The sequence below is a fragment of the Cygnus atratus genome, chromosome 6, assembly GCF_013377495.2.
Source record: "Cygnus atratus isolate AKBS03 ecotype Queensland, Australia chromosome 6, CAtr_DNAZoo_HiC_assembly, whole genome shotgun sequence".
In the NCBI taxonomy this organism is placed as follows: domain Eukaryota; kingdom Metazoa; phylum Chordata; class Aves; order Anseriformes; family Anatidae; genus Cygnus; species Cygnus atratus.
In genome coordinates, this window is record NC_066367.1 from 37,208,781 (window position 1) to 37,280,869 (window position 72,089).

General features: G+C 37.2%; 1 long non-coding RNA gene across 1 annotated transcript; it reads right to left on the bottom strand.

The window, feature by feature from the left end:
* Window positions 1–28,944: 28,944 nt before the first annotated feature.
* On the bottom strand, window positions 28,945–46,939 carry LOC118252653 (uncharacterized). The gene is made up of 3 exons (XR_004780203.1): window positions 46,860–46,939; window positions 45,145–45,229; window positions 28,945–29,066 (listed from the first exon to the last, which is right to left on the bottom strand). It is a non-coding gene; the product is annotated as an uncharacterized LOC118252653 (long non-coding RNA).
* Window positions 46,940–72,089: the final 25,150 nt, after the last annotated feature.

Consider the following 72,089-nt stretch of genomic DNA (forward strand, 5'->3'; position numbering starts at 1 on the left):
TGTTCCAGAACTTATCATCGTAAATAAAGTAGCTTTGATTCCCTTCCTTTCCATTACACTCATTTATTCCTAACATACAATGTTCAGTAATGCTGAAACTTCCCAAGGTTTGCTATTTGGTGGTGCATCTGTCTTTGCCCACCAGAACCTCTTTTTTTTTTTGTTCATCCCTCCCACAACTTCTTGCTCTGCAAAGCAAAAGCACTTAAAATACAATTTGAAATATCACAAAGACAGTCCAAGAATTGGCTTTTCTCCATGGGAATAGGACTTTATTCTCTGTTCAGATACACCAACATGAAACTGATACATGAAACCAGAAGCTAAGTTTTAAGCTCCAGCTTTACTGACGTCCCTTGCATGAGTCCTACAGAAATAATAATAATAATAATAATAATAATAATAATAATAATAAAATAAAATAAAAAAATGAAGTGGGGTGGGGTGTCAGAAGTAAACCAGGCATAAAGCCGTCAGCCTGATGATGGGTCTAAATCCATCCTGGTCCTACACTCCCTATAGATCACAGCATCTGCAAGTGCCTGGATTTTCTCCCTCCTCCTGAACTGAGACCATAGCAAGGGTCATTCAGTTGCTGCTTTGTCTCTATTCAGGCTTAGTGCAATACAATTGATAAGCCAGGCTTGCAAATCCCCAGGGCTACTTTAAAGATTGGGTTTCATTCTTAAATGTAGACTGTGCGTGAGCATGACTGCTAACAGGTAGGTGCATGCTACTAAACGTGCTTTTAAGCTGCAAAGCCCTTTTGTTAGATTTTTCAAATTCGCATTCAAGCATTAGGTTTGAATATTTAAATGAAGGGTAGAAAGAAGAAAAAAAAAAAACCTTAAAATTAATCTGGAATGTCTATTAGCTTGCTCTACAGATGCTTCCTTTTTATTATTATTAATCTTTTTTTTTTTAAAAAAAGATTTTCTGAAATTTTCTAAAAAGTAAAGTGGGAAATGAAATGAAACATAAAAATGTAAATAGCAACGCACAGTTATAAAGATTTGTATTTTGAAAAAAAAGTCCCATTATTCACCTGTTTATCAAATATAGTAGTAAGGCACAAAGCAGATGGATAATAAAAGGACACCACTTAACCACTTAGCTAATCTGTCCAAATTGGAAAGAAGATATTCAGACTCAGAGGTACTATTTAAATAAAGGAATATGCACCATGTGGTTCAAAGCATTGTATAAAATGTCATGTTAGAAATGCTAATATTCTAATAAATAGATATATCCCATCTCACATTCCTTTGGATTTAAAGCTTTGCAGTATTATAATATGCTAAGTTAACCATACAGGGCCATAGTCAGAGGTGACACAAACAGCTGTGCAAATTACACATTGGTGAGTGTGTGCAAGCTCCGGTAACTTGCAGCAGAGAAGGCAAAATACACGGCCAGGAGCCACATTACGATAGGGAGTAGCTGGGTAGGAGCAATAGGAAATAAATAAAATTATGTAAATGAATGCTATGCAAATGTGCCACATCTTTTTAAAAGGCAACGAATTGCACGATATCTATTTCTCAACACAAATAATTGTCAGGATCCTGGGTATACTATATTCAAGGGGCTGGTGGTGGGTGAATAAATATCGGGGCTGATTATTTGACTGATTCTAGGATGTAAATGGTTTTTCAGGTAAACAAGACCAGTGCCTGGAGCAAAATACCATAGTAATATGACCAGAAGAGTGCATAGATAGGTGTCATACAATGACATTCGATTAAAGATGGTTGAATACATTTTTCAATTACTTTTTTAAAACTGTAACTGGAATTCTTGGTTTTCATTGAAATGCATTTGTAAATTAGAAGCACACATCTTGAAGAATATTTTATTGTTTGGTCACAAACACTATGAGTAATGAGAAGCTATTTCCTGACCAGCTCCCCTCTGCGTAATAAGTTGAACAATGGCTATTCCATGAAGAAACCAAGATGATGGGAAGAAAACAAATCTTCCAAGAACTCCTGTCAATCATCTGCTGACTGTGGTGTAAAACATTGACCACTGAGGCCAGAATTAAATTCAATAAATTAAAAGAACTGAGGAAATTATTTCATTCTTCTTAAAGGCAAAAAGTCAGGAAATGTAAGACAACTATCCGTATCGTAGCTGTGTGCAAATAAGTTACACAACCCAAAAGCGCTCCTTCTCCTTCTGGCTGACAATGCAATGCGTGTCACAGCAGACTTGTACCTCGAAGGCTCCTTATCTTTTCCTGTCTGTGCATTACTTGCAAAGTTCCTGGTAAATCTTGCAAGTTTCTGGTAAAGAACACAATGCTCAGGTTATATTTTAAAACATTAACTATGTTGCTCTTCATCATCCGCAGTTTCCCGACTGTGCTGTAACATCACATATTTATATGCACATGCATACATATGTATACAGACATATACACAACCCTAGGTGTTTACAGGAGGATTTTGCTTCTTTTGCCTGAAGGAAGCATCAGACAAGTACCTTAGGGCTCAGCCATGATGCTTTTCATTTACGGTGCCACTGAGTGTGTAGGTATGCCTGACCGTGAACCCAATGTGCTCCCATCACTGGGGACAGCAGGTTCTTTCGTCTCCCTAATGGACGTTCCTATGAATGTCTGTGGCCTACCTGACTATAATCCTTTAAATTTTAATTCACTTTACATTTAGCCGAGTCATAAATACCATTTAGGTACCAATATTCTGCTTTATGCAATCCCTAAGGTGGTGCTTTTATTTTAATGAAGCCATTTGCAACTTAAGAGGAAAAAATATTCCATCTTTGATTGAATATATTTGTCAGTTTTATTCCCGACTGACATTTTTATGTGAAAACTTGAATAAAACTAAGGGATAGCTTCTTACCAACTGGGATAAAAGTTTCAGTGTGTTTTTGCCTTCAAAATTAGCTAAATAAATGGTCTTTGAAACTCATTTTGAAAACATCAAAGTTAACCTCATCTATAATCAAAAATAAATTCCAGAATTATATTACATTACAAATGAAAAAAATCCTCAGTTATTCACTATTTTAGAAAAAAATATACAACAACAGATAACATTTTTTTCTATTTAAAATGTCATTTTCAGTATCATAGAGTGGCATTGACTTACTTCTACTGCTATATGAGAAACCAAATATTGGAGGTGTTCTAATATAATTTGTTTTCTCCATTTTTTATTGTGTGGTAATTTGTTTGTAGTAACATGTGTCATTTCACTGAATTAGAATGTGTGTTTAAGTGATGCTACTTTTGCTTAATGTGCTGATAGAAAAAAAAAAAAAAAAAAAGGAGAACTAAAGCAATTTCATGTAACTGGCAGTAAAGTTCCTAACCTGAATATGCGTAATACTCTCTTCCTGAATAATTTGCTTTTCCTATTTCTGTAGTGCTTCCATAGGAAAGTGCCCTTCCCTTGTGTAAAACAGGAGGAGATTGCCTTGCATTTAGGGTCTCCCTGTATCAGAGTAAATAGGATTTTATCACATCAATACTATTGCTGACCAAAATGAGAATTTTTGTATTAGGGGAAACTGTAATATTTCATCATTTCTAATCATGTTTAGAATCACACAGATTATTATTAAAAATATTTTAAACAGAAATAATCATAGCAAAATATGCAGGCCTGTTCTGCCTGATGCTCCTGTAATAGAAATAACTCAGTTGGAAACACCTTGCACTTCAGGTGCCTTCTCATTCTAGCTCATTCCCAAGACATGAGAGTTGTGTGGTTTTTGTACAGATGTATGGCAAGCAGGGCACTTGAGGTAGCTGTTCTATGACTCTGCAAAGCACTGCTGGTATTAGAGCAAACACAAATCAACACTGAGACAACAAAAGTAAGAAATTCTGACTTTCAGTCTCCTTAAAAACCTAACTGTGTCTCAACAGAAGGTGCAGCAACAGAAAATGTTTTCCCAAAAAGCTGTTGAAAAGCATCAGAAATATTTGTAAAGACAATTCAAGCTTTAGTTTCATGCTCATAAAATTTCACTGAGACAGGTAAATGGCATTATTGCCTTTTTATACATAGCAAATTACATCATAGGTCCCACAAGGCAGTGAACTGCCTAGCTCCTTCTGGAGTCAGTCTGAATTAAGCATCTGGAAACACTACAAACACTTAATACTGTGTATAAACCAGATCGCAGCACTCCAGCACTAGGGAAACCTTGCCTCTCTCAAGGTAAATAAAACACCTTAGCAAGAAAGTGGTGCTCCAGAGTTAGAGTTATTAGAATTATTAACTCAGAAACTTAATAAGAATTGTCTAGTCTGTAACATATATATATATAACTTTTTAGGTGGGTAACAAACTTTTTAAAATATATTGTCTGTTTTATAAATGTTATAGCAATGTTAAGATAAGTTTTCTTCAATACTTAATATTTGTTAAGACCTGAATACTTTTTTCTTGTGGCTGTACATAGTTGATTTGCATAAACATGCAAAATTATTTCACATTGGTCTTTGTAGGTTAACTTAGCCACTTATTGACACTTGTGGGTTTGTGTGCAAGTACGTGTTTCAACTAAATATATGTTGTAGTTATTTTCATAAATGCTGGGAAAAAAAATAATAATGAAAAGTTGTGTAAATGTCTAAATATGCACATTTGAATATCTGTTCAGCCTAGTCCAGCCTTTTGGTTTCATTCTGACCCAGTCCAGTGGCCTTTCTTGATCTTTTGGGAAGAGGCAATTCTGTGAAAACTGAACACCTCTTACTTAGCCAAAAGATTAAGACTGAGAACCAATTTATATCAATTTCCATGGTGCTACCAAGTCTGAGTTCTGTCCCTTGAGACTGGTGAGGCTGGATTGCCCCAGTTTGGCCAACGTGACCACCCAAGCATCACTATCTTGTTTCCTACCCTTAGCCGTTGAAATGGAAAGGAAGGTTAATGTTACTAATTACCTGCTTCAGGAAACACCTCTGAAAGCCCTTGGCTTTAGCAATAGAAATCTGACTCCATACAGTATACTACATTTGGTTTGATCCACAGCTCCTTAAGTCAGTGGGAAAAAATGCAATTAATGTCTAACTAATTGATGGATTGGGGTCAGTACTTGAGTTTTCTGCATATTCAGTTGTCTACTTTTTTCTGCTTGGCCAAAATTGTTAAAGGTTTGTATTTAATTAATTGACTACTAATGAATAGTGCCAAATTCACACGAATGAAATCCTCCTTCCATCACAGATTCCTGAATGCCACAGCATCCCCATAGGCCTGAGTTCTCAGGAGGCACAGCTCTGCACCCAGGGCTGTGTGGGCACTGAGGTTTCTGGTCAGGCTGCAGGCTAGTCGTGTTGCTGTCTATTCCAACATTTAAAGTGAATACAAATGTCTCTAGCAAAGAGATTTAGGTCAGTATTTACATATTTGTCCAGTGACATTATGGGTGCTGTCAACTAATACAACAAATGCATTTGTTGTTTTGATTGTTTATATTTCGGTTGCTTAGGGTTTTAGTTCTGTTTAGATTGTTGATATCTAGCAATACATACACTTGGAATAAGGGCAAAGTCAAGGTCAGTGCCCTGGCAGATCCACTCCAGACCTTGCAGTCTGGATGAGGAGTTGCTGGATACTCTTGGGACAGTTCCTATACTGACGGATGTGCTCAGGAACAGTCTCTCTCGCTACTAGTGAGAGTCTAAGATCTCATCAAGCAAACATTGTTGAATGGTTAGACCAGAAGTCTTTGCATAATATACATTTGATTTAACTACTATTGCAAAATAACTAATGTAAAAATGCTAGGCAAGCTCTAAGAAAACAGTGAAGTATTCCTGCATATTCTCATAGGGAAGTCAGTCCTCTCCTACCCCACCAAGAATAATTGTAAGAGTAATTATTAGTGTACATCAGAGGTGGCAATGTAGGGTGGATTTTTTTCTGTTACATGTTTTCCTGCTACAAACTAGATCTAAAGACCCAGCTGATTTCCTGTAAGAACAGGCATAGCAAGCTCAGCAGCAAACCTCAAGCATTTACAGTGAGGAAAAGCATACCTAATTATCCTTACTTCATGGGTAAAATGAGACACAGACAGGGTGACCTGGCTTGACCCAAATTACTCTACCTGGCAGAGATGCAGCTATAGCTGGTCACTTCAGTACCAAACCAACACTTTATACTGTCCACCTCATTAATTTAAAAATGTATGAGGTTTAGGCATTATCATATCATAAAGATGCTTATAAGAGTGGATGGTACGGTATATATAGGACTCTGGCCTGTGGCCAGAAGCTCTGAATTACACTTTTTCTTGGCTGCACCACTCACATTCAGTCTTATATGAAACCTGAGCTAATAACAGATCATAGATATCTGTGCCAGGTGCTGAAATGATCAATTATTTTTCCAAAAATAATCATATAAGTACAGTTAAAATCCCAGAAATATGGTGTCTGCCCATTGAACAGACATACAGATTTTGATAAATACTTCCTAGGCCATCTTTCCCATTCACTGCAACTCCAAACATTCTAACTGAGAAAAGTGTATCTCAAAAAAATCGTAGTATGAGTTGCTCAGCGCTATATCACATCTCTGTGACTTCATGCAATTTCCTATTTGCAATTGGATTGAGTAAGAACAGCAGGTTTTTGTTCTTTGTGGCTTACTAAAGACTCAGATAAGTAAGCATGAACCAGGGGTGGTTATGTCACTGACAGACATTTTTGCTTTGAAATCTGATCAAGCAAAGAGTGCAACCACCAAGACCTGAAACCACTCTTAGATTCATGGCTATTCTAGTCAACTCCTAATTTATATGGATTTATAGCATAGTTTTCTCCAACTTTTCTTTTTTTGGTTCCAATTTATCTATTTTATTTTCTTGATTTGTAATCCTCATAATTCTTTTTTACTGCTACTATGCATTTGGATGAAAATTTAAGAGCTTTTTCATACTCTGAAGACTCTCTTGTGTTCAGTAAGGCAGCAACTTTTTACTTATCAAACCATTTCTCTTTCTGTACTTGAACATGTGGATCATTATTCTACCTTGTGCGCATTCTGTTGCATTTCATCAAAGTCTTGGTTCTGACTGTACTTTAACCTCTTCTGACCTTGGACATTATTTCTCTGCTATTGTAACTTGTTTTTACATAAGATCTTAGCCCAAGCGGTCAATCTTTCACTTATGCCCCTTCAGTTCTTCGTTAGAGTTTCAGAGTTTAAGGACAGAAGTAAACTTAATATCTTTTCTAACTTCCTAAGGACTGCAGACCCCCATATTACATTACTGCCTGGGTGCCCCTGTATGGTTTCCAAGAACTTAGGTTAGAAATTGGACCTCCAAAAATTAAACCATTATGAGACAAAAAAAGTTGTCAATAATAACAAAGAAAATCCATGTGATGGCCTGCAAGAGGACATAGTTGTACTATTGGGTGCTGAGACTCCACATTCTCAAGAGGAGGCATGAAAGATGGCTCCATGGCAAAGAACATAAAAGTACATTTTTCCCAGTTTAATTTTTAAAAGGGCATTTTCACCCTCCAAATTAACATTTTCTCCCCCAAACGTGCACATGAGCACCACAATGTTTCTTGTACATAATGATCAATTAACATTTCCCAAAGTGCTGTTCACCATGAGTAATATCAAACAGACACACACAATGCTAGGTCATCCCCAAAGTCCACTTTATCTGTCCTACACAAGTTGACAGGGTGCCCAAGTGCACTGCAACATGCATGCCACATCACATCCTTTGAAAGCAAGCAAATGTAGTAGAAAACCAAACTTAGAAATTCAGTCACCTCAGATCTTAACAAACATCTTCCCTAATTTCTGTCTATAGCAGACTTCCTCTGACATAAGACTCTGTGCTTCAGAAAATGTAAAAAAAAAAAAAAAAAATTAGAATCTAATGGGAACATGCCTAAAAGCTGACAGGTGTCCCAACTATTCAGAGGTGCTTCATCACAGAGCTGGCATTAACAGGCTGTGGTATTCTAGTTAGCATTAACTTTGTTCAGTTTATTTGCACTCATTTCCTTACAGCACCCCTCCTGATGGCCCTTTCCTTGGCATTGTCAGGCCTGCAGAAGTCAGCATGCAGATAGCCATGCTGGTTTTACATCAGCTATTTAGGACGTTACGGCAGCCTACGCATGGTGCTGACAAATTTATAGACGTAGAGCTGAGACCAAGGGCTGAGACAAAAGAGTTACCACAGCTTGAGGAATTACTAGGAATTTGCTGAAGTGCGTTGCACAATTTGTATGTTCTTGGGCCATCTCAAAAGAGGATAAAACAAGTTAAATTAGACTTCTTTCTTTCAAGTTGAAGATAATGTATTTTACCTTCCCATTGCCAGAGGCTATGAGGGTGCACCAAATAGGTTTCTGGGGCTCAGCTGATGTTTGTTAATTTGTCAAGCCACAGTAACTCAATCACATACCCGAATCCCTAGCAAGAGTCACTGCCATTATGCTAAATGCCTTATGCTAGCAATCAGAATACAGTTATAGATATTAATGTACCATCTTAGAAGCTGTGTTCAGCTAATACAGAAACACTGGAAAATGTGTCAGAGAACCTTTTGCTTTCCCTGTTCCTTGGTGATGGTGGATCCAGTGGAGGTTTGGCTCTGTCACCATATCACATCTCACCACTGACGGTGGTGATCCCTCTCTGCCAAAGCAGAGAGCAGACACAGGCAAGAGGGTTACTGCTTTTAGGGTTTGGTGACAGCAACAAAGACCTGTCTCTGTTGGAAGAAATACTGTGTGGGTTTTTCTCTCATTGATTTTTCCAGGTGCAGAATATCTGGGATCTTCTTGCCCAGACAAGGGCACAAGACTGAAGCTCTGACTGATCACTCACAATTACCACTTTGAACTGAAGCCTGAAATCTGTGGGAAAGCTATTCTACATGGTGTTCACTCTAGCCATGTCCAGATAAATTAAAAACACAATGTGACCCTTTATATTTATTTCTTCCCCAGAAAAAAAAACAAAAAAACAAAAAAAAAAAACAGACCTTTAGTTTTTCCTCTCTGATTTAGCAAACGTACTTGATGTTCACTATAAGGTTTTCTTTTTTTAATTCTACTCTAAATTTCACTGTATTTTACTATTTACATATTAAACTACATACTAGCGCTGATGTTTATCGTTCAGGCCAGTAAATTAAGTATTCCATCCCTATATTTTTCTGAAGTATGTGCCGCACTTTGTAGCTCTAGATTTCACCTCATTATTTCAAAATACACTCCTTAATTGACTGAGATAACGCAAATAATTTTCTTATTGATATAGTACCTTGTGTGCAGCCACAAGAGGAAGGCAGGTCAGGATCTCTTCTACACACTAGAGCAGAGTATCGGTGCCAAAAACAGCATCGTGGGTACTTAGAATAATATTATCGTACGTTAATATTGTAGCCTGTCAGTTTCTTTAAAAGAGCACAAATTTATTCTGCTCTCAATTTATTCTGCTCCTAGCCCCCTCAAACTGGTAGTGAGGAAATTAAAAGCTTCTGGGAGTTGGATACTGGGACAGATTCTGCAAAGCAGGCTAGGCAGGTCCTCATTTAACTTTTGGCCAAAGAGCTTTTGTGTGGTGGGTACTACTGAGCCCTGCTGAAATGTCATGGAAGTGTGCAGGTCTCGTGCAGCTGGAAGAACAACATACAGTGCTACAGTTCTTTTCCTGAGACACGGCATAAAAGCAAGATACTGAACCATAGTTAGGTCTATAACCAAGCAATATTTACTTCAAGCCATTTCAGTTAATACCTGTGAAAGGATTAGCACTGTAGACAAGCCATTAGTGGCAACAATGATTATCTACTATATGTCATAAGGTGCAGTGAAAGACTAAAGTGCAAAATTAAGCTCTTTACTAGCTTAAGGAGATTTTTGGTTTAGGTGCCTATGCAAGGATAGACTCTGCTTCACCTTATAAACCAAACATTAAGGATCAGCAAATCATGGTGCAAGACATTTACAGGACTTGGGTGGCTATTTGAGATATGAAATAAAAGTCACTTTATAATAGACTTACAGTAAACAAATAACAGGGATTATTTGGAGTTGATGAAAAGATTATAAATTAGATATCCCTGAATGCTATTAAATATCAGAGTTACTGGATCTTTTGGCAAACTTACTGAAAAGTTGCACAGTGTTTTCAATGTAAAATCAGACTCTCTGGTGAATGGTAATGATGTCAACACTCGTATTTCCATCTTGCAGATGCAGATTATAATACACAGCAGATAAACTGGCTCACATATTTACTTTTTGAAAGGCGACAGGGCAGAAAGCAAGTACTGCCCCCCAGGTCCTCATCCACAGCACCCAGCCATGCGTTCTTAGCCTGGAGTAGGACTGGGTCTATTTTTCTATGACATCTACTTTGAAAGGGACAGTATTAGCCAACTCCAATACAATCTGAACCAAATGTGATTCTCAGTAACCTGACTGCTATGTTGGGCTGCAGATGGGAAATGAACACAACAAAGATTCCTCCCAGCCTGTCTTCCCAATGGCACAGGAAGCTTTTCTCCTCTGAATTTGCAGTGCTCCTTGGCTGTAGGATATACCCCGCCAAGATACACACTGTTAGGATGAAAATCTAGCCTGGAGTTAAAGCTGTGTGGATCAGAAGCAATCCTCCATCTAAGCTAGCAGATGAAGACAGGCTTTGATTCATCCATTGAAGGCATGATTGGCTCTTACTCAACTATATTGCCATTGAAGGAGCAATGTGGGCTACTGTTCAGAAAAAGCAGGTAAATGTTATTATGGGTTACAAAATTGTATTTTTTAATAGGTGATCAAATCTTTGTGGATTCCCCTGGTGAATGCCCATAAACCTATGACAAAAAACATTAGCATGACTTATATATGAACTTATGTGAACATAGGTGCAACAGCACTGCGATCTTGCAGTGTTTGCACTAAATGAGCCACAACTTCAAGGCTTGAATCTCAGTTTCTTACATGGAGAATTCACTCAGGTAAAAGCATGAATTGAGTTCTTACACATACTAAATTATTTACATCTCCAAAATACATGTTGCTGGTAATACGATATGTAATAGACAAGTATAAACTTGGTTATTCACATGGTAGCTGGTTTCCTTCAGAAACAAATACACAATCAAGTCTAAATACTTTTTTTTTCCTCTGTCCCAATTAGTTTCCATCATGAGCCTTGAACAGAATGCTTAATGAACATACAATGACAGCTGCCCTCACCAGATTAATCTATTGGTGGTCATATTGCTTTCACTGGTTTTAGCATCTTCACTTTCCTTAAAGAGGGCATCCCCTGCACTTGTATCTTCCCCAAACTAATTACACAAATTCTGCTGATTTCTGTCTACTACTATTCTAAAAGTTAAGTTCCCATGTTTATGCTCAACCACTCTTCTTGGCTTCCACTGTACAATTGCCTGAAGGTAGGTTAAAAATTAGTGTTCTTCAACAATACCACTAGTACTGTAAACCTTCATTAGACCTTTTAAGTACTTGCCCCAAACTGGACAAAATTCCCCACTAAATCCCCTCTGATTTCTGGCAGTCATTAATGAGAACAAGCCATGCTGCCTCTCAGGCTACCCAGCACTCACGTCAGCATCTTGCACTGTCAGGACCAGCCAGTGCTGCACAAAGAGCAAGGTTTTAAGTACAACACAGCTCTTTTTCTGCTAGAAAACTATACGTGCCAAACAATCAGGTTTTAGCCTTCAGATTGGCCATTCAAGAATGGTTTTACTGATGATAAAACTGGCATCTATCTGGTGCTTTTCAACAGGTGAACTATCTAATAAGCAGCAGAATCCCTGTGCTAAAGAGATTACACTCTGAAGCACTGAATGTAGTAAAATGCTGCATTAAATTTAGCAGGTGCTCGGCATGCATTTATTAAGTGATTATTCCCTGTGCTGATACTTCCCTCCTCCTTATTTCAAAAACTGAGCTTTTTTTTTTTTTTTTTTTTTTGCAATGACTCTTCCTACATCTTTGAGCTCCCTCTCCATTGAAGAAATTCACTGCTGCTCCACCAAAGACCCATACATCAGATAATTGGAGTTAAGAGCTATTTTGAAGTCTTAAGTTGCACTTGTCCTGGCTCTCCATGCAGGAATGAATTTCACTCCCTGTGTATGTGCACATTCGAAGGCTCTAAAATGTTTTAGACTCACAAATTGTCATTCTGTTCTGATGGCTTTTTATTGTGTATGAGGCTAAGCTCTTGAGTCATGGCATTTTGCTGCTGATTGGAGAGGGAAGGAACCACTTCTAAGGAATTACAAAGTTTTCTAAATAATTCTGAATAGATATTATGAAAATACATTACATAAAGTGACTGAACCTACTTCAGTTCACTTCTGTTTTCTTTTTTCATTCATACACATTTAAAAGAAAATTAGTTTAACTTTGCCTCAAATTAAAAACTGAATTTAACTTATTCTCTATCCTCTAATTAATATTATATATGTATGTAACATACAGTTGCAGTTACATAGATGCACTGTGTAGAAAAAGCATCCTTAAACCAAGCTCTCTTTCTAGAGCCAAAATAAATAAATAAATATGGTAAATTCAGAAGTACCATTTATTAAACATTATAGCCTTTATTTAGTATTCGTGTACTTTATTTCTTTGAAAGTAACTCAGAGTAGCTTCAGTTTTCTTTATCCTTTCTGGAGTGTAGTGCCCTAGCATCTCACGGGGAATTTATTAATACAAGATTACAGATTTACGTAACAAGCACACTTAGCTGTGGATGTTGATGAGAGACAGGAAAAAAAAATAATAAAAATTAAGCAACCTAATAATAACAACAAATTTGATTACAATAGCCTTATTTTTTCATGATAATTCATATGAAGGAATTTTATGTTTGTCCTAAGAGAATTTACCTATAAAAGACTGTGATGTCTGCATTCATGCAATGCATTTCCTGCACCTTCCATCACAAAACGCAGCTCACTATACTCAAAATTTTCTTTCTTTCTTGTTTTAAACATTCTGAAAACCAGAATACAAAAATTCTGCATGTTATTCAGCATTGCTACAGGGGTTAAATTGTTAATGCTTTACTTTCACTGTAGTTTTTTATCAAACTTTCTTTATTCTTTCCCTGGGGATAAACAAATGGACAGCTTTCCTCTCTAGTATTCCTCCTTCCATTACCATCACAGCAGAATGCATCTGAGACTATAATAATTCAGTGATGAAATACAAAATGTCGCAATGCCATCTCTCTTAAAGTGAACTGAGATTTTGTTATGCCATTTTAGGTGCACTAATAGCTCCTAAAGTCCCATGGAGTATCTTAATGTGAATTTAATGAGCTGATAGCATATAAATGACAGTACTGTGAGGGTGAAGGTGACATAACCTTTTTCCTTCTATTTGATGTTTGTCTTTGAAAAAATACAGATCTTTTCAAAACGTACCACATTATTACAAAGTGCCGCATCATTCAGCAAGGAGGCTACTATTGTTTTATCATTTTAAAGCCCATTTTTTTCGCTCTCTTTATGGCACAGGAAACAAGAGCACTTTTTATTTCATCATTAAGGTAATAAAAATCTCAATAATTTCCCATGAGGAACAGTGCCAATACGTGGCACTCAGGTGCTCATGGTCATGTCGTGTTGTGCACATCCAGTGACAACCCATCATTTTTAGCATTCATGTTTGCCCTGATAGCCATTCTAGTAACATGGCATCAATACGGTTGTGTGTGGATCACACCTATACTATCCGTCTTTATTTCTCTTGTGTCATTTTGTTTCCTCCTATCAAGGATAACACTAAGAGGTCTACTCATCATTGCTGACTCCCAAACTCAGTATGTCATTACTGGAGCATTGCCATTTATAATGAGTTGCCTCCCTTCGCCAGCCCGCTCTGCTCAATGGTGTCACACCCCATTGTGCGCCCAAATCCCAATCACCTTCCGTGCGGTAATGAGCTGTGATCCCATCAGCACTGGCTTGGATCATCACTGACACCATCGCGCCCAGGGGAGGAAGGTACCGACGGTAAAAGATAAATATATTGGTAATCAGATAGCAGCAGATGTATAGAAAACATAAGTGGCAGATTAAGGAGGTAACCGAATGTATTAGGTTATTAAAGTTTGCCAGAGTGTAGCAAGGCAGCTTTCCCACTGCAGTTAGAGGTATTCTGTTTAAAAACATTAATTCAAGCTTAAGAAAGAACATCTCAGGGTTTCTTTTTTCCCTGCCGTGAACACTTAGGGACGTGGCAGCCAATGATTTGATCACTTCCATGCTAAACACTTTGTCCCAAAAAGAAGAATAATCAACTTTCTTTTATCTTGCACCAGATCTTACAAACATATTGCTCCTAGACAATGCATAAATCCCAGAAATTTTAGAAGTTTTTCATTTTTGCATTTAGGTCAGTCAAGGTGGGCTTTTTTATTTGCTTTACTTTAAAGCATGTGTAGGACAGATTATGAATTAGATCTGAAGGCAGCGTTATTTCAACATTTTTTACAGTCCCAATGCTGCTACACTCAGTACACAAGAGGAAATAAATTAGATTTATAAAAGTTATTTCTTCCACCAGTATAAACGATAACATTTGCTCTTCCGAGAAAGATGTACCTTGGGCTGCATTTGACAAAGGAAAAATAAATAAATAAATAAACAGCTTACGTGTTTCAAAAAGTTGGAATTTTGGCAATCTATGAAATTTGTTTAGAAAAACCTTTTCGTTGCCAGGTGACAAGGCAAAACATATCACATATGCTTAACAACCAGCTTGTACATATTTTGTCTTTCCAAGGTTTCTAGGGCTGGTCAGGCACAATGATGCATTACAGCTGAAGGAGCTTCCAGCAGGGACAAATGTTTGTCTCTTTCCAAAAGAATTTTCCTAATCCTTAAGAAAAACAACTCAATATTTCTCATTGTTTAATGATTGAGTAAGGATTAATTCTATTCAAAATTCATCGTATTACCAGTCATAACATATATCGATGTGCTTGCTGAGAATGCATACTACTGGTTTTCTGGCACATCATGTTTGTTAGCATTTCATGGTATAGTACAAGCAAGTATAAGCAGTAGTTCTGCTAATACATACAAATTTCTTATAATAGCCTGACATTCTATCGCTGCTCTAGTGTTAGAAGACAAATGTAGGCAGTGTAAAAACTACAGACAACTAAGGATCAATGATAATAATGGGATAAAATGTACATCCTAATACTTACAAAAGCTATGGTTACCATAGTCTAAGCACCTTAAGATCTCTGATATTTGCGTGTTAGCAACATTTAATTTCACTGAGGAACTTTCTCATTTCAGTGGAACTGAATAATTGGTTAAGTTTGTAGAGGAAGTCAGAGACAAAGCAGAAAAAAAAAAATGTACTCAGATTCCCCCCAAATCATCACCAGAGGCTCATCCTTCCCTCTCAAAACTCAGCCCATGCCTGTGAACATTTACACGTACCCCATGGCCTGTAGCTGGAGTTAATGGACTTCATACATGAGAAATTAATTGTGGGGATAATTCTGAAACAATTACCTTTTCTTGGAATCGCAGTCAACAACTATTCTAATAAATCATGGTGCTGCTCACATTATAATGATCATTAGTAATCAAATGCATCTGTATACTCAGCCTGTTTGCTCACTTAAAGTCAAAATATTAAAAGGCAGAGCAGAGTGAAGTGTCCAAGCTCCTGCGTGCCAAATGTGCACTATGGACACAGAGGGTCAGTCCACTCACTTCTAACCACTTTATTGTAGCTGCAGTTGTAAATTGTTTGTGCCATACTGCAACTTTTGATCCCACTCTTTCTCGGAAAAAGACTCATGTTTGTGCTTACATACGCTATGTACATACATTAAGTATTGTCTTTTTTTGTCTCTCTCTCTTTTTTTTTCTTTTTTTTTTTTCCTTTCCTTCCTAATTTATGGTGTCCCTCAGAAGAGCATTCAGCATGACTCTTGAAATTAAAATATTTTTTTATCCCTCTTCTTTCTTAAGTATTCCAGAATATTCTGCTGTATTAGCTTTCAAACTGTAGGCATTGTTTTGTTGTGGATATACTTTATGAGAACACGTAACAAAGTTAGCATAACACAAGTCATTTGCTAACAGCTACATATTCCTTTAGAATCCTTCATATAATTACAGAATGTCTGCATACCATAAAAACAGAATTAAAACCACAGGAATTTAGGTATCAAGCCTAGTCTGAAAGATAATCGTATCTATAATAACACTTGTCAGTAGAAAGAAATAAATCAATTTTCAAATAGCATCATTGATTCATTTTGAACAGTGAGTCGTTATTTCTTTATTTCTCTGTGGTAGGGAGGAGCTGCCCCATGTCTCCTTCCCACCCAGCTGGGCATTGCCTTGTAAACAGGTTGGGTTTGATACTGGAAATTTTTCTTCTCTCCACTCCAATCTTCCTCATTTCCCACGTTCTTTAGGGGCAGCTGCAAGGCAGATGTCAGCAGGGAGCCAGGCATGCAGGGGATGAGCACACACGTTGCCCTTCTCCTCCTGCCTGCTACACCGACTCCCACCTACCCTGGGGAGGGAGCAGGGGGGTGGAAGTGCAGACAGAAAACTCAACCCTAAAAATTTTTTTTTTTTTCAATTGTAGAATATAACTTCTTGAAATAGGTATCTGGTAGGAACACTTGTGCTTGCAAATTCCAGTTTGCTCTCCCTGCCGGTAAGCCACGCATGCCAGCAAGCAAATTTCCTAGAATCCTCATCAAAAGACAACAACAAAGGGCAATAATGATGGTCAAATCAAATTTATTTAAAAGGAAAAAAAATACACGAAGGCTTTCTGCATTACGGTCCAGCTGCAGTATGCCTCTACCTGCTGCCATTAATATTTGCCAGTCCTCTAACGCCTTAAAAATTCAATTCTGTTGACCTCCTTTGCTTTTTCATTGTAGATTATACCCAGTTGCAGTACAAGGCATCCATTTAAACAGTGTAAACTTACACTGTGAGATATGATCCCAGATGAGGTATTGCCTCAAACAGAAAATGAAAAATATTCCATGCATTTTAAACATGAATCAAAGATCATAAGTTACACAAATGCGTAATACATTTCTGGTATTCTCTGGCAGAAAAGAAAAACAAAACTGGCAGCTATAGCAATTGTATAATGGTAATTATTAGGAGAAATAATTATGCAAAAACCTGTTCAAATTATATACAGGATGGAATGACTCAAAGCGAGAAGAATTTAAAGTGATAGTTAATACTTCAGCAAACCTCTCTATATGGCACCGGGCAGCAAAAATCAGACAAACAAATGTATCTGTTGAAATCTTTCTGGCTTCTGAAGTTTTTTAAAAATTGGACTATACACAACTATTCCTGCTCAATGCCTGGGGTCCTGCTGCAGGGATTTCAAGGTTGGGAATGAAAAGTCTTTTTCACCAGTCCCTTTGCATGCTAGCTGCACAGGGTGGTTTATTGGGCAGGCTCCAGGCCAGCCAGGGCTCTATGCAGCACTAGGGCACAAGTACTCTCCTATGCACAGGAAAGGAGGGTGCCTTTACCCAATTTTATTACAAATGGATTGTAATCACGTATTTATGTTCATTCAATATTATCAGTCCACCCTCAGCTGCATGTGGGTTTAGAAAATTAAAACACTGAATTAGAGGTGAGAAATGGAGCAAGATGCTGCAGCTGAGCCAGGTAGTCCCACAGCACTGATGTCCAGCCTTTATCGTCACCCACCCTGGTAAGATTATTTTTGTCCGTCCACAAAGCTGATACTTCTCATCCAACAGGTTTTCATCTCTGGTCCTGATCACTGTAACGGGCCTCATCCTGTCACCCTGATATTCTGTATGGGGGAAAATTTCAGTCATTGAAATTATCATCTTTGAAAAGTCAAGGAAGGCTCACCACACTAATTTATTTATTTATTTATTTATTTATTTATTTATTTATTTATTTTTTCCCCTAAATCTTGTGGGCTTTCCCACATTCAAGTTTCTTGTTCATTCTGTTCCAGATCTTGCTTCTCAAATACCTCTCCTTATTTTCAAAACTTCTGGTTGTGTCATGTCCCTTCCTACAATTAAATCAATGTTTTGAACAACTTTCATCAGCATCCTTTATGGTGATTTTACTACTAAAAAGCCTATATACAGTTATTGTTTTGTTCTTCACCCTACAGTCATCAAATACCAAATCCATGCATGTGCTTCTCTTTCCTTCTCAAGATACATAGAATGGAAAATGTGCTCAGGGGCTCAGGAGAAAGGATTAGTCCATCAGCTCTGATCCAACACATGCTCTTTTTTTGTCAGATGTTACCATATGTCTTTGACCTCCTCTTTACGGACCATTTCATTGCATTGTCTGAATGTTAGATCTGCTATCATGTTCACAATTGTGAATACTGTACAAAACTTACTCCTTGAAATTCTGATAGCCAGTGAAAATGCAGGAAGGAAACTGACAAAGGCTTCAGTATACAACTTAAAATGTCAAAAGACAGAAAAACCATGTTGTGCTGACAAGACAGTCATAGACAGTGAAACTTAATCAACTTATCATATCAAGAAAGTTGCTTCTTTCTGTAAGGAAAAAAAAAAAAGTTAATATTATTTTTAAAGGGTCATATATGGTTGTGGTTCCAAAGTCTAGGACAGCTCAGAAAACATAACAAGTTTTTGTGCATAGGGAATAGGGGCAAGTGGTTCATATGATTTACTGTTATTAGGAATAGTGTTATTTCCTTCAGTATTTAAATATTGTATTTATTTCTTCAACACACATAATCAGCTCACTGTGTTCTTTCTAATTACATTAACTTCCACTATACAGTCCTTCAGTGTTACAGCATTATAGGAAACAAATACAGTGCCATAAAACCAAAAGCCCACTATGGACTCAGACAGTGAGACAGTTGCCCAAAATTTAAATTAGGAAAGATAATATTCAAATATTACTTGAAGTAATAATATATAATTTTTTAATTTTAGGAATTATGCATCCCCTACTCTTGATTTCTTTAATGCTGTAGCCTGCTGGGCACCTCCATGAGACGGGGAGATGTTATTATCCCTCATTTAGGGATAAAGGCCTGAAGCACAGAGTGCAGTTGATGTGACGTGTCAAACTGACATGTGGAGCCTTGGCTATGTAACAACCATGGCCTTGAGATGAGTATCCATGCAGGACATCCACAGCACCAGCCAAGGAAGCCCTTCAGTCTCCATTTTCTATTTGTTTCCTCAAGAGGTCAGGTTAGAAATACTATTTTCTTTACTGAAAGGGTTGTGAGGCATTGGAATAGGCTGCCCAGGGAAGTGGTTGAGGCACCATCTCTGGAGGTCTTTAAGAAACGTGTAGATGTAGAACTCAGTAGCACGGTTTAGTGGTGGACTTGTCAGTACTAAGTTAAAGGTTGGACTACATGATCTTAGAGGTCTTTTCCAACCTGAATGATTCTATGATTCTATGATTTTGATCCCTTCTGCCTGCATTAAGCACTCTGGGAGGAAGGTTCACGATTAAATCCACACCATGTACCTTTCCCTGTGCCAAAATTTTGCTGACTCAAGAGTATCAGTGCCTGATCTCACCTTTCCTCCCTGCACAGCCTCTTCCCAGGCACACCCTGCTTCACCAAGACTTTGCATGTTATTTCAGCAGTCAGTGTAGCAATTTACTTCTCACCCCCCTTCCCTTCTCTGATGTCTCTCTCTTACTGCATAACACACATAATTCCTGAACATTTTATTTCTCAGATTTCCCTCTTTCTTTATTACCAGTTGCATCTTGGTAGTAACTCTAAGACTGTAAACAACAGAAGAGTCTTATTGTGGTATAAGAATAAATTCAACTAAAAAAGTAACAAAAATATTGAGATATAAAAGATAAACAAACAAACAAACAAACAACAAATGGTGTGTGGTTAATATGAAGGCAGTGACACGGGATTGTATTATCAGAGATGGATGAAGAGGAAAACGCTGTATCCCACCCACTAGATCATCCTGGTCTCTATAGCCATGAGTCCTTCTCTTTGCTGCCTATAAGGTGTCACAAAGGGAACGGGAGCAGTAGAGATACTTGCTAGCAGTCACATGAATGGGACCAAAAAATACTGGCTGCTGTGCCAGCATCAGTGGAGAAGAAACGAGCAGCAACATCCACAAAGTTCAGAGGAAAGAATCTTAATATTTTTCCCCCCACTTTGGCTTTCTGCTGAGTTATGTGGCAAGCTGGAACTGACACTGCATATCTGAGGAGGTTAAAAGGAGGAAATCAAACTGAGTTCAATAAAAGACTGAACATCGTAATAGCAGCAGTTTGGGGGTTATTCATTTGTATTTTGTACGACATACTGTGGACACATATTTTGCTTTCCAATGTACTGAAGTTGTATGCAATTTTTATTGACAACTGCATTATAAAAGCTGCCACAATTCAGTTTGACATGCAGCTTTTGCACAGTGGGAAGATGTGGCAAATGGTTTGTTTTTTGCCTTACAGGAAATTACTGAGGTTTTCAGGACCGGACGAGAAAGCAACTATTTTTACTTCACTTTTATTGAAAAAGGTGAGTTGCATTTTTGGGAAACGGAAACTCATTCCAAGAACTAAAGTCATTAGTTCCTATAACCCAAGCCCATTTTTCTAGCCAAGAACTCTCACACTGTGTGTTACAAGATCACCAATGAAGCTGCTAGCAATGTTGCTATTCTTGTCTCCTTTGTTAGGGTTAATACCTTCTGCAAAGCATGATCTACTTTTAAGGCACAAGATAAAAGTTTAATAGCACTGGTAATTAGTTCCAACAGTGCTGGTTTCTTTGATATCTACAAGGGCCTTAGTTAGGGTCCATAAATTCCATTTCACTTGGGTCAACCATCCATCAGGTGATAACTACTGTTCCCTGCTACCCACCTGGACTGGCTGCAGTGTGAAGCTGCAGTCAACATTGAGCACTGCTTATTCTTACAACCTAACACAATAGAAAGGTTTCTTTGGTTTGTCTGGATATTTGGCAGAAAGGTTTGACTTACCATTGGGTCACAGACTTTGCATGAATGCTGTTATGCATATTTAATCCTCATATTGTGAAATGTACATCAAGCTAGGTTGCTTGGATAAACTTTACCAAAAAAATGACAATAGCATAGCAGTGAATGGAATTTACAACTCATGCTTCCCAGTACCTTTACAGCACAAAAACTGTTTATTAGCACAAGTTTTCCCTTTGCATGTTGTGTTTACTTGTTTCCCAGCAGGGTCTGCTGATGTTAATGGACTCACAGCAGTACATTCTACTTCTGTTATTACAGGTCTAATTCAGTCATTAACATTTCATTAATGGACTGGCCTCCTAGCTGTTTGCATGGCTGTCTAGATATTGATGAGCTTTCTAGTATAGAAAACTGGTATTTAAGGCAGACTCTTAAAGGTTTATTAAACTGCTAGTGAATCTTCATAGCATTCTGTCATTTATTTTAGAAGATAAAAGCCAAACCATTGAACAAATTTGCATTGCAAAAGTTGTCAGCACCTGAATTGAAAATAAATCGCATGCAAAAATGCTCAGGAGGGGAAAAAAAGCAGAGTCCACATGCTCCATTACCTGGATACACGAGTCTCCAGCTCCTGCCTTAAAAGCGATGTGGCTCAGCACTGCCAAGTCTGCTGTGCTGTACCTTGGAAGGAATTGCACTTCGGTAGGATACAAATTGATTCCTTTTTCCACCTCACAAGGGTGTTCTGCAGCTCCAGTAGTTAACATTTTCAGAGACTTTGAACTGGAGTTTTTAATCCTGCCCACAACCTACTCCGTTGGGAATAGCTTTACTGGTACCACTGGAATTAGTCTAAGAGACTGCTCAGAATAGCACAGCAGTAGTCTGGGGACCTTTGACATTGCTACCAAAGAGGAAGACATCATAATTTCTAGAGTTCAGTAATTTTCTAGCATTATCAACAGTGCAGTGGAATCTAGTTATAGAACTATCTAGGTAATTTCTGTACCCCAATGGAAGGTAAGTGTCCTTGTGAAATTGCTCAATGGAGTTATGAGGTGCTTCCTTTTACCACATCAGCCTTTTCTCCGTTAAAAGACTGTGTATTTTGAGGCACCACAGAGAATTGGAATATATTGTATTATAGCATATGAGTGTCTAATGCAAGTACTTTGTGAAAATTACTAATTTGATATCATAATTATGCTTGTAATATAAAATTATTAAGCACTGTCATATTGCACAGTAAATGGAACTTATATTGATGTAATAAAATGTATTTCAATTCCATTACAATAACTTTATCATATTCTTTAATGGTATCCACAGTTAACAAAAATAAGATACAGCCAGGAAAAGCCCAGCTGACGGGTCCTGTATACTACAATATTAGGTCATAACAGATATCATTTGTGAGCTCTCTTATGTACTTTATATTTCTGAACACCCACAACTTATTTTTTTTTTTTTGTTAGAGAATGAGTTGTTAAAAAGTAGAGGTAGGATTAGAGGCAAGTAAACAAAATCCCTAGAGTAAGTTCCCTTAATAAGTATGGCATTATACATGCCTTTGATTTCTGCTTTATAAATGGAGCTATAAATATTATTGATCCTAAATTCATATTTTTTTAAAGGATCTTACTAGTTCAGTCAGTCAGTACTATGTCAGGGTGACATGAAAATAGATCTCATTACCAAAACTGAAGCTAATTATCTTGATATATGTACCTATGCTTGGAAATCGGAGGGTGGAGGGGGTGTGAAGAGAAGAGAAAGGAGGGAAACTGTGTTTTCATACAAATATGTTCAAGTGTTTTTCTCCTCTGTAGAACTGTCACAGCCCAGTATGTACGAACTATTCATTTAACAGTGGGGGAAAAAAAAAAAAAGAATTATGAGAAAGGATGACAAATCCTCATCTAAACATTTTCATCTAGGCTTCTTTTGTCTGTCAGGGTAAATAAAATGAAGAAACAAACTGCAACTGGGGTGGGGAGAGGGGGAGCAGTCAGCTAAAATGTCATGACTTGCTTCTCTGCAGGTGTCAACTTGACTTCACTGAAATGGCATACAACTTTGATTTTCTCATCAGGAAAAAAAATGTTTATTCCCTTTACCAGACCTAACAGATAAGAAACTACTGTGTGTAGCATTGCATATTTTGATATTGTGGATATCTATGTATAGCTATTATTGAGACACATGCTAAAAATATTTTGTGTGGTTCATGTTGAATTGTTGTCATGAATTATTAAAATGATCTGTTACGTTTTCATTAAACTGGCATTCTTAATAATTTAAATGCTGGTCTTTAAAACACTGACTGTATATTGATGATATTTTCAGGAATAAAGAGAACCCCCCAATTATTCTACATCTTGAATATATTTATTTATTTACCTCTCCCATGACATTATGCATTACTATATGCCTGTATTAGTTTATCGTTACAGACTATGCTGTTCTACATTCGATTTGTCATTGAGAATTTAGCTGCTTTTAATCTTGCAGTCAGTATTTCCAGTTACAGGAAACTCATACTTTCAGACGGTTCAGGTACGCATCATGGGTAAAAGTTCAATTTACTTTAGGAAATGAGGTAGGAAAAATCTTCAAAGTCATTATACAAGTGTGTATGATAGTTTATAGCGAAACAGTGGTCCATTCAGATGGCAACCTTCTTGCACCTGAACAATGTCTGATACTAAAAAGGAAAACCAACAGTTAAGAGCCATGTGAATAAGTTCACAAGTTGTAGTCTGACCTCAACAAAACCCTCAAATTTCTTCTCAACTATTTTGAACAAAAAAATGTATTTTTTTTTTCTGGTGACAATGGATGAAAGTGAAGTTTTGAAAAGCCTTTTGACAAATAATTTAACTTTGGTGATCATCTAAACTTTAACAGTGATTATGTTGTATTGCATCTTATATGGGAGTATCTAGGACCATTTTACCGCCTTCAGGGATGTGCCTCAAGGATGGATGTTTGTAGAATGGTCAACAACACTGGAAGCAACTGTTCTACCATGTCATTGCATCTTGGATATGTGCTTAACAACTATATCTCCCATAATCTCTTGAAGACCTGAAAGTTGTTACAAAATTAGTATTATTAATTATAATATTTATATTAAGTATAATCATTAATATATAACAAATATTAATTATAGTTATTATTATTAATAAAGAAATATATTCAACTGCTATTTAAACTTTTTGGAAGGGGGGAGTCTGATTTGTCAAAAAGAGAAACAACTTTACTCTTTCAAAGCAACTGTGAACAGCTTTCAGTGAGGAGACACTATATGGATTTCATGATTTTGGATCACAAGCCCTGCAAGCCTGCACCCATCTTCACAGATTCTAAAAGTATCCAGCCCAGACTTTGACATTAACTTTTTGCATTACCTGTGGAAAGTCACTTAGATCCTCTGCATTTCTGTTTAGCTATGAAATCGGAACGAGAGACATTTTCTTCTTTATAAACAGAAGGACTTCTTAGAAGAATATATTAAAATAAAAAACCCAAAAGTTATTTTAAAACATTATAATAACATTATTTTTTAAACCTTATAATAACAACAATGAAAACTGCTTTAAAGTTAGAAGCTATCACAAAGACTTCAGTAATTATTCAACCAAATTTAAAGTAGTGCAAATCTAGCAATGTCAAAGCCAGAAGGTAATATCCACCATCTCCTACCTTAGCTTCCAAAATGACAACATTTACCACAGGGATTTAATGAACTTTCTAAGGATATTTTGGTATGAAAACCAGTACAACTCACACATCATCATACTCACTCAAATACTTCCAGCTGAACCTCAGAAAGCATTGCTTTAGACTTTCTGCTTTTTTGGTTTCATCTCTAGATGAAACACAAACTTGCTTGAGAGCAAACATTTTTCTAAACAATGAAGGGTTCATCTTGTTACTCATCCCTGAAATGATGACCATCAGCAATGGGTTTACAGGACTACAAGAAGTATAAGAAGGTATTCAGATTTCAGGCTGTCAAATTAAATTGAAAAAAGAACCCATTTTACTGTTAAAAGTTCAGAGAACAACTCAATTTCATAAGTTTTTTTTTTTTTTTCTGAAATTAATCTTTCATAAATTTAATAATAGATTTTTAGAAATAAATTTTCTGACAAACAAAATAGCCTGTGAATTCCAGAATAAGAAAAGAGTCTAAAATACCGAAATGCTTTAAATATACAAGAATAACATATTGAGCTTAATGAGAAAACAATAAATTAATTATCCCAGTTATTTGCATTTGTGGCTTGGTCAATTCCCTTAATCTCTGTGGACGTCACTTGATTACACCACAAAGCAACAAAACAAGAACTGTTTCAAAACACCTCCCCAAAACTGAGAACAAGACTCACAGCTTTCCTATGGAAGAACTAGAGATGTCAAAAATCAGAAATTCTGGGAGTCAGTTGGTGTTAATGAGACACCGTGATGTGTTACTGACGTAACACCAATACTCATTTTACACAGCACAACAATAACAAGATTTCAGAATATTAACTCCAAACATCATGCAAAGTATGAATAATTTTCATTGCTGCAAATTTAAAAAATGCATCATATTTCTTTCCCACATATGTCCTTGTAGCCTCATAAAACAAACTGTGTTTCACTATATGATTATGGGCTTGTGCATATACATCACGAAATGTTAACTACTGCAGAAAGTAAGAAGATAGATTTTAACATTGGAGAATTATTTTTGCTACTCTCCTGTGCCTTTGGATCAAAAGGCAGAGCTACTTGGCTGTTTAATCTGGCCTGAGTCCAGAACTGCATACCATGGTGAAAGATGCCAAGAACATTGATGCCACATGAAACAGAAGTTATCTTCTAAAAACTCTAAATAATCACAGGACAATTTGTATTTTAACTGATATAAAGAACAATTTTGTTTGGCTTTCTTGCCTGGTCAGGAGTTATTTTCATATAGGCAAGTGAATTCTGTTCTTATTAATAAGATGTCTGAGATGCTGTGATCGCTTCACTGGATAGCATTTGACATCCCTTCCATACCATACCCACTGAAATTCATGCTTTTCAGTTCATACCATGCTATAAGAGTCACCATGTAGTGGTAAACAATCATAAAATATGCTTTTTCTCCTGCAGACAAACTCTTAAGTTGAAATTTAAATGTATATGAACAAGTCCAGTTTGTACTTCATCACTATTTAAAACCATCTAGTTAGTCCTGTATACTTTCTGTCCATTGTAAAGTACACTGCTACCCTTTTAATTAATTCACAATACAGACTGCTATTTTTTGGTTTATTATGTTCCTAAAAGGACAGATGATTTCAGATGCACTAGATGTTTAAAATGTTGGAAAAGCAGTAACAAAAGCAAATTTGTACAAAATATCATTACATTTTATGTTTGCAATTCTGTTTTTATTTATGATGTGATTTTGTGATTCTGTGATTCTGTGAACAAACTCTACATATAATATAAATGGCTACTTCATTATATTGCAATTGCTGTAAGTTCTCAGTTTCCACAGCATAACTACCGGTCAGATCTTCCAGCTCTCATGCTCAATGCATTTTTATCTATGCAAAGTGGATGCTAACAGAAGTATCCTGGCATGGTATCACTCTTTAATGCATTGGCTAGGTGTAAAACATGGGAAATATGCAAGGCTGCAGAAATGTGGACTCATTAGGAAAATGTATATAGCAACATATCAGAATTGTCCATTTCTATTACCATAAAGATACTGGCAATAAGAAAAAAAAATCAGAGCAAAATTAAAAAGGGGTATTATCCTTTAATGGATAATTGTATACAACTTTCTTTAGACCATAAAATAAAAAAGCAGCTAAAATGGAAGGGAATTACTAGTTGTTTTAATATACATTGAAGCTATTACAGCATCGAGAGTTTTCCCTAATGAAACTGTGGAAACCTCCACACTTGGAGGGGCATGAAAATGAGGTTCAAGAAGATATTGGAAATATAAAATGAGCATCAGAAGATGTCAAAACAGGTATCAGACCTCCCAATCTGCATCACCGTGTTTTACTGCCATGCATTCCAGTAACACATTCCAGTCTACAAGCGTAGTGCTGCCAGCCCTCATGGCCATGCCTGGTCTGGGGCATCGTGGTCCCCCTTCCTCACTGGAAGGCGGTGGGAACTGCTCAGCCACTGTGATAAAGGGAATGCTGCCACTTCTTGATGCGTGAGCACAGGGATTTCTTTCAGGAGCAAACACTAGTAAGCAATGTTCCAGGCATTACACAGCTTTTCATTCCCAAACACCTTGAGGCCTCCAGAAAGACATTCTGGGAGGGTGCAGAGCACCACGCAGGTGGAAAGGGAACTTTTTTAGCATTTTAAAATATTTCTCAGACTCAGGGCTTCATATTACAATCAGATTTTCCTTGTTAGCATGTTACCTCTTTTCCTTTGTACAGAACTGTCTTGCAGGTTCATCTACCCTGTCTTCAAGGTTCAAGGCAAATGTAAAATACATTCCCAAAGCCATGGGAACTGTACTATTTTGCAAAGCTTTTCTGTACCATTTCAATGAAATATCACTATTTTTTTATGGAATTAATATATCTTAAACAGACCCTTAAAAATGAGAAATATGGAGGGTGGGGTGGGGTGGTGAAGTTTGACAATTATTAGTGAAACAGAAGATCGCAGCATGCAGGTTTAAATCCCAAAAAATTCTGTTTTTATTATAGATTATATATTATAATATTATATTATATAATATATAATAATAATTATTTATTTATATATTAAATAATTATATAATATAATATATATATATATATAATAGATTATACTATAGATTACCAGGAAGAGTTAAAATTCATATCTCCTGTCTGAAAAAAGAGTGTTACAGGAACGTAATCTGAACTTTTCAGAGTTAAACTTTTGTTACAAATTAGATATAAGATTTATTGAGATGCTTCATGTTTAATAAAATACTCATAACAGCTTGTGATATTTCACAGGATAAATACACAGTTAACAATCCTCATGGCCTTATTTGTATAGCAAATCTAAGAATAATAAATGGTTCATTCGGTAGCAGCATGACAACAAGTTATTTCAGGTGATAAAAATGTGTGAGATAGGAGTCAAAATGACAAAACTCCAAGGACTGGAGGTTCTAGTGCATACAACATTTAAGTCCCAAATGAGGTTACACTAATCTGAGCATCACTTAAATTCCCAAACCACCTGAAATAAGGAGATGGAAATTTCCACACATTTTCCCAGCAAAATCCACAACCATTCTTTTATTTCCTGCACAGCCCAAGAGAGCTTAATCTTCTCACGTTATTCAAATCTAATAAAAGATTAATATCATCTTAGAATAAAATAATATATAATTATCTGAAGACAAACACATGCAATTATTCATCCTGGCTATGTCCCTCAAACAACACATAAACAGAGAAAGTTCAATACTTCTTATAAAGTACTTTCTCTCAAAAATACTAACAAGTTAAAACTCTCTGATTATATTTGACTGCAGAAAAAAACACACATTGCTTTCATTTTTGGAAATGCTGAGAAGGCAGACACTCTTAGGGAGGTCAATGAGACTGATTACACAGTGTTACGGAAAATTAGGCTACTTATTTGGAACTAAATATGGATTTTAAGAGCATTCAATGAAGTCACACTTTTGAGTATTTTGGAGCTGGCCTAAATTTTTTAAAGAAAAGTTTGAGATGTTGAACAACAACTTTTCGGAAGAACAAAATATTTATTATGTTCTTCATAGCAATTAAAGGCAATTCACATAATCAGGAAAAAAAAAAAAAAAAGGTGATTTGGAGGGGCCGGTTATTGGCTACACTTCCCTTTTTCCTGTAACAAAATATCATTTTGCAATCTACTCAAGGTACTTAGGATGGCCCCAACTCTTGTCGTCTTTGACTCTTTGGTATCTGGAGGACAAGCAGAAGGTCCGCAGGATGGTTTTTGCACCACCAGTGTTGGCTTCTCATCTGTCCCTCAAGATAAAAAAAAATGGAGTTGAGACTGTTTAAAGAGAAGGGACAAAAGAAAGGGATGTAAATAAACACTCCCTGTTTTAAGGAAATTGTTAAAAATTAAACACTTTCTACAAAAGCCATTCTCATTGCTTTATCAGGGTCAGTTTATTTCTGATGTTTGCCTATCCGAGTCTCGGCAGGAAGCCGAACCCTTTATATTTAGCTGTTTGATGTTCACAATAATAACATAAACTGACTAAATAACTTTCAAAACCAACAAAACAAAACAACAACAACAACAAAAACTAGCTAGACATTTTAAACTAAGACAACTGCTATTGCTATCAATTTAAGTAATCACATTCCCAGCTGACAGATGCAAAGCTCTCCGTTTTCAGATAATGACTTTTCCAGCTGACAAGAGTCAGGGAACAGGAAGTGTATGTGGGGATAAGTGTTTGGGAATTAGAGGACAGCCAAAGTTTGTGGCTACCTGTATTATCTTAACAAGGTTAGTTTACTCCTAATGGCACTTTTAAACCTGAAAAATAATGACAATAAACATTTAAAAATCCTTCTGGTACAGCCATATACTTTCTTATGACACTGGGTAATTTTAAAAAGTTTTTATTTTCTGTTTGAAAGCAAAATAATTACATCAGTCAGTAGTTGCAGTTTTCAACAGTGCTTTTGCAAGGCAAGGAGAAATGGTACACGTTTTATTGTTGCTGTCTGCACTTAAGCCAAAACTGTTCCCTGATTTTCAGCAGTATTGGAAATTCAGTGCCTCACAACTACGAAAAAGACCCATTATCAGAAATATGGTCAAAGCATAGAACTGACAAAATTTGTACTATATTCATAAAATTCACTGTCCTATGAAGTATTAAGCAGGTTACTAGGCTCTGTGGCCTTATTTAATGGGTTCAAAATTTCCCTTCTTGGAATGCTGGAAAGCTCACTTTTGGGGCAGGGGGTGGTGGTGAAGGAGTGGTGTCTGTCCAAACTGCCTCAATACTTCACAGATAGGGCTAATTAAAGAGCCATGCAACCACCCTAACTGCCTAGGTAGTATGCTATATGAGACCTTTCTCGCCCATATTAGACAGCAGTGTATTTAATCTTGTGTAGTGTTGGGAGAAGAGGCCACATCTTAGCTCTCCCTGGAGCTGTCAGGAGCATAAAGCTGAAAATCTGATGGCAGTTTCATGATCCAGCCTTTTCCTGTAGACCAACATGTCAGACAGCAACTGCTAAGTTGCCCTAAAATAACAGAATCTCCATTATACATTAAAGTAACTCAACCTGCTGGGCTGATCATCATAAAAAGTTATAACCCAACATCATACTTCAGCATTTAACAGAAAAGGAAAGTCTGAGGAACTTCAGCTACAAGTCTGTAAAAGTATCAACATAAGCCAGCACATATGACTGTCAAGCTGATATGAAATGAAATATTTCTCCTCATGATGACAGACTGAAATTTTTATTAGGTTTGACCAAGCCGGAAACTAAATATTGTTGGTTTTCTTTTTTTTTTTAATCTTGTGCTCCCTATCCTGCAATAATAATAAGATTGTGTAACACACACACAAACAAGAAGAAAAAAAATCAATTTTGTAAAAAACAAAGAAATAAAAATGTAAAATTCCTGAGCAGCCATATCAGCAGTCTTCATATCAATGATATCCAAAAAATTACAAGAAAAATTTTCAGTTTTTCAGTTTAACTCTTGCTACAGCCTTATTATATCTATTTCTATTTCTTCTCTATCTACTAACTTTTTTCAAGTCAAACTTCCCACAGTCATAATAATAAATCAAATATGAGGCTTGAACTCAACATCTCTGGTTTTTCTCTTCTGCTTAGAAGACATTGGAGGTACAAAACAGCATACATGTGAATCGTAACACAATATGGAATATAGAAAGAAAATGAGCTAAGTACAATCATGACGAGAACTAAAGGCTGTGAAATCTGATCTCTTAGAAAAAGAGCATATATGATGTACAGAAATAGCACCCAAAAGTACAAACATGTATGAGTTCATATTGTGCACTCCCTTTTTAGTGCAGCTTTCTCACATCTGCATACACAAAACTTTTTTTTGTTTTCTTTTGTTCTGTTTGTATAGCTTTAGCATACGTTCATTATAACAGTATGTCTTTTTTATTAATCCTTCTGCAAGGAGAAAGCAGAGGTGATTGTGGTAAGGTATGGAGGTTCACAGATAAGCTAAGGGAATGTAAAAGAACAATATCAGACTTTCACAGAATCTATCAAACACAGAAAGTCTATTCTCTCACCCAACAACATTTCTCACTGAAGCATGAGGGAGGTCTCACAGCACACACTAATGATAGGAAATGCAGTCCAAAGCTCCACATATTGTTTTATTTACTTTTTGAAAAATTAAGCTTCAATGAAAACCTGCTTTGGCCTCACACCCATAACATCACCCACCAGAAACCATTACTTTCCTTTGAAACGTGCCTAGTAAACTTTAAAAGGCTATCCCTCCAAAATCAGAGTATATACAAATACTTAAGGGGTTAATAAACTCTTACAATATAACAAAATCACAAGTTTTATACCACAACTCTGTACAATTGGGGCTCCTAAGGGAGGAGTAATTGCATTGTAGTAACGTTAAAGTTTGATTTAGGTTTCTCCATCAGCAGAATGAAGTGCGTCTTACTTCTCAGGTGTGAGACTTGGCTGCTCTGCCTTTTGCAATATATTATCCCAACACTGTCAGAAAATGCTCAGCAGCGCCAATTCTTACTAAACTGGGTGTGTTATAAATCCAGCGTAAGCGGGGGATTTCTTATGCCAACAATGCTTCTCAACCTTTACCTTATTACCACACTTCTTGGCTGCTGCAAGATAAAAATCTTTTAAGCTTTTTACTGCTTGTGTGTGAAATCTCAGATAACATAGCCAAATGCAGGAAAAGTTCAGGGCTGTTTTATGACTCCTTTTTATCAAAAAGTTTGATCTACAAAGCCTGAACGCACAAATTCATTGCTGTTGGATGAGGTCAGTGAAACCACACCCATTCCCTCGACAGACCTTCCTTTTCCTTTAGTAGACAACTTTACATGGGCTACAAAAATATGCCCTGTCAGACGAGAAACACGTGCCCTCAGCTTGAAGGCAATGCCAAGTAAATCAGGAGCTTTCTACGCAGCAGACTTCAGTGCTGTGTGTGCTTAAGACACATTATCTGTGAGTTTTGGAGGTGAAGCCCCTCCGTAATGAAATTCAGCTGAGCAGGAACTAACCTAGAAACACCAGCAGGAATGCTGAGGGCTAATGACAAGACAGGTTTGGCACAGGGGGACGCATGAAATAAAATCACTATAGTGAAGATTTCCAGAGAAAAATGTTAATCATCTTGTAAGAGGGAAAGTGTGTGACATGAGGAACGGGAAGGAATGGCAAACACATGTCAGGCAGCACACTTTATTTACCTTTCATTAGCATGTCTTCCTAGGAGAAGGTTAAATACTCCAGGAGAGGGATGGGATTTTTCTTATGTTAACTAATCCAGAGAAAAGTGAAAGGAGATTTGCTTTCTTCAGCATTCATTGATATTAATTGCTTTATTGAACTAGCTGTGGGAACACGGATTTCCCAATGCCAGCATAAAGGATCATTATTTATAAGCTAACTGATCCCACAAATTCTACACTTAGCTCAACATTTCCGTTGGAAACACTGAAAGAATCTTTAAAAAAAAAAAAATCATTATATTTCATACTTTGCACTAAAGCACACCAGCTAAATGATACAGGTTTTCCACGAAAAAAGAAAAACAAGTTTTTAAGTCTCACATAACAGATTCCAAATCAGCTCTGAAATGCTGCATATTATTACATTTTTCCTCCAATTATTTTTCATTCTTTCCCTTTTCCCCTGACTTACAGGTGTCCTTAGTTACAACCATCAGTAAAAACAAAACACATATGCAGACTATAAATCTGTATTTGTGTACTGATTCATACGAGTAAAATATCTTTAGTTCCTCCTTCCAATTTCCTTTCCCTATTCAATTCATAATTGTACTGCAGTATATTGGGTTTAGGCTTTCAGGAACTCATTTTTGTCCCAGAAGTTTGGTTAGCAGAAAAGACTTGCAAGTACACGTTCTGGCTTCAAGAAAATATATCAAGCAGGAGAGACTTCCAAGTAGAATAAAAGCATCTAAATAAACACTGCAACCTTTAATCAAAGTGCTAAGTTGTCACTGTAACCCTTTGGAGATAGATATGGATGACTCAGTCCATCAGAGTTCATGTTCAGCAGTCAGTGACATCAAATTATATTCCTTAGAACCAAGGAGTTAATAAATTCCAAAAAGTATCAACAATGAATATTAAATTCTTTTGTTCTAATATATCCCAACAATGCTTGTAGCATTGCTGCAACTTTGCTGTTCAAAGATCAGTTTAGGGGCTTGACGTGCTGTTTTAAATCATAGCTGGGCTAAACTTGGTATGTAAATCGCAAAGTTATAAATGTTTTTTTTTTCTTCTCATATTCCTTTCTCTTTGTATCACAGTTGGATTCCTTCACCAGACCCCCAAAAAGTAATCATTTTTGGCATATTTTAGACACCAAATATGTAAGCTATAAAGGAAGAACTAGGTTTTAATTTAAAGTTGTAATCACTCAGTCCATACAGAGCTGCCTGAAAAGATGCACAGTATCCTTTGTGCAGATATATTTGATTCAAAAGATCACGTTATGGCACAGACTTTGGTTAAAGAAAATTCACTGGGGGAAAATAGCTTGGCTGGGGTTAGCAAACTCCACGATACTAAGCCTGCATTTGAGTACCCTTGGCCAGGTGGGACACGGCTAGGTTTGGCTTTTTAATACAAAAAGTATAATTCAAAAAATGAAATGAAGATAGATATTTGACTTAGATATTATTTAAGATTTGCATAGCAAAAGTGATGTGGGCTGTATTAATAGTCAAAGGCTGATCATGATAAATGTTGGCTTAAACTGATGCCACTGACTGCTGCTCCAAAGCACATCAGTAGAAGAAAGCAAAGAGCACATGGAGACAAATGTGATCACCCTTTAAATTATCTGTTAAATTTGTAGTTAAGTAACCAGTTGTAAGGATGAAGTTTCTACAATTTTCAGTATAAGGGAGACCAAACAAGCACCTTCAGAAGACAGGGCTCAACTACATTCTGCAATCAGGATTTGATATGTTGTGACATATAATGACCAGGACTTACGGACTGTGACAAATTTCTCTCCTTGTAAGACAGCAAAGGAAAAAAGAGATTGGAGAACTTTAACAGAGAAGAACATCCTGTAACTATAGAGGAAAATATACAGAAGCTACCAGCAAGCATAAAACAGATGGTAGTTATATGGCCAATAAGCCTGAGTTTAGAAAGCATACCAATCATCTCTAATGATTATCGGGGAGAGAAGCTATGAAGAGAAATGCAACTTTTATATTAAAAGGGGGTAAGTGCTATATAAACTTCTCAAAATTTATAATGAAGGGCAACAGTTTGCTTACCCAAAATAGCAAGAAATCAACATAAAGCATAGTTCTAAAATTTCACACAGAGTGCATCTCTCATCCCTCTCCTATATTAATACAATACAATGGTAATTCTGCTTAAAAATCCAAAATATGAAACAGAATTTCAAGTTTAGGACAGTAAATGGTAGGCCATTACCATAGAGGAAAGGGAGCATTTAGTAGCCTCCTCCCTGTCCTTTCCAAGAAAGCATTTTTTATTTCTTTCCTTTGTTCCCACAGCTGTTCCTTTCTGCAGAGTATTTCAGGGTTTCAGAATCTGTTAAACTGAAGATTTAATGAGTATATGTTGCCAATGCACAGCTAAGCTTAGCATTAGTTTTGTGTGTACCTATGTATATGAGTGTGCACATACTCCATAAACTTGGAGGATGACCTGTGTCTTACGCAGGTGGAACTGGTCACACTTTGTATTCAGTTGAAGTGCTCAAAGAAAGTCTGAAAAAAACCTTTACGTCACTTATTTGAATTGGGCTGGCATAGAAAATCATGTTCATATTGTACTCATTTGTGGTCTGCTTCTCAGGAATTTTAACAGATGACAATTCAAAGATAAATTTGCTTTAAAAATAAATGATGAAAAATAACTGGCTTCTCAGCACTCATTTCATAATCTCGAAAGTATGTTCAGATTTATATAATTAAAGTAGAAAATAGAAGTCTAAAAATGAAATCTGGTTTTGCATTAGAGCAGTCGGCATTAATAGGATTCTTCCTTTGCTCCCGTTGTTTTCTGCTGCAGTGGCACACCCCTTACCCAGCTTGGACAAGTCACTAGGAGCGGGGAAAACACAGCCCTGACCTGCTTGGGCTGCAGCTGATGCCACTGTGCAGGAGCTCCAGGCTGGAAAGTAGCACAAAGCACAGACCATTTCTCAAAGGCTACCAGAAAAGAAAACATGAGACACCAAGCAGGTCTCCCCAGCCTGATTCAGAGAAGTCCTCTCCTCTTTATATCTATCTTAATCATTTGACTTCAGAAGATATGCGGTGAGAAGTCCATGAAACATATTTGTGCTCACAACTGGACAGAGACCGCTGAGCCACAGCCTACAGGTATAACAGTTCATACAATTTTCTTCCATTTATATGAGACCTCTAGCTGTGGCTGTCAGCACTCATTCCCTTCTTTAATCTGTAAGAAAAAAAATAAGGCTTACTTTCTTTCCTTCACACAGCGATCATTTGGAAGCTGAGGGTGTTATACTATAGCACAAAAATTATACAAACAGCCAAAACAGTTCAAATTTGATCCTGTTGACTGAGGTGTAGGGCCTAGGGTCTGACTGTAAATCTTAAAATCAGCTGTATCTCTGAAGAAAGCAGATTGCTTTGCTGGACAGGGAGCTGATCAGCAATTCTCACAAACTTATGAAAGCTCCATTAATTTTCTATAAACTAAGAGTGGCCAAATCTACTCAAATAGCCTCAGTATTCTTCGTAGCCCAAAGTCAAACTTGTTTTCTAGTCTGCTTTATGCAGACCATGCTTCAAATTCACGTATGCCTTGTGTCCCTTCTAAAGACCTTTAGCAAAAGCCTACGATACTGTAGGTAAGTTCTAACTTTTCTAACCATCCCTGCAACACCAGGCTTCAGGTATGTCCAAAGACATTAAAGACAAATAAATCATATAGTTGAATACCACATACAGCAAGAGAAAGAAACAAAACAGCCCTGGTTTAAGTTGCAGAAGCAAAAAATCCACAACCACATGACACTACAGTTTGTTGCTCTTCTAAGTAGTGTTAGTGCAAAGAAGCACACACCTGAAAGCAAAGCAAAACAAAACAAAACAGAACAAAACAAAAATGACAAAAAAAAAAGATTTTAATAGGTGTTTTTCTGTCTCTAGTAAATTAGACTCAGTCTTCTAAATCAATTCAGTAAAAAAATCAGCGAAATAATCACTCATAGGGCTGCCAATTTCTCCTTTATTGTAGAACCAGCATAAATTCTGTGCATAGGTCATCCATTTCTAACTATCATTGCACCATTTTTCCAGCTTTATCTTCACATCATCATACCTCTCCTGTATTATCCACTGCTTCTTCAGCAATGCCACCCCCAAGATCATGTTCATCTGCTTCCTGTCACGCCTACACCCATCTTTATTTATATCATGTGCAGTCCAAGCCTCTCTTCACCCATTTTTCAATATCTGTGACTTCCATGGTTGCATTAGGAAGTCAGCTTTCTGAAGAATGGCTTAAAAGGTGCACGTGTTCATTTATTGACACACTAAAATGATTGAGAACTGCCAAGCTGCATATACAGCTAATATGACTGACTGGATGATGTAGCAATATCACCAATTTCTCATTGTCATATTCAATAACACTATTTTTCATCAGATTATTTGTATCAGGGTCCCCATTTTCATGTGTGTGCTTTATAAGTGTTACCACAATGGAATTCTGACCTAAATTATAGTGTTGGGGTCATCATCCGTTATCCTAATAATAATAATAAAGCAGAGCAATTGGTACGGGTGGGCTAATCTCCTAAACTGTAAAAACTTGGATTGATTACTGAGTACTAGCTCATACAAATATTTCTTGTATACGAGGAGAGAATAGTTTTCTGGGCACCAAATGTAAAAAACTGAAATTGAAAACTTCACAACATATGAATCTGACAGCAAGCAGAGATGGACTTCCAGAATGTTAAGGAATAGGACTGTAATTCAAAAGTCCTTGTCAAATTGCAGAAATGATCTAAAAAGTAACATTAATTAAAGAAGGAAAAATACAAACTTTATGGTCAGTTAGGAATAACCAGGATGTATCAGAAATAAATACAGAATAGGGAACATCATGATCCAGTCATATAATGGAGCAAGAGCTCCACAATCATAAATTTTATACATATATATGTGTACAACTGTAAGAAATGTGAAATAACCCATTACACTCCTTGGTCTGGATACTATTTGGCCCAACTGTAGTACTATACACTGTCATGAAGTATCCAAGTGAAGAAAAGATGTGGTTCAACTGGAGTGAAAGTCTACAAGAAAAGAGCAAAAATGATAAAACATATAGAAAAATGGACTTGCAAAAATAAATAAATAAGGAATTAGTATTGTTGCTTCTGTAACAGAAGAGACTGAGGAAAAAATGCACATAAAATATGTGCAATTTGATGCAAAGAGGAAGGAAGTAAATTGTTATACATGACAATTATGAACAGGCAAAACCATCAGTATATTAAAGTTGCAGCCAAGGACATTTTGGTGAAATACTGAAAAAAATATCTCAAATTTAATAAAATAACATGCTACTCAGTGCTACAGCTGATGTCTGAAATGGACCTTCAGATGACACTTATTTAGAAAACTACAGGTCAGAAAATACACAATGGACTGTCTGGTGTCAAAAGAGAAAAAAAAAAAAAAGCTATGACTGTTTTGATTAACTTCAGGAAAAAAAAAAAAGAACAGTATTTGGCTGTATGGGAATAAAAACTTGAAAATGAGAAACATTTTCAGCAATTTCATTAGGATTTACATCCTTTAATGTGAGATATACTTAAAATCTATTTTTAACCAAAGAATCTTATTAAAATAAGAAGATTGCCTGGTTTACTACTTGTAGTTGTTTCAAGCAGTGGAGGCTGATGATGCTCTTTATAAACAATAGCGAATAAATTTAAACAAGCTAAAAGATGTTTAATGTAAAAAACTGTAGCTTGAGAAAAAATATGTTGTTGTGGATTGCATATTTTACATGCAATTTATGCTGCAGTTTCTCTTCATTAACCACATCTCGCAGATTTTTCAAAGCAGCAGCATGAATATTATTAACATGTGTTAAAAATGTGTTTAAAATAATGTATAAAGCTTTGTGTTTAAAGAGAAAGTTTAGGTATAATGAACAAGGGTGTCTGCATTGTATATATCAGTTTGTATGTTGATATAGAAACCAGACTGTGTGTCTACAGACACATGCACATATATATATTGCTTTAGAGTTCGTGTTTTAATTAAACTGAACTAGACCTTAACAAGAACATCCAATTCATAACTCGCTCATTCCGTTCTATAGATTCTTATTAGTTAAAGCAGAAATAATCCATTCTGAAATGTGACACATAGAAATTGCTAGTATCTCCTTTCACTGTATTTCTTTCCTTATCATTGGTTTCCTTTTACTACAGTAATCTCACGAAAAGTCCTGATGCCTTCCATTTTTCTCTGCATTACTTCCCCGTTGTATCCATCTTCCAAAATTGCTTTTGCTGACACAGTATTTATAATAGAAAATTGTCGATAATGACAGACACAGGACTTGAAAATTACAAAAATTAAAAACTTTTAATTTGAGCACTTGACAATATCCAATATCACTGCATCAACCCAGTCCTACTAACATCTCCACTTCAGTGTGTCTTTTTGGTTATAACTCTCAAATACAGCACCTAAACTATCAAAAAATAAACAAAATATTAAACAAAAAATAATTGTATAATCAGACTTACATATAAGGTTCTGAAGTAGTATCTTTTGACATTTTAGGCATGAGACTTTGAAATACACTCAGCATTGATTAAATTTACTCCTGCTGATGTAAATAGGAGTATTATTAGGTCAACACAGCATTTTTACAAAGCCTTTCGTACTGTCTAATGTCAAGTACTAACCTGAACTCTTTATCAGTAGCATGTTGTGTTTGGTGTATACTAATTTTTACTTTTTTTTTTTTCAAAGTAAGCAAAAAATATCTGTGAATATTTTTCAATGAAAATAAAAAAAAAATCTATTTTTTTTGCTGAAAAAAAAGGCTCCCCCCCATCACCCATCTCACTGAAAAGAAAACCAAAATACACTACTCTGAAAGGCTTTCAGGGTGACTAGATGAATTCTCATACACTTCATATACTGGAACCAAGCAACAAGACAAATTCTGTTGATATTTTTGGAAGATACCTGTGCGGCTATACTACGTCTAGTTAGAATAACATCAACCAAATTGAAGATTAATAATAGTAAGTTCTTCTTGATTAAAACTTTCATTTGGGGATAGATGTATAATAATACATCACTTTACATGAACTTCATGTAAAAATAGAAAATGGAAAAAGTAGAACTTAGTAGAAGCAAAGAACAGAAATATCTGTATGAACATATCACAAACACATTTTCCCCTGAAGAAGCAGGCTAAATATAATAAAATGCACTTAAAAGTTATTAAGTTTTCATTACAAGTAGCAGAAAAATCTTGCCCCTCCTCCTCCACATTCTCACCAAACTGATCTTGCAGCTTATCTTTCTTTTCACTGTATATCATTTGCTGGAACAGGTTTGCTGCTTACACGTCTCTGCACAGATATATTTTGCCCATGTATACCTGTTCACTGATTTGGCAGAATAATAGTGGCATTTCTTCAGCTTTCAGTGCTGCTTATTTCATCATCTATTGAATGTTCATATTTCCCTTCTCCTAAGTCACCCATCCATATTTTTTGGACTTGGCATAATAAGCTCATCTTCAGGAGACCATCTCCACATTACCGCTTGATAGTTTGCACGCAATATATGTGGAAATAGATTAAAAACTAGCTGGAATCAGTTTCACCAATTTTGGCACAGACAAGTTGAGAACAACATTTTCTGATAGTAATTGCTTCACTTTTTGGACATAAAGACAGTGCATGAGTTTCGGTAATTTCTCAAAGATGTGTGGTGAAAGCCTGATCCATGTGCAAGCTTTAGCAAGGTGTTTTGTTTTGTTTTGTTTTGTTTTTAATAAACTGCACTTCAGTACATAAGCTTTAGCACTTCCAGCTTTTTCTTTTCTACAGAAACGTGTGTGGCATTGCACCACAGAAGGCACACAGGTCAACACACCAATTCATGTCATGAATCTTACTCCAGACCCTATTCCAACTTTCTGATAAGCTGATACAGGTTAAGACCCAGGAAGAGCACAAGGAGGGTTCTGGTTTTGGCAGTGATTATGACCTATTAGTACAAAGTGTATGAAGCACTAAGCACCCACAAGAAGTAACATATAGCACTTTTTATATTGCCTCTGACCAAGGTGATTCGAGCAGCTCAGTGTGCTTTGGTCTGCTTAAATAGGAGGATGCGAGAGCCACAGTATGGCTGCAGGACATGACCCAAAATGCAAACTAGAAGCAGGACTAAAGCCTCCATTAGGAAAAACAACAACAAAAACAACCCCCCCCCCAAAAAAAAAATTTTTTTTGGTTTCAGGTTTTGCCTTAAAACATAACATTTTCTGCAGCTAAAAAATACAATAATCAGATGAATTTTTGGCCAAAATATTGAAACTCAACACCACTTATTTAGGTTTGAATAATGTTCTGTTTATTGTCTTAAGAAAAGAAAGAAGATTTCCTGCACTTCAAAACTAATGGCAGTGTCTGTTAACCAGGCAAGTCAGGGCCAGGGGTTAGGATTAATATAACACCATCTGTCCAGTCTTTCCCCTTGCTCTTTATAAACATATTCTTTAACATGTCATAAAAGAGCGGTCCACAAATATTGTCACATACCTAAATAACTATTAAAAAAGCACAGCATAACAAACTAAGGGATATCTCTTACAAAATGAGGGAGAGCAGTGTCCTAAATGTAGGTCTTTAATGCCTTAATGTTTGCAGAAGAAAGTGTGTGGGGGGGAAGGATCGTTTGCTTTTAACTTTCTATTTATTTTATAGTCTTGATCTTAACTACATGTGTCTGTTTTACAAGCTGTTTCCTAATTTTTCAGCTGGTCCAATTTCCCCTTGCAATGGTAAGGTTTGCAACTACAGAAATCCTCCACCTTGGGGAACAAGGCCCCCAGTGCTGACCAGAGATAGTCTGTGTTTTAAGACTGCTTAGAAACCAGGGTTTTCAGAGATGGGACTCCACAGGCTTGATATGTATAACCCTCTCATCTTAAAAATATTGGTAATCATATGTAAATAAAAACTCAATTGGAAAATAAGTCATTTGAAGCCCATGTTGGCACGAGATACATGCACAACTGGAAGCAACAGTTGAAATCAGCTAGAGCTCTGTGAATTTTGCAGAGAACACCAGAAGTGCTCCTAGGAAACCAGGGCGGGACATCAAATCAGGGTATTCCAGGTCTTCAGGAGAATTTACGCACGGAATCAATTCTGAATCCAAAATTTGCATGTGTATGCTGTGCAAACAGTTATGATGCATCCATAACCAGATCCAACTAACTGAAAAAAAATTATATATATATATATATATATATATATAGTATTACTGGTAGTTCTAAATGAGTCTCAAAGCAGCCTAGCCCACAGCCAGGCTGTAAAACATCCTGCACTTCTCCTCACTTAGTGAACCCTGCTTCATCCCAAGTAAATCACAGTGCAGAATGAAAGTCCAGTCTAAATTAAAACACTACAGATGAATGATAGCCCCCAGGCTTGTGCAGTTATCTGATTTTCCATAGAAACTAGCCCAGCTTCATCCCATCTTACTTCAGACATTTAATGGTGTTGCCTACACTAGATGTCTACTACGCCTAAGGTTCCCCTGCCATGGACTGAAATAGGCAGGTACTTCTAATGGGCAGCTGGCCACAGGTGGGTCTCTGGTGTTGTATATCAATTAGTTTATAATTAAGCAAGGTAGGGCCTGGTACCTGGCTCTGAGGACAAGAAACATGATATGGATAGCACAGTGATGACTGCCTGACCTCCCTAAGCGCAGAGTGGTGTGTCTAGGCTGAGGAAGACACCTTGGCCCTGGCTGAAGCTGTGCCAGGGACTGTGCTAACAGTGTAGGGGATGGGTGAGTTGTACCAAGTGTGCACCTGGGGAATGGGGGTGAGTCGTGTGGGCATGAGCTGGGGCCCCTCTCTGCAGAAGGGCAACAGAAAGAAACCAGGGAAACTAATTCTAATTTGGGTGGTTCATGTGTCTTTAGCTAGGGGTATATTGACGCATGATCTAACAGCCCACAAAATTAAGAAAAAAGGCTCTCATTAATGATAATGTGTATAGGGCAGGTTATTACTTTATTATTTCCTCATACTTGTGTTAACTCCAGTAACCCTGGAACAGTTTAAATCCATTAGCAATTCTGTCTTCTGTTCTGCGTCGCTCAGCCACCATGACTAAGTCTGCACTTAAACGAGACTGGGATGCTTAAACTGGGGTCCTTCTGAGGCTTCACCCATGACATAGCTTCAGCATTAAGTATGAAGGGAAGAGTGGAAATGAAAGGATATTTATTATAAAACAAGAGAGTTTTTTAGAACCAGCCTAGACATGTGACATTATTTGGAGATGTGACAAGTCTTTTTATAAGAAGATTTTAGTGCTGTGCATTGGAGTTGACTGTTGCCTACTGCACATTTCTGTTGCCTTCTGCATATTTCCTAAGCATTTATAGAAAAGACATGATTCAAGTCTCCCAACCCTTTTTTAATATCCAAATATATTTCACTGCCAAACCACAGATGTAACCAAACTTCACACCAAGTGATAAGCAGATCATTTTGCCTTCTCTCACCTCATTGAAGTTTCTCAGATATCTTTGTTTCTCATCTTCAATGTCGTCTAAATAGTTGAACATTTCTGCACTTTAGATGAGCGCATGTTAATCAACAAGAAGAGAGCAGCTAAACAGTTATTTTTTTCTCATCCAGCAATCAGGTCTATGAGGTCTACATACAACCCCAAATTCTTAAACTAAAAGTTAAGACAGCCTTTCCCCAGGGAAAAGCTAACTTCATTTATAAAACATATTTGATTTCCTTTTTCTAATCTCTTCATAGCCTTTTTACACTGCTGCGTGCTTTAATTTTGCTTTCAGTCAGAAGTTTAAAAACTTTAGCTTCTAATAACTGGAAAAAAATGGTTATTTAAAGATAACTGCAACTTGCTTAACATGCCAGACTATCATATGCTCACTGCTTTGAAGCTGCAAATTAATGACGAGCAGGAACAGTGACTATCTTTCAGAGGAAACTGACCTCTTTCTAATGGCTCATCGCTAATGTCATCTGTCTGCTGCATCTCATTATGTGAATTTCACGGAGTAAGAAAGTATCTTAAGGCTGTGCACAAATAAAAAGGACCTTCTAGTATTGAGCACTTTGAAAATTTTTGATCTCTCAAAATACCTTCCTTAGATACTGGTTTCCCCTTTTGTGCATGGCACGCTGCTTATGTCATCTATTCTCTGTGACTAATTATGTTAATTTTGTGCCATAAAAGTAACTGAAGGCTGTTAAGGAATAAAAGCTTTTGAGTGGCCTTATTTCATAAACACCCCTTTTGAACAAGGCGCATTTAGTCATATTTGCAGTAACAGAAAGAGTCTTGTGCTAAAAATACAACAAAGGCTCTTGAATATGGCCATTTATTCCTACTTTATTAGGTAATTTATGAAAAGTATGAAGGGAAGCCTTTTTGTTACTATAATTTGCATAAAGCTGGTGCCCCATTAATGAGATAACTTCCTGCCTTTTGTGTATCACCAGCTGGAAATAGAAATATAGGAACTTTTCTGTCTCCCAATTACTTAACCTGCTGAGTTCAGAGTTGGAGAGTAAACAGGATTCATATCAGTCAAAGAAGTTGATTTATGCTGCTCTATCTAAAATATTTTTATTTAATTAAGGAGCCAGTGAAAGTGAAACATTAAAAATATACTAAATGTCCATCAACTACATGGGACCAAACCTTTAGACCTGTGCTTTAATTTTGCACCTGTCCTTTTGTGCTGTCAGTCACAATTAGTTGTGCTACAGACTGTATCCATCACAAATGGAAGCAGACATCTAAACCTGACATTTTGAAGGTATCTGGATGCCAAAGGATGCAGATGGGGTCTAGGCATCAATTTCAAAAATCACCTAGAAACTCAATTGGCATCCAGTGCCCAGACACTTTCAAACATCCTACTAATTGCCTCTCTGGTGCCTAATACTTTAGAAATTCTGGTCTGGGTAGAAAACGCCCTTCCCTAGAAGCAACAACTGAGTGTTTCCCAATGAGATGAAGATCCCTCATCTATAGCACTGATCTTTATGCCGAAAGTTCAATCTGTCTTCAGACTGGCCCAAATGGTGCAATAGTACAGGGTATTCTGCTTAAAAACTGAGGCGTTTTCAAATATTTTTCCACTTTAGTAGCAGCATTTTTACTGCTAAACTAAAAGCAGTATTTATCAATTGTGGCATGTGAGAATCATTTATACATGAGGTGATGATTTAGCCATAAAATCAATGGACCAGCTCCCTATTTAGATATTTTTACAGTTTACTATCTCCAGATTTATTTCAAGTGACTTAATTATAATTAGAATAACAACAGCTCCTTAGAAGTGTGCTGAAACACATGCAGGTTACAAAAAATTAAAAATAAAAAGATTCTATGTATATAGTAAGACTAAGTTTCAGCTGCATAGTGTTTGAATAGTTTGAGGTCAGTTTGTTGAAGCATTAAAGATTGCTCAGTGGTCAAGTTGCTTGATTAGCTGTACCCACCTATCTGTTAGATCAGAATAAAAAATGTCTTTTGCTGTGGAATACAGCGTATGACAGGTTCATACTCACCATACCCTGCTGCTGCTCTTTGGTTGTACTTTGAGGTTTCCCTCCTTTCCCATCGCAGAAAAGCTGGTTTCATCACTGCTCAACTCTAAAGGAGGAAAGGGCAATCAAAACCACATATCACCTCATCTAGTTAAAATATGGATATATTTAGAATAGCTGCAATATAGTTGCCACTGGCATTTTAACTATGAGCTGAACCATGACTGCTGACAGGATAAAGGTTGTCACAGTCAAGGTCCTAATTACTCTACAAATTGAAGCTCGATTGTAAGATTCATCTACTTGTGCTTAAGGCAAAGGGCTGGGGAGGAAGGCCTACATGGACTCCTTTCAGGGCCAGCAGAGAGACGCAGACAGCTCAGATGGGCTGATTCATACGCTTTTGAACTAAAGGTTTGAGTACAGACTTAGGAGGTATGAGCTGAGACTCATATATATATATTTTTAGCCCAAGTTGTATTTGAAATAACACAGTTCAAATGATCTGAAGGGGTCAGACTTTGAATTTGAATCTTGAACTAGTTCACAGTCACCTAGTTTCCTGTACATTGCACAAGAACGGCTGTGTTCCTACCTGTGGCAAAGACAGACCACAACTTTTTCCAGTTTGCTCACATCTGTTGTCCATATTTTTACCTGACACATTAATGATATTGAATATTTTGAGCAGTATGTTTTGATGCTAAGGTCTCCTTTACTAAAAGATTGCATGGAAAAAAAAAACAACAAAAAACAACAAAAAAAAACCACAAACATATTTCAAGGACCTGGTAAGCAGATGGGAGCAGACATAGAGAATTCACTCCCAGCTTACAGTCTTGATGCAGCAAATCAAGTAGGCTGGAAAGCATTCAGATAAGTCCATAGTGTTGCTTCTCTCTTCTGGGTGTGAATCATTCACAAGTGAAGAGCCACTGCTCTGCCACAGAGAAATCTAAGGCACCAACCTGATGTCTCCAGGGATACTCCCTATAGACTGCCCAGAACAACAGGGTACCACAGTTCTTAAAACATCCACAACTGCTTCTAAATCACATGTGTACAGTTATTTGTATTGTGGGTTACAGAAAAATTTAGGAAACACTGTTCTTTTGTTGTTTCCTGCTTGAAAAGCAGAAATAGAGGCAGGAACATCTCATGTGCAATGCCAGAACATAAGAACATAGAACGTTATGTTCTAGGCTGACCATCAAGGAAAACCATATGCAACACATTCTCACTCCTGACACTGATTAAATAAATCTAATTAATTCACTTTTTTTTTTTAACCTGGAAAAAAATATATTTTATATATATATATGCATATTATTTTTTTTTCTAAGTAAATATTTTTTTCCCTCATAAGGCAACTTCTCTGTCACATTTCTCTTCACATCAGTCTGAGTCCCTCAGTCCTGCAACGGGTGAGTCCAGCCCCACTGGGCAGGAGTCTGTGCAGCAGCCCTCCCACAGAAGCCTGCCCCTGAGACAACAGCCCTTTTATGCACTGCTTGTGCTCATGTCAGACTTCTTTGCTCTGTGGGTCGGCTGTCCCCATAGCCAGCTATATGGTGTGGCCATAAGCACATTTACATTACCCCTGGTCCTGCCAACAGCATTCCTAACTGGAGAGGGGAAGGGTAGGGAAGGTGGTGCATAGGCACACGGAGCACCTTCCCTCCTCTTCTTCCTCCTTGCTGCTGCCAACACATTGCAAAGCTCAGCCAAGCACTTACCTGGGACATAGTTTTGCACGTGGCTGGCCCAGACTTTCCAGAGCATTCTGCAGGAATGTTGAAATTAAAGCTCAGCTGCTGTGGGGAGAAGGGAAAAGAGAAATAAATACACGTGTATCAACAGGAATGAAGAAATATGCCTAGAAAGACTTTGGGTGTTCAGTGCTTAAGATTCAGTGGAATATGAGTCTATATAAAACTTGAAATAAAAGAAGCCCATTGACCTATTTAATGGGACTAGTCATTAGTGCCATGAAAGCTAAGGAAAAAACAGCCTAATGAGGAATTAAAAAATAAAAAAGGAAAAAAAAAAATCCTACCCATGCCCACTAGCCCACGGCTAGCTTAATTAAAGTCAATGTAGGAGTCTGCAAGAATAAAGAAATAAACAGTTAAACGTGTTATTTTTTATATTTTTATCCCTGTATTCCTGTCTTCTCATTCTCTGTGATTGTTTTCACTCTCAAATAAACCAACAGCCTCATTTGCTTTCTATTCTCTGCCTAATTTGGATAAATATAAATTTTGCTGGGCAAATCCAGAAAATAAGTTGTTACCCTGAGTATGAAGCCTTGATGAACATTGTTTTTTTGATTCTGATAATTACGAATATTTATAGTATGTGGTTTAAGAGGGCAGCACTAATTGGACAATGGTTTCTGGACTCTCTTCTCAAAGCACTTAAATGATAAATCATTCACCAAAGACTGATAATATAAATAAAGCGATAGATTGGCTTTCCCCTGCTCTTCCTTTCTTTTGATTTACAAAACAGCTCCAATGAGCTGTCTGTGGCCAAAAAGCCAGTATTACTATCAAGTTAGAACATTGTTATGTCTGTTTACAATGATTTGGGAGACTAGAGGGGAAAAGTTTGAATCAACAAATATTTTCTACATTCCTACTGGTAACTCCAAGGCCCGTTTTAAGGGTTTTCCAGCCTCCCCCCCACACACACACACCCTTGTCTGTTACAAGTTATGATGTGTGGATGAAGGCTTTTTCCCATGCAGTAATGACTGTATACTGAGATTTCAAGGGGCTGTTCATGACAATCCCATTTTCTGTGTAATTTCATGGTTGTCTTCTTGAATGAAGATATTGGCTGCTCTGAAGCAGGAGGTCAGATGCTCCTGCTCCCTTTCAGTATTGTTCCGGAGTATGTTTCCTTTCAGCTGATGAAAAGTAATTCATCATTTACACCCTTGAATTCTGCCAGCGTTTTTTGAACAACTTTTCTTTCCCCGTGGTACCTTGGGCCCATGAAAGAGATAAATAGGTTCAATACAACACCAGGCCCCGGATCCTGGGAGCAGGTTCGGCCTCGGAGGCCCTGAGCTGCCCCTTTCTCATGATGGAGTTTGTCACCTTTCTACCTCTGGAAGTCAAATCCTGTCGACTCAGCCATCTTTCAGCCTCTCTGAAGTGGCTTTGGCACCCACTGGGGCATGTGAGCTTAAAATTGATTTTTTTTTAAGATCTGTCAAGTTCCCTTAAGGGAGTGGGCTGACAGCCGGCAGGCCCCGCGGCCTATCACAAAGCACTCAATGTCTAACAGACACCCGAGGAACTTCCTTGGCGGGGGCAAGGGGCCCCCAACTCCTGACACCTCGGGAGGGCGGCGTTGCTGAGAGACTGGCCCTCCGCAAGAGACATTTTCCTGCCAGCCTGCTCCTTTCGGAAGCCTTTTAGCCTGGCTTTTTCTTTTTTTCTTTTTTTTTTTTCTGAAGCAGAGCTGTTAAATGAAATAGTGATAGCCAGCCTGGCTGGGGTGCCCCAGCGGGGTGGTGCTGCCACCTCTGCTGTCCCTGTTCGATCTGGGGGGATGCCCCACACCCAGGTCACGTTTCCCTCCATGGCTGCACTCCAAATCATTCATTACAATGCCCCTAACGCCCTCAAGTATTGGTGGGCACACAGTCATAGGCAGCGACAGTTACAATGCAAAGAGGAAAATTTTCAGCTATTGCTAAAAGAGAGGGGAGCATATTTTAAATAGATAGCTCTTTAAACAGCCACTGACATAAGCAGTTGCAGAAAAAGGCATCCAAGAGCAGGACTGATAATTTTAGCAGATTTGTGCAACCCTGTGCAGACCAAGGCTTCACCTCTGGAAATTTTGGTTGCCAGAGAGCAGCTTGGCACTGCCGAAATGCAGTACCACAGTACCTTCACACAGCCTTACAGGTGTCTGTGGGCATTTCAGTACCTGACCAGGTAAAACAAGATCAATTTTGAAGCAAAGTGTCAGCAGATTAGATCACTGGAATGAAAAGCAGAGCTTGTTACAGAAACACATCTAACCAGGGCTTAGTCTAAAGCAGTAATTTTTTTTGCAGTAAAACTGAGCTATTCCAAGATATGTATTTAAGCATTCTCAGACACAAAGAGGTTTAGTAATATAACCCCCCCCCCCCTTTTTTTTTTTTTTTTCGTAAATCTCTCTTGTTTGGAGTAGTCTTTTAGAAAAGCAAGTAAACTTTCCACTTGATCAATTTTTGTCGACTTTTTTGCTCAGCACATACTGCTGTTGGGGACTAAAATACGGAATATTCCCTTGGTTGGCTCCTTCCTCCCTTTGCTAGAAGTCTTTATTTTTAACAAAATTATCCTATGCATCAACGTTATCAATATATATTCTCAGTGGGCAAAAGGATTGGTTAATTTGCTGTTGTAGAGACAGCAGGGGGAGCAAACATCACTGCATCATGGGGGAATTCACAATAATAATACTGGCTATTAAAAAAAAAAAAAAAAAACACTTCTGAAAATAAATAGACATTCTGAAGAAAACAATTCTTGTATGCATTTATTATTGCCAGCCAGGCTAAAGCTATAGGTTAGCCCAAACTTTTCTATGAAAACCATTAGCAGAGGGAAACAACAGCTAGGAGAAATTATAAGTATGCAACAAAAGTAATGAGTGAGTCAAGCTCTTTGTAACTCATGACGGGAATGCTGGAACCCCGCTCTTGAAGCTAAAAGATGAATGAATCTTTGCAGCTTTTCATAAGTAATCTCTTTTTTTAAAACAAACCAAAACAAAACAAAACAAAAAAACTGTGCCTGTTTCTACATGCAGAGTGGCACACTATGCACAGACATGGCAGAGCCCTACCAGATCCACCTGACAGTGCATTTTGGTTGTGGTTGGGTGACTCGGTGACTCAAGTCTGAAGTACAGTGCAGGGTCAAAGCAAAGTGCAAGCTGGAGCCAGACATCTTGGCTTTGTGCCCAGCTCGTTATCAGGGGACCATCTGGTGGCAAGACCCTGGCCAAAACAGTCTTACCAGACCCAGGGGCCAACACACCAGGCTCATAACTATGTTATCTCAGGTACCTGAGATATATCCCTTACCTGCTGCAAACCTCCTTCTGCTCATGTTTTCCTTACATAGTTACAGGTTACAGTGTTGTGTTTTTGGGTGCTGCCCAAAATGAATGGTATCAGTAGCTCTGGTTTTCTTTAAAGTTTGATTGAATCTCTGAAACCAGATTGATTTTTTTGCATCTAGTACTGACAATCAGGTCACATTAACTGCTTACGAAATGAATTTTGTGATATCTCATGTTTGTCAGTTCTTCAGGTGAGAATACACATGTTGCAACTTAAAGCAAAATATTCCTCCTTTGTTCAACAGCTCTCCATCTGCCCATCCATCCACCCATCTGCCTCTGTGTATTCACACACAAAAATAAAACCTGCTAAACAAATCCATTATCTCTTTGTCCACACTATCATGATTTGTGGATCTATTCTTCTTTTTAATTTTCTGGAGTACATTCACAGGATATTATTATCATCTCAAATATTTTTTCTGCAGTTAGCATTCAGCATTCCCTTTTTGCTTTTCTAATTAGACTTTCGGTTTGCTTCTGACTATCTTATATAGCCTTTCAACTGCTCTACCTTACCAGATTTTGTACATTTTTTTCAACACCTTGTGCTTATTGCTTATCTTACTCTTTACTATACAACCCTACTTAGCCACATTGGGCATTGTTACCTTTATCCGCCTTTAGACTTAAACCAGGATGAATTTCAAATGTCCTCCAACTGTTTCTGAAATATATTCCAATTTTCTTCAGTAGATTTACCATACATTATAATAAAATCCTGATAAAAATTCCTTAGCACACTTTGCATTCCCTCAAAGTCAGCCTGCCATAAGACTTGCATTGCTTCTTACTCCTCAACAAATATTTTAAATCAAATGATGTTGAGATTGCTGGATCTTTCATACCTCTCAAGTTCATCACCCTTTATTACCCTTGGCTCAAATCCTTGAATTAATTCAAATAGTTTCTGAAAGACAATTCAATAGAGTGCACAAGAAACTGGAGGCAATCTTACATTACCTTTAGAGACATGAGTATTCCTTCCTTAGTTTTACCATACTTATTGCAGTCAATAATGGAGTAGTTAAACGCCATCATTATCAAAGTTCTGGCTCTCTTGAAGGCCTCTCTCATCTGCAAGCAAGGAACTAAAAGTTCAAAGAATCATTCAGAAAACCACCTGACTACCTTTACTGTGCTTAACTTTTATCAAAATCGACATTGCTATGTCAGCCAAAATACTTGCAGCATTTCTCTCTGAAGACATTCATCTCCCAGGAATACTGATACAACTCCTCCTCTGTCTCCCTATTCTCTCCACAAACCCCAGACTAGTATCTCAAAACCTCAATTTCTTGCCTCAACCATATCTGTGTTATTCCAATAATATCATGCTTATCCTTGATACTCATAGTTATCATTGATAAGTCTTTGATGTAATAAATCCTTGATATAGTATCATACTTATCCTTGCTATAAGATACAATCAAAAATGAAAGCAGAAACTTAAGACACAGAGTAAAATATATTACTTGCCAATTTTCCACAGTAACTTTTCATCATTACTCCAAAATTACTTTTTAATGCAAAGAGTAGTTCCAATCACATAGAGGCCCACATGATTCAGATACTATCATAATCACAATTAGATTACATTACTGCAATCAGGAATGGAGATCATTAAGAGAAAGAATATAAATTGCTTTAGTTTTACAAGTACTGAGCTAGCAAAATTATAATTAATCTCCATTTATAATCTTTTCTTTCATAGAACTGCAAAGCATGCTACTTTTTTTAGGCCATCAATACAAATTAGAACTAAGTAATAAAGCCCTAACTACTACTACTGTGCAGTTCTCAGTCGTAGAAACTTTCACATTATGTACAGAAGGCTTTTCATGCAAACAGTGCCCTCAGCATAGAGGGTTTTTTTACTGCAATAAGTCCAGCTATTTCTGTAGTAAGTTTGCTGTTTATAACACAGAACGCAATCGAAACTGTCTATCTCTCTTCCAAACAATGATGTGAAGTCTGCTTCTAAAATTGGATGATATTTTTTCTGAGAGATGAGACAATAATGACTTAGCAGCAGAGGCAAAAAAGCACAAATACAACATTTCACAAGTTTTCAGAATTTACCCTAAAAAACAAGTATGTGATGATGTCAGGAGTGGAAAGCTGGCAGACAAGGCCTCATCTATCTTGGGTGTATATTGCCACAGTGAATATACACAGCTCTGATAGAAATTTAATGTTGTCATATATGCTTTTTCCTAATTTTAGTTCTCCATTTTGAGAAACAAGAATGCTAAAATCAGTGGCAGCCTTGCCCACATACTAAATATTCTTCTAAAAAGCCAAACCATACCTTCTCTGACAGATGAGAAAGAAATTATTCAAAAGGAAAAAGGAAACAAGTGAACCCTCTTTTTTAAATGCATAAGTGACTTTCTTTATTAATTATACCAGGACAGAGCAAAACCAAATCAATTGTTGGAGATTTGCTGCTTCCAAGAATAAATGACCATCCCTGGTCAGAATCTCTTTTGTGCTCACTATATGGCAAGGAGAAGAGTTTTAAATCCATGTGAAACAAATTGGTAAGATCGCTGTGGATTCCTTGGTTGAATTCTCTCTTCACAGCCCCCTGTATGTGGGCTATGCTATCTAACCCAGTCTTTGTCCAAACCAATAATGAAACAATTAAATGGGGTCAGCTTAAAAACTAACTTTTAGACTACATAAGCAGACACTGGATAATTTATGTATTACTTTAAACACTTGCCTCATAACAGCAGCTTATTCAAATCTAATCTGATTCCACTAGTACTCTACATTAGTACATCCTATACTAAATGTTTTATCGAATATATCTTATCCACTCCACTGTCCCTTTAGACAACAGAGCATGCACTTACTTTGAACAGTGTTATTCAAACCCCTTAGCTTCTAGAGTCTGCTCTTCTTACTCAACATCACCAATAATCACCTTCAAATTTTTAATGTAGTTATCAGGACCCTATTTTTCTCCTGATAACACATCAATATATTTTCAGGCTTCCTTACCATTTTCTGCAGTTCTTCACGACAATAAGCAATACACTATGTAATACTTTTCTACCATGCAGGTAATTATGAGCCATGCTGTGTTATGAGTGGCAGGCATGGACGTACTCAAGGGACTGTCGTGACTTCAGCCTTGTTGGCAGCAGAAGGAGGTGCATTATGCCATTTTGTATAGCTGACTGCGACTAGGTCAGCTTCTCACAGTTAACTTTTTTTTTTTTTTTTTTTTTTTTTTTGCCACAAACAACTGCTGAAGTTCAGTGATGTTTTCAGGCTTAAGTCTGTCTGAACAAATGAAGTTTTGGATGACAGTCTTGGATGTAGGCCTTTAAAATCTTTGTAAACTCTATTTCAGATATGCAAATGCTTTGGGGATATGGCTCTTGATCAAGTTTTCATGAACATCCACATTCCTATGCTGAAAAGCGTGTGAAATCAGTCATCTACCAGACCCAAGTAGAAATTGCTTGATTTCAGTTTCCTTGTCTGCTTTTTCTATATGCCTGAAATTGTCTTTATCATCTTTGTCTATGCAGTCTTTATATTAAAATGTTTTTCCTATTTACTGTAACCAATTCGGTTTGGGTCAACATTAAAACCATGCCACTCACTTCAAAGAGATCCAAAAGAATGCAAAGGAAATCTAAGGAGAAAAGTATGAACACTAGACAGCATCCAGAAAACAGTGTAAGACCAATATATTTGCTATTTTTTTAATTAAAAGCTAAGACTATTCAGTAATTCACATAGCACAGTTAAATGAACAAACAATATTTATCCTACTAAAATCTTATAGATCCAGAATTGGCAAAAATCTTGATGCACATTAAAAAGGTAATTCAGACGCTTATGTTAAAATGGATAAGGGAATTACATAGGTTTGTTAGGGGTTTTTCTGCTTTTGGTTTGTGAGTTGTTTTTTTTTTGTTTTGTTTGGTTTGGTTGTTTTTGTTGTTGTTTTTGTTTTGTTTTAAATCTGCCAGCAAAAGAACATGATCTTAGTGGTATGTCAGAGATAAAGTTGAAACACCAGAATGCCCATGGCAAATTCAGGGAACAAAGACTCACTCCTACAGAATAAGAATGAGCAGTTATGTATAGCATACTGTTAACTCTAGGTGTTTTTGAAAAGCACAAATGATGAACATCAACAGCATACACACAGACATATACGTCTATTTTCTTACATCTACAAGTTTTCTTCCCAGTGCAGTGGAATAAGAGCTGTCGAGCTACTGCAATGATGGACATATTGCTGGAAACCAACTAAAGAGAACAATGTGCCAGAGGTATCCTGTGTATAACAAGGAAAAAAAAAAAAAGATATAGAGAAATAGAACTCTTTCTTGAACACCGAGAAACAGAGACAGCTTCCCATCTGCAGCATCAACCCATGTGTGGGCTACACAGGTGAAATGAGTAGCCAAACATCTTTCAGGTATTATGTTACAGTGAAATAAATCACTCTTTCACATGGAAATCATTAAAGAAATTGGTATGAAATCACTGCTGTAGTCACTATTATTTGCACTGTTTTCTTTCACTGAAAAGTGAAAACAGTTGGAAGGGGTGTTATTTGCTTGTGTGCATGCGTTTTCTAAGATGGATCCAGTTGCTGTAGGATCTGGTGTGGCACTACCCATAAGCACACTCTGTGAGATGAACCTGCCTAATGAGAGAGCTGAAGCTTTCAGGCACCTTGCTGAAGACAGGGACAAAAGCAATACAGTGGCACAGAGACTAGTTGGAGGCCTGTAGCTAGTGGTGTCCCCCAGGGGTCAATACTGGGTATTGTTAAACTTGTACCAGTATTGTTAAACTTATTCATCAATGACTTGGGTGATAGGTAGAGTGACTCCTCAGCAAGTTTGCTGATGATACAAAACTGAAAGAAGTGGCTGATACCTCAGAGGGCTGTGCTGCCATTCAGGAGGATCTCGACAGGCTGAAGAGATGGTCAGAAAACAGGGGAAGAACCAGCAGAAATGAAGGAATGGGAAATGCCTTCTGCATTTCCTTCTGCATCACAGACAATCTGTGAGTTTAACAAAGATATTGAAGGCTTGACTCAACCAGTCCACAGGTATTTACATAAGTAATAGATATTCATAACAAATGCTTAGGTAGCCTAGAAAGGAGAGGTAAGAGCCACAGAATTTCAGGACAGCTTTGTGTGGATTCAATCAAAATGTATGCTTTTTAAGAGCTGAAGTAACAAAATCTCTTAAAAGTTTGCCAGAGTTGTGAGTTTGCTGTTGTTTAACCCTGGCAGGCATCTAAGTACACATATCCACTGGCTCACTCTCCCCAGGTGGGATGGAGGAGAGAATCAGAAAGGTAAAAGTGTGAGAACTTACAGGTTCAGATAAAAGACGGTTTACTTGGTAAAGCAAAAGCTGCCAAAAACATGACAGAGTTCTTCATCAACAGATTTTTCAAATTAAAGTAAGCTATGTTTCTAAAAGATATATTCTTTTTTTGAGTGGGAATTAATTTAGGGAGGACTATCGTCTGTACTGTACAGGTCAAGCTATATCATTGCAATGGTCCCTTCTGACCTTATGAATTACAAATGATTTAGTGACCAAAATACTATCTCAAAAAATTAAAAATACTCTCTCTAAAAGCATAGATTTCAATACCAGAAGGGTTCAGTCAGTCTTTTATCATTCAGATGTAGATAAATTGAGTCCTTGCACTTTTCTCTCTATCTCTTTCTCATAAAATCTAAGTCTTGTCTGTTCTACATAGATATTCATGACATTTTCTCACAAGAGCTGTGATTTACTCCAATGTCTTCAGCCAAAAATATTTCTTCTCCCCTCTGTTTTATGTTATGTGCTTGCCCAAAATTAAGTGGAAATAAGAAGGATAGGAGTGGGAAAATAAAAACAGAAACAGGCATATCCACATCACCAAACAATACAATTTTGATTTACTTTTAAAAAATTCAAATGATATACATATACAATGTAGTTTTGTCAAAAAAATCTGAAAATGTAAAAATCAGAAATGTGGGCTATACTAATAAGAGAATATTTATCATCCAAAAACAAAACAAACAAAACAAATTAAAAAGTTGTTTATAAACTGATAATTTCCGTAAAAAAACGGAAAAAGCCAAAAGAAATTAAGAAATGGGAATCATATAAAAGCTTTCCAAGTTCAGAAGAATTCATGTAGCTCATGATACATGAATTCACCAATGATGGCTTAAGCAATAACAGCTACAAAGCAGTGTATTGTGCCTGCCGTATATGCAATATATGTCCCTAGACATTTTGGACACTTACCTTTCATAAATAAGTAAAAATTTATATATATATATTTAAAATAATATATGGTAACACCCCTCTAAGAAAATTTCTCTAAATTTTCTCTACATTTTCTCTAAAAAAAAAGAGTATGTCATATAGCCGTGAATAATACAATCCAAGAAAATATATGTCCCAAAATAAGATGACATTTGAAAAAGAAATATGGGAGAGTTATATAGACTATTCATCCGGTTTCTAATTTTCTAGGGGAAAAATTATTAAAGTATCAATGTTTCTGTTGGTAATAGGAAGACATTAATTACAAAGAAACTGAAAAAAATTCTGTAATCTACTGATCCTGAAGGTAGATTTTAGAAATTTTAAAAATTAAAAGTAAACATTAAGGATTGATTATTTTTGAATGAACTCACTGCCCAATAAATAAATAGATAAATAACAGAAAAGAAGAATGACAAAGTATTTATTTAAAAAATAAAAATAAAATAAGCGCTGAAGATGAAATAAAAGCAATTAGCTGAAAAGCAATTCCATTGTCCTCTAGGTACAGGGCTAAGTTATAGGTCAGCAATATAGTCTTGTAAATAAAGTTTTAAATACACAATAGAAATAATCCTTTCAGAAAGTAGGCTAGAAGAACTTTATTTAGGCCATAATTAAAATCTGATACTACAGCAAAAAAAAAATCTGGATTCAGCGCAATGACCTGAAAATTGTTCCTGTCTCCATGTAGTAGATCTATTGTGTCCCATGAGAAAGTCTGAGGATGGGGCAGCTGAGATTTCTGTCTCTCTCCCACTCTTGTGTATCCCAGTGCATGCAGGGGTCATCTAGCGGTTAGTGAATTCCTCAGGAGCTGAAATGGTGAGAATCACTGCTAGATGACCTCTTCCTGGTTGTCCTGCACAGTCCTCACCCTGAGCATGGCCTTTGCTATCTTTCATGCCAAATGAGCCTTCGGAAATATTCTCATTCAAATGCCACCAGTTTTCTTACAGTGGACTTTCTGCAGCTGAAATTTCCGTCAGACTCTGTTTTGTCCATAACTTTTCACATGAGAATTATTTATAGATTGTTTAGGAAGTATTATGGGGGCTGGTATCCTGTAAGTACAAGATTTGTGTTCTGGAAATGTTTGCCATCTCTTGGTACTAAATATGTCAAAGTGGACTGCACAATATCTGGGACTTTCACATGATTAGACAGGACTTTCTCTTTCAGAAAGTAGCCTCATAATCTAAAGATAATTGGAAATTTATTGTAGCAATTTTGGTGAAATTATTTTAAAGTACTTTCATTTTTCTGTGAAGCTCACTATAGTTCATTTACAGCGTTTGCAGAAATTATTTACCTTACAGAACATTTTCTTTTTTTTTTTTTAATGAAATTTATTACTTTTATTATTTGTACTTCGTCAGCTCCATGCCACACAAGCAGCATTATTCCACCTTTGGCAACTAGTTCCACAGTCATTTTTAAGTGTTAATATTTTTTGCATGATAATATGTACAGCTGAATATTTAAACTTTTAAAGTAAGACTGAAGGGAAAATATACAATAAGGCCTGGAAAGGAGCATGGTTTGATTCCACATGTCAATATATTAACCTGCACAAATTTCTTTCAGTAAAAATTACAGGACGTAACGATTGTGGGAACCAAAATGTGTGTTTTAAACCTTATAGCACTTTCATAAGAATGCCATTATTTTAAATAAAAGCTCTTTGATCTTTTTATGGGAGGAGAGAAAAGTAAACAAAATAGATACTTTTCCAAAGTTTCCAAACTTTTCTTTTATATTTATATATATATATATTTATATATTTAATTTTATATTTATATCTCTATTCTGTCTTCTATTTTCCATGAGCAAAGTAAAAATAAATAAGTAAACAGATATATAGATTGACAGAGAGAAAAGGGGGCTCATTACCCCATTTTTGCCTACATTTAAGAACATTCACCAATAAGCAGAATATTCACCAATAAGCAGAACTTTCTATGTCTCTCTTCCAGGCTTTTTTCACACACTGTTACTTCCATTTGGAACTTGCCTGCTGTTGCTAGATCATCATTAACACATAGGGGACAGAGCACTATATATATATATTTAAGAAGCAGAGTTAAGAAGCTTGCAGGGATGGGAAGAACAACATTTACTGAAGAAGAAGATGAAAATCTGTCCTGCAAAAATCTCAACTGGAAAAAGGACACTTGTTCAGGCTCCTGATATCCTAAATTAGCAGAGCCCTTTTGAAGTCTAAGGAATTAGGAATTTGGGGCCATGTTGACTTGAAAAGACCTTTTCCTACTTCTTTGAATGTCCTATCACCAACTCTGGAAAAGTAACTACCCACACTACCCCCATGCTCCATTCAAGTATGTGGAGTGTAATTGGAATAGGCTCAAATTAAGAGCAGCTGAAAAATATAGACCAAGATGACAGGATTTTCTTCATCAGCTTTTTGATGTTTTTGAGACATTTTCAAGATGCATTATCTTAGTCATGAATTCCTGATCCCCTCCACTATGATGACAAAGTTCAACTTTGAGTCATTTTAGGATATAATTGCCACAAAGGGAATGCAGACTGGGAGAGCCGGACTGGGTATTTATCATTGTCCAACTTACTGCATCTCAAAAACTGCTAATTTTGACCAACTGGTATGGGTCCTGGCCAGAGGCCTCTTTCTTTACACATACCACCCTACATGTTAGCAGGAGCTTCTCCGGGTATGAAATGGCAAACCTAGGCACTGAAGTAATTTGTTTTAGGAAATGCAGATAATAACTAGCCATGACATCTTTTCCAAGAAGAATCTTGTTTCTTTAAATCTCAAGCTTGTTATTAATAACATTGTGCTAATTAACCAGTTCTAAAATGCACAAAAAAAAGGTCAGTTTATGAAATAATTCATGAAGTATAATCAGAATGATAGGAAACATGGCAGCTGGGCGTTCTGCATGGTGATGCCAAGTTACATTACACATGTACGTTTGCTTCCTCTGTGGCAACTCAATTCAAGGCTTCAGAAGTTCCAGGTGTTTTGATAAAAGTCAGGCTATGACAGGTGAACATATTTCAGAGAGAAAGAAAGATAGCAAAAGGAAAATAACATATTTTTCCTTGCCATTACTGTAAATTATTTACCATGGATTTCTTGCCTAGAATTTCACAGATATTAAACAGAAAAGCATCTTTCCAACATTACCTAGGTAATCCATTTCTGTAGCGATCTGCTGTGCCTCAGTGAAATGCCTAAATATACTCAGAGTTATTTGTTTAGTTGCTAGAAAAATACATCTGCCAATAAACACTGGCTTTCAGCTAAGACTAATGACCATAGACCAATATAAGTGTAACTTGCAATCTACTGCTTGCTGAAGCTGAACCTAAGTTTCTTGCAGCTGAGTTAGTTAAGTCAAGTGTAATGTTCTACTCTGTCATTTTTGGCTGCAATGTTCTGTAGTTGAGTATAAAAAATAAAATAAATAAATAAATAAAATAAAATAAAATCACTGATAAGTATCTTTAGCTAAACCTCGTAGGTAATTAACAAATGAGCTGTAAAACAGTTCCTGGCTTTCATTGATACTAGCTATCTTGTTGGCCAACCAGTTTACAACCAGTGAAGCCCAATCAGAGGCAGCACATACTTGCAGCTGTTAAAATGACAGCAATGGTAAGGTAATGAAAGTTTCTTACGAATATGCACACGCTCAGAAATGTTTTGTTGTTGTTTTTTTCCTAACCCAAATGTTTATTTGGTGTTATTATACTTTTGAACTGCAAATACTCCCTAAGGCATTGTTGGAGAAAAGCAGCAATACCTTGGTTGATTATTTGCCCCAAATGCATCTGTTGTTGAGCAGCAGATTCTGACACTTGGCTAGCACTCGCCTCCCCTTCTGCCTCCATACACCAGATGCAGCCTTCTCAGATGTGCTGAGTTTCTGTAGACAACACAAATACACACTGCAAAGACAAAATACTTCAGAAGATAAAACAAATAGCTTCAATGAGATCAAGTTCAGTAACTCAGTTTTTGCCAACACAGGTGTAAAACCCACTTGAGTTACGGCCAGTACTTACAGGATGCAGCCCAACAAGAATGCACTGGCTAGATGGGTTACCACCAAGACGTAATCAATGTTTTACTGTAACCAGTACCCATTCACAGGTAATCTTTTGAGGTAAAGGTGAGAATATGCTTTCACAAGCTCTCTTGGGGCTTGATTTTGATTTTGAGTAAGACAAGGGAGAAAACTGAACTTTCTGCATCTCTGCAAGGAGGAAAGAATCTTCCTTTATAGAGCATCCGTTTGCACTCCAAATGTTCAAGAAATGAGAGAGGCTGACAAGGAATGGAGCTGTTTCACCAAGAAAAATGTGGTAGCAATTTTCAAAAAAGGTGAAAGGTTTCTGTGGTGTTAGTGGAGTGTGTTCTTCTTGATACTCACTAGGAGAATAAGAGAAAACTAAGCTGTAGGAAAGAAAATTTAGGTTAGGAGTTGGGGAAAACTTCTGAATTGTGAGGATAGTTACCAACTGAAATAATATGCCAAGGAAGTTAGGAAATCTCTATTACTGCAGGCATTTAAAAAGAATTAAACAAACATCTGTCAAGACTGACATAGGTATTGTTGATCTTACCTTGAGGCAGGGATGCATTAGATGACCTCTCAGGTCTCTTTTGCCCTGTCTTCTCTGATTGCTGATTCATGTCTTTCTTTTCCACCTCCCTTGATGTCTTTACTTATGCTACCAGACAGGAATGTCCACTAATCAATTCTATCCCTACAGTTAATGCTTTTTCTTTGTACAAACGGTTGGCTTGAGGAGTCAGTTTCAGCCATAATCAAAACGATTCCTTAATAAAAACACCCAACATATGTGAATCACTCTTCACTTACTACTGTAAAGTTGGGTTTTAGCATAGACTGGAGCCACAAACAGGACTTTTAAAAATAATAATACATAGAATAACTTATAACACCATTTATGAAACCACTTCTGTCCTTCAAAAATTTTCACATCATTTTCAAAAGAAACAGCTACAGGTGCTGTTATTTAAAGACATCTATTTTGTTTTTCTCGTTATTGTGTTGTACAAAAATGAAAGTAGTGACAAGGATATCACAGTTACACTTAATTTTAATTACTTATACCAGTATATTTTACAGTTGTAAGTATTTAGAGCAGATACTTTTTTCAAGTGTTTTCTACTCTTTCCCGTCTTCAAAATCACTGAATAGCTCCTAGCAAAGTTTATATTGTAGCAGGGACATAATGGTTCCATATACAATATTTTGCAGTGTTTTCTTCAAGGTTTGAATAACAAACTTTCCTACAGGTGGATAAAACGTTCTTTATTAGGCATTCATGATACTAAAAATAAGCTTATTATATTGTAGAGAAAGGCCTTAGAAAGTTCAATTTTCATTTAGAAAAGCCAAGAGACCTGAAAAAATATTTTTATAGATCAAATAACATTAATTTCAATTAAGTCATTTGCCCCAAGAAAGAATATACCTAAATGGGGTTCAGTAGTTCCTAGATAAATATGAAGGGTTAGTTCCTTTCTTGCTTGCATTTTTGTGTATTTTCTCTCTTTTTGGAAAGCATTTCTGTTTCCGTGCTGGGCTCAGACAACACATGAAGGATTTGTTTCCGTTACCATCCAATGTCTACACAGAGGGAAGAACAGAGACATTATCAGTATTTGCTTTTATCTTGCTGCCCTTTTTGTTCTAGACACATTTTTGCCAAGTTAATAACTCAATAATGGTAACTGGTAACTCGATAATAATTACATTTGATAGTGTATTATATAGTAGGTTTTCATTTGTCAATCTTAAAACACTTCTCCAAGGAAGCTAAGTATTGCGCTGTGTGATCATACCAAGATACAGACTCATGATGTAACTTGCTCAAGGGCAGACAGCAGGCCAGTGTCACAATTAGGAATATAGCTGGCATTTTCATGATCTTTAGTGCAGTGGGCTTTTTGCTTCATCATAAAAGCAACTACATTGTACAGTCTGGCTACAACTTCCCTATTTATGTTTTTTTTTGTTGTTGTTGTTGTTTTTCAGGATAAAAATGGCTACCCAATAGCAGTTATTAGCAATGTATGATATTAGCAATGTATTAACAATAAAATTAGCAAAGATATTAGCAATGTATGATCTGGATTAAGATTCTACAATGATAAAAAAATGAAAATCAGAGTAGGTCACAAAGATCATTTCCAATATAGGTGAATTCCAACTACGCTTGTGTGTAACAAAAGTATCCTTATTATATATGTCCTTACTATAGACTATTTAAATGCAAAATACCTACCTTTTATCAGGTTGCTATACTATTACTCACTGGGAAGGAAGCCTATGTAAAGGACTCTTATGGGTATTTTACTTCCTATACTTACACCAAATGTACTGCCTATTTGCCTGAGTAATAATAGGCTGCTGTAACAGTAATAACACATACAGATATCAAACTGGTATGAAAGACACATGTACACACACCCTTTCATAATACTGTACTTAAAATGCATTCCATTGTAAAATTTTTTGGAAAGCAATCATGTAGTCACATCAGACAAGTTTTGCACTAAGACACATACTAAAGATATGCCAAATTCAGGAGATGTTATCTGGTCACCATATAAATCAAAGCAAAAGGACTCCTATTAACTTTCATGGGATACAGAATTTAGTCTAATCTATAAATTAGCTCAAAAGAATTAATTGACTACATTCTATTTATACCCAATTTTACTTTACTATGTAAACTTTAACAAAAAATCTCATTCCATAAAAACATTCTAGCAATTTGATCCTTCGTAATATTAGCATACTTTTAAAATGCAAAATCAGAGCTAAATGTTTTAAAAGCCAGCTCTTTAGTGCTGCACTTCAAATAAAATCACTGGTTTAGTTGCTGAACTAGAGTTTAGAAACATATTTTGTAGAATATTGCACAAAGGCAAAAATAAGTAGTTAATGAACAGCTCTATATAATTCTCTGTAAAATATTAGCATTTCAGGCAGCATCCAAATGTGTGTTCCCTTTGTAGAGCAGATATGTTGCTGAGATATTCACAGCTACTTAAGTAATCTCATATTCAAACTATAACACAAGACAGTGTTTAATGTTCCAGAGCTTCGAATGATGGAAAAGAGGGGTCTTGAACTAGATGTGCTGACTGGAAAATAGCATCAAATGAGTTGTGAGAAATCCAGTGCAGACTATTTCAACTGCATCTTGAAGGACTTCCTTTAAAAATTAGCTCCAAATATAAGCAACATTACAGACAGGAAAAACCATTCAGACTTGAATGCTGATTCTGTAATTCAACATACACTTAAAATGTGAGAATTGGGTAGTTAATTACTGCAAAAGATTTATGGAAGGCATTGGAAGTCCGAGACTGCTGGCAGGATGTTTCCTGCAGGTGGAGGGGCTGAGTCCCAGAACCCATCTTGACATGACTGATCCTAGCTCAAAATGTCTTAGCAGGACATCGTGGGATCTGATGAGCCGTGGAAATCAACATCATGGCCACACAGCTCCAGCATGCACAAGTTTCCTCACTATTCACATGGTTCTTGGTGCAATTGCCGTAATACACATTTTATTCATTAAAATATTTTGATTTTGTCTCTGAGACACACAGCCATGATCTGTCAGTTAGCATCAGTTTAGGCAAATGGCTCTGTTTTGCTACATGGGCCAAATTCTCTCATCATACCTGCTGCAACTAGATCATATACTTGGAAACCACATTTATTAATATCAAGCATACTAGTATACTAATAGAAGTACCTCTGAAATCAGCATTGAACTGAATGATTTGTGAAAAGAGGAAATTAAAGTGAAAGCTTTAGGTCCAAGTTATTTTGGGTCAGAAGTTCGTAGCTGCCTTATTCTGGCAAATCAGGATCAGCCTTCAGGAATGAAAGAGATTACTTGAATGCAAGTCATAAACATGAGCTGTCCCATTGGACTTCTGTGCTAGATGAATGAAATGCTGTTAGAACCTGAGAGAGAGGTTTGGATTTGGGAAGGAAAGAAGATAGTTGACTAGGAAGAAAGATCCCCATGAAAAACTCTACTTTATAGTATACTACAGGCTTTATAGTATCTTTGGGGACTTTCCCTCTTTAACAAAGAAAATACTGGGTGGTCATGGACATTCAATCTAGCAGTCTCCCATAATTAATGAGAGACCAAGGAATCAGAGCTATTCCAGGAGTGTGTGGATTTACTTAAAAATAGACATAATCTAGAGAAGGACAACATCCCACCGAAGTGTATGTATATATTGCTTATAGACCTTCATTCCCAGTCACATGGTAAGAGCTGTACACCAAGTATGCCACCTCTTACATCTCCATAGTCTGAACCAATACATCCACTGAAGAAAAGTCATGCTCACAGGAAATGTGTGTGTGTATAAATACATACTTGATGTTTTTCTCAATTCTCATCATATGTTTCATTCAATAGACTTATTAATCAACCATAAGAAATGAGTTAAGATGTTGAAACAGTCACGGCCTTTGTTCTATGTCAGTTTTGTTGGCTTAGCTGACATATAGCTACAAGGCATGACGGATCAAAGTAATTAAAGTTCCAATCATTTACCTTTCTACATTCAGTGTCAAGACAGCTAGCCTTCACCCTGTGTTCAGAGCATTTTCATATTTTTTTTTAACATGTTATAGCTGCACCATTTGCCTTGCTGTACTTAAGAATTTGACAGCATTTCCATTATAAAGTTTGTATATGAAGGCTTGAGATTCCCTCCAGATTCAAACTTTGCACATAAACTCACAGACCACAGGCAATCCAAAACCAAGCAGCTACTCCTTATTTTCCTTTTGTTCATTTACTTTAGGGTAATTTAGTTAGTTTTTGTTCATAAGAGAACCAAAAGTTGCCAATTCTGTTTCATTTAATTTCAAGGTACATTTTTTGTGTTTTGTGATACACAAATGAAACTTATTTGGCTTCTTCCATGAAATATGGTAGGTAATTAGTCCTCAACATTACTCTTCCGTCATACACATTATTTAGAACTAAGAGTATGAAAACATTTGGTCTAATGAAGAACTTTTGGAGTATGTAGCAAGGAGTGATTTTGGGGTATTCCAAGAATGGGAATTTGGTGTGTTTTTGAATCCAAACATTAATTTAAACAGTAAATTCAGATTTTCCCAGATTACAGAAAAAGAAATAATAAAAATCATAGAAACCATAGAATGGCTCAGGTTGGAAGGAACCTTAGAAATTATCTAGTTCCAACCCCCTGCCATGGGCAGGGATGCCACCCACTATATCAGGTTGCCCAGGGCCTCGTCCAACCTGGCCTCAAACACCTCCAGGGATGGGGCATCAACAGCTTCTCTGAGCAACCTGTTCCACTGCCTCCCCCACCTGCTGAGTGAGAATTTCCTCCTAACCTCTAATCTAAATCTCCTCTCCTCTCCTCTCCTCTCCTCTCCTCTCCTCTCCTCTCCTCTTAGTTTAAAACCATTCCCACTTGTCCTGTCATTATGTGAATGAGCAAAAAGTTTCTCTCCATCTTTTTTATAAGCCTCCTTTAAGTATTGAAAAGCTGCAATAAGGTCTTCCTGAAGTCTTCTCTTCTTTAGGCTGAACACCCCCAGCTCTCTCAGTCTTTCTTCATAGGAGAGGTGCTCCAGATCTCTGATCAACTTCATGACCCTCCTCTGAGCGGGTCCTCCGTGACCCGCCCTAACGGCTCCACATCCTTCTTTTGCGGGGCGCCCAGACCTGGAAACAGGACTCCAAGTGGGGCCTCACAAGGGCAGAGTAGGGAGACACAATCCTCTCCCTCAACCTGCTGCCCACCCCTCTGGTAATGCAGCCCAGGATGCAGTTGGCCTTCTGGGCTGCAAGTGCACACTGCTGCTTCATGTCAGGCTTTTTGTCCACCAGAACCCCCAAGTCCTTCTCTGCAGGGCTGCTCTCAATGAGTTCTTCTCCCAGCCTGTGTTCATGTCTGTGATTGTCCTAACACAGGTGCAGCAACTTGCACTTGGACTTGTTGAACCTCATTCCATTGAAATGGGCCCACTTCTCTAGTTTGTCCAGGTCCCTTTGGATGACATCCCTTCCTTCTAGTGTATCAACTGCATCACTCAGCTCGGTGTCATCTAAAACTTGCTGAAGGTGCACTTGATCCCACTGTCTATGTCATTGATTAAGATATTAAACAGTACATGTCCCAGGACAGACCCCTGAGGGACACCCCTCATCACCGGCCTCCACCTTGGCATAGAACCATTGACCAGCACTCTCTTGGTATGGCCTTCAAACCAGCTCCTTATCCACTGAATGGTCCACCCACCAAACCCATCTCTCTCCAATCTGGAGATCAAGATGTCATGTGGGACCATGTCAAAGGGCTTAAAGATTTTCAGGTAGATGACATCAGTCAGTCTTCCCTTGTCAACTGATGCAGTTGACAAAATGCATCTTTGTTAAGTGAAACACAATTTGAATCTTGGCAACAGTATTTACTAACTAAATAGAAGAAAGCACATGTTAGAAAAATGCAGAAAAGCAATATCAGGAACTAAATAACTCATGATCAGTGAAAATGACTGTCTCCTGGAGTCTTGCCATCTCTTTACCTTCTCTTTCCTCACAGCTTGCCTGTTGCCTAAAAAGGCTGGTTGGATCTATCAGGCTGTGGAGTGGGAAGTCATCTTCTACTTCTCATCATGGTTTGCATAGGACCTCGTATAGGACTGGCACAAGGCATTTGGCATATTTATAGTCTCCCATGCACCCAGGTCTTACATACTGCACATAATTCAACTCTAATACAAAGAAAATAAAATCTGCCCATGTTTTCTGTGAAGCTGTAGTATTGGATATCTTCATAAACTTTGCTTTCACAACAGCTATACAAAATCTGATGGGTTTATTACACTTCAGAAATTGATCATGGAAGTGTAGATTGCCCATATTTTGACACAGCAATCTGAGAAGTTTGGGGAAAATAAAATTAATTAATTTATTAATTAATTACAAAAAAAACAACAACAACAACAACAAAAAAAAACACCTTTATACAGAAGCTGGCTTTCACTCAACCTGTTTTACCATCATATAGCCTACAGAACTCCATAACATTCACAGACTGTTCTGGTCATGTATCAGGCCTTCAGAAGGACAAGAAGATTAGATAACTGCAGGAATGTTACTGCAATTCCTACCAAAATATTCTGTCCCTCCTTGGAAAGAGTTGAGGAAACAGTGGCAAGGGGAGACAGAGGAGACATAAGCTTTCTCCTTCCACATTATTTGCATTGTTTGTAAAAATCATTCACGAACAAAAAAGGAGGATAATTCAAAATGAATGTCATTTATAATGAATACCTCCACCAGCATTTTTATAAATAAAACAAGGAGCAATTATTTTTCTGCTATGTATTTACAAGAAACGGGTAATGCATTGTACAATTTAAAAAAAAATAATAATAAAAAAGAAAACAGAAGGACATCTAATTCCTCAGAAGTTTAGGACTGACAAATCACAAAACATTACCTACCTTGTCAGAGTCATTACAGGTCCATCTTGTGTCAAACTCAGTCAACATACGTTTTACTATTTACCTTGATTAGGGTGATATCAAGCCCAAATTCCTGTCATTCCTCCCATTGTCATCTCACTTTTCTCCCTTCAATGATTTTCTAAAGTTCCCAAAGCATGAAATATCACTTTGATGCTGCATCACATCCACTTAGAAAGCTCTGGCATGTAGTGTTATGTTTAAACCAACATGCAAATGTAATCAGGAATGACACGTCGTCCCAATAATGCAGTCACTCAGCTTTGAGAAACTCAAAGAGACACATTATAAAACAGAGATTGTCACAGTCACAGGTTTGTGCTTTTGGAAATGAGTCTCCAAGTTGAATTTTAAGAAAGCTTCAGTCTTTAAAACATTCAGCCATGGATCTAGAGTTGGCCGTCAAGGTCTGATGGAGAAGGCCCACAACCTGTGCAGGTTGCCACCATAGCATCAGGGCTGCTGTAAAAGTGGAACGAGTTGCTCTGAGGGTTTTCCTTCCTCATCTCTATGACACTGGCTAATAACAGTCTCAGTCAAACATTCCCAAGCTATTGACCCCAAGAATAGGGGGCAGGGGAGGGAAGTGAGATTTTTCTCACCTCTTATCCAGATAATTCTCATTAATATTTATTAACAAGACAAGATTGTGCTAGCATCCTGCTGGAAATAGCCCCTGTCGTGACCCACCCAATGACAAGGAGGAATATGAACCCTGTCAGTCAGGGAAGCCCTTCTCCCCTGGCACTACTCAGCGTGTATCACCCCAAAAGGGCTCCATGCGTGTTGTTAAAGCAAATCCTACGTGTTGGTGATCGCCCTCTGCCCACAGCCCCTCATCTGGGCTAAGGTCACCCAGTCCCAGCGGAGGGTTTAACTGCCTGGTATTTCATGTGTTAAGCAGCACATACACACTTGTGTGGGCCTTCTGCATAAGTGTGACCCTTGGTGTTTTACTAGCAATATTGATTTTGGCTTTACAATACTCCTGTTATCCCTATTATAAAGATGAGGAAAAAGGCACAGCTAAATGACTTATCAAGGCTGACAAAAAAGCGAGTGTTGGAGCTGAGAATAGAAACCAGATCACCTGAGGTTTCGTTTCTGGAAACGTTTCCCCTTTCCTCTTCCTTTGAATCTTTGTTTAGCACTGGGGCAGGTCATTTGAAATCTGGGCAATATTCAGATATGCTTTCTCTCCCAGGAGGAAATAAAGCTTTACAGGCTCACTTTACAGAGGGAGCCAGTCCGCTCAGACTGCCGAGCTTTTGTAGCTCTCACAGGACGCTGCAAAATCCAGCAATCAGACCTGTGCAGCCGGAACGCTTTCAGAGGAGATGGCAACGCACAGAAACAGCGTATTATCTAAAACCAGGCTCACACAATATGTTTCTATGGACATCAGAAACTAATCTTTGAAACAGTCCCTGATGAGGGCCGGGTTGGCCTGAGCTGCATTCTGAAAATATTCCAATTCCTATTTTGCATCCGGCGTGTGTTTATTGGAGAAAAAGTAAGTTCTCGTTTAAATTCTGCACATGCATTTGCACTATGACCTTTTTAGGTGTTACCTCATGGCTCTATCTGAAATTGGTAATAAAATGCAACTTGTGGTATGGAACTGCTAGGTGACTTTATACAACTATAATTTTACATTCTCAAAAGGCAGAAGATGTAATTCCTTAAGCCACACACGGGAACATGGTGACACTGGGCTGGATTTTTGTTTTCAAAGCCAACACCGTGTGAATAAAGCCAAGTCTATACAATGATACAAATAACGAGTTAAACAGATACGCATTTTAGCTGATCTTGACGCAGAAGAACCAATGTGAAGAAACCAATGTGAAGTCTTACTGAAGTAAGGATGCTACAAAATGCAGATATAAACAGCTCCTGTAGCAGACGGTACTGAATCTTGATGTTTTTATGTGATTTTACCTATAACTGCTACCTTAGTGTTTCTGGAGAGTCTCCTAAATCTGCCACACTTTAATCATTTCTAAGACATCCTATTCATGTATGAAATAAATACCACTGACCAGTGTAATTAACTGACAGTGAGAGGGTACCCTGGAAAATCTGATTTTATGCAAACTTCTTCTCTTCTTGTATTCCTTTACTGCATTCCAGAACTGCTCAGATTGTAAGACTAAAGAGCCATTGAGTTAGGTAGTGGTCAAATGCATAGTCAGAATATGAAAATGAAATATTTAACATTGGTCATTTTTCTCATAAAGTCCCACACAGAACACCACCAAGCTCAGTGGCACTCTGCCCAGACACAAGTTCAACTGCACAGATCCAACTGGACAAACAGGGAAAAACTACTTAGATGCAGAGACACTATGCACATTTTCTATACATTAAACACACTCAGATGTCACAGTAGTTTGCTACTGTGGTAGTTACATTTACACCAAGCAACCATAGTATATACTCACAACGAACAGGCTTCAGAAATTTTTGGCTGTCTTGGAAGACTCTGATCAACCCTTTAAGCAAGATACCAAGTCATCAGGTTTCCCAGTATGTTACAACAGAAATCTGCAGCAAAGTTGCTGTGGACATGCAGCTTCTCCAGCTGCTCTGCAGATGAGATGTCCGACCTGGAGGCCAGAGCTGGGGCCACCGGGCACCTTCCTCCCATGGGGGTCCCTCAGCTGGGATTCCCTCCTGGCAAGGTCCTTCAGCTCCACTTTATCTTACACAGAGGTTTCTGAGTGGGCAGTTGGAGAGCTGCCTTTTTCATCTTTCCTGGTGGAAAATCATTTGGAGGGGCAAACTAAAATTTTCTGTTAGAAGATATAAAATAGATATCTTCACTGAAAAATAATTTACATTTTGCCTCCTAATCATAACACTAACAAGTTAGCCAAGTTGTAATTTACAAATGAACATGAACAACGTCTAGATCAGGACTCTGTCCTATCCTGCATTTCCAAATGCTTATTGTTCAGGTTTGGAACTCTAAAACATAGACAGCTATATCCATGTCCCAAAATAGAGACTACTCATGTAGGTGTTGCCATTTTCCAATTAAAACAAGACACAGCCACCCGATATGTGCAAATGAGTCCATCTAGAGATATTTCTCCCCTCTGTAGAAAATATGACTCCCATACTCTGCCTCTGCTTGTTCTGGGGCTTACTTATTTATGCCAACTAAAAGATCTGAACAATCAGATTCAAATTATTTGTAGAGAAAGGCAGGGTAAAATGGAAAAGTTATTCAGCATCAGACTCTGAAACACACACAGTATTTCTACCCACTAACGAGTGCCAACAAGTATTTAAAACCTAAAAAGACTTAGCAGAAAGGTGGAGGTGCAGCAAGGTAGCGAGATATGAGCCATCTGGAGCTACCCATGGGTACTTATAGATTACTCACTTGCCGGGCACCTGCAGGGAAGGGAACAGTTGTCTGCATTTCTGAACTGACAGCAATATTGTAACCCAGCAGGTACAGGAGGTTATGTGGTGTGATTTAAACTAGAGACATACTTTGCAACTACATCAGCATTTTGCTTTTCTACTACACATTTATTTCAGCTGACAACAGTCTCCCTGTCCATATTTGTAGGGTCACAATGCATTAGAAAAATATTTCAGAGTTCAGATTTGGGTTTCAATTCAGCAACTAACACCAACGCAGTAAAGTCCTTAAACATTTCTAGCACACTCACTGTTCTGAGAAGTACTTGGTGTAACTAGAAACCTTGAGGCAACAAAAACCACCATGTCTGGATAGTTGCGAGCTTACAGACAGCTTCCCATGGATTAGTGCACATACAATAGTAGCAGAAATGTCTGGATGTTTTGTCAGATTATACCTATACCACGCCACCAGTGGACGAACCCCCAAGACCACTTACATTGGCATGAAGTTCCTAAGTGCAATTGTTGGACTCAATATTTCTATTTACACCAATGTACT